This window comes from Poeciliopsis prolifica, unplaced genomic scaffold (genome assembly GCF_027474105.1).
Source record: "Poeciliopsis prolifica strain line A6 unplaced genomic scaffold, Auburn_PproV2 SCAFFOLD046, whole genome shotgun sequence".
NCBI classification, from domain to species: domain Eukaryota; kingdom Metazoa; phylum Chordata; class Actinopteri; order Cyprinodontiformes; family Poeciliidae; genus Poeciliopsis; species Poeciliopsis prolifica.
This window is the reverse complement of record NW_026562421.1, coordinates 1,692,363-1,764,451: the sequence shown is the minus strand read 5'-3', so window position 1 is coordinate 1,764,451 and position 72,089 is coordinate 1,692,363. Positions and strand designations below refer to the sequence as shown.

Here is a 72,089-nt window from a genome sequence, read left to right as displayed (position 1 = left end):
TGTACAGGCCTGAGCAGATCTCAGCTCTGTGCCAAATGATCTCTGCTGTTTCTTTCTTAATTTAAACTGATGGTGTAATTTATTGTCAGCAAATTGTACATTCTGAAATGCTGATTTTATAATTCTCTTTATCCCTGTTTTTATAAGCTTTTAATCTCAGCTTACGTTATACTGCAGAATGCATTGACTGACAGGTGACAGGTGTTGCTCTGCAAAGCTGATGTGCATCACATTTAATAACATCTGTGTTGATCATCTGCCACAAGTAACGTGCATGAGTGTAAACTGAATTACATGTCACGTTGGATTCTTGCTTTTGCTGATCAAAAAAGGCCTCTGAAGGGCCAAGACAGGCCTAGGCCATCATTATTCCACTGTGAGCTAGGATTCTACTAGTAGCTTTTCTCAGCTCATGGCCAAATTGGCTGGATGTCAATCCATCTGTGTGTTGTGAGGTGTTAAGAAGCCTAATGATGTCTGCTGTTGGCTCCTCCATTGTTTGGATGTTGATTGTCCTCTGCAGGTGAGGCTGGATGAGCTGAATGTCCTCTGTAACATCACTGATGAAATTCTTGATTTAGTTGATTTTTTTTTATCAATGTGAAATGAAATGCTGGATGTGCATTATTGGCTAAATAATAAGACGGGAAAGAGAGCAGTCATGGGTTTTAGAGCAAAACCTTAACATTTCAGATTCATGCCTAAATTTTGTAATTTGCTGAGATGAGTCATTGCACGAAGGTGAAAGAGGATGTTCTGTTTGCAGAGATTTATATGTGATGTACTCTTCTGATACGTCTCTTAGTCACTCTTTTGGCATGTCTGTAAGTCTCTCTTTGGCGTTGCCACTCTGGGTTATGTGGATTGCCTGTGAAAATATTATATCTTGGAAGCACTTTGATTCTCCCCAACCCCCAGAGAATTGGCCTGTAAACCATCATTAGGGATCGAAGGAAGTGTTAAGTCTTTAAAATGTTTGATCCATTTGACGTGCCATATAACTCGTTTTATTCTTAGTGACAAACCAAACCACCGAAGCTGATGTATCATCATGCTGATGAAAATCCAATTTACCCTCTTTGAATTTATTTTTCCACTAAATTGGTAAATTAAAGATAACATGAAGCCAAAGCTCTAAATTTTGTATTGCTAATTTGTATGCCCAGTGAATGGGGCCTGCGCACCACTCTGACTGTACATTGTGCATATTATATGCATAATGTATTTTCTTTAAGCATATTAATAAAGCTGGTTTCTGAGTGGATGATTCTGAAGATTTGCTAAATTAAAGGGCTATATTACAATTTTTGTAAGGAATCTATGCTGCATTTCAGTATTTGAAACTCAAAAGCTAACATATTTTAATTGGGCAAAGCTGAATTGGATCATTCTAAACTGAACAGTCAGAGTGTAAGGATACATCCATCTCATTAGACACATTGAGACTAGATTGTTAGCATTATTCTCTATTTTAAGCAAACTATATCTCAAATAATATAACCAGTCCAGGTTTGACTTGTGCATGCATTGTTGCAATGCTTTCATAATTTTAAGGCAGTTTTAATACCAAAAAGACGTCATGAAATCATGTCAGTTTTAGTCTCATTTGGGTCCTCGACAACTTACAACCTTGCAAAAGCCAGGTAACATAGAGAAGATTTGTTTTCCAATTTCTTTTGTAATTCTTAACTTTCTAAATTACAGTCACAACTTCGCAAAGTAGAGAAATCCTGTAATTATGGGAGAAAAACTGCTGCAAGCCAATCAGAACCAAACCTGGAGAAGCAGCATTTATTTACTGTTTTTCTTCAAATCTGGAACAAACTTCCAGAAAACTGAAAGAATGCTGAAATACTGAATTCATTTAAATAAGACAAAACCTCATCTGCTCTGAGTTACTATCAAGTAATAAAAATTGGAACATCTTTAATTATACTCTATTCAAACCTTAAATCGTTTTTCTTTATTTTATTTTTTTTTTGCCATTATAATATAATCTGTCTTTCATTGTTTCATATATTCATCTCAGTCTGCACTTTTAGTTGTCCCTATGCAAACAAATGCTGCTGCTCGCGTTCTCACTAGAACCAGGAAGATGGAGACATAACATCAGTTTTAAAGTCCCTCCACTGGCTCCCTGTAGCTCAAAGAATAGACTTTAAAATACTGTTGTTAGTTCACAAATCACTGAATGGTTTAGCACCACAATACATCAAAGATCTGCTGTTGTTGTATCAACCTTCCAGACCTCTCAGGTCTTCTGGTTCTGGTCTGCTCTGCATCCCCAGAACCAGAACCAAGAGAGGAGAAGCAGCTTTCAGCATCTATGCACCAAAAATTTGGAACAAAGTTCCAGAAAACTGTAAAACAGCGGAAACCCTGACTTCTTTTAAATCGCAATTAAAAACACCTGTTTAGAATTTTTTTGAAATGTAATATGTAACAATGTATTTCTATTATATTTGCATAACTTTTTTTGTTTTGATGATGTAAGCACTTTGAAATGCCTTGCTGAAATGTGCTATACAAATAAAATTTGATTGATTGATTGATAAATACACCCGAAACTTCTTTGCAAAGCAAAACTCAATGCTCTATTACAACACATGATTTACCGGGTTTTTCAAAATTGTTATGATGTTCTACAAATGCATCCAACAAAATATGCAAAACGATAAAATTTTTCCACAGACCTATTTTTTTCTCACACAGAAAATTTTCATTTTCTAATTAGTAGCTCACTCAGCACTCACAGCCAAGTATTCTTAGATATTTTGATTAGCACTATGCTAAGTTGTTTCCTCTGTTTTGTTGAGATCTGTGAATATATTTTTCTGCAATATATTTTCTTTGTGGTTCCACTTAACAAAACTCACAGAAAAAGTCATTTTCTTTTTTATTTACGTTATTCGTTTCTACATCTCCATGTAAACTGTGCACAGTGCTGCACCCAAGTGTCACCATCATAGGTGCCGGTTTGTTGAGTCTTCAAGTTTCTTCTCTCAAACTGCATATCTGTTGATTTTTCCTCCTCATTGGATAAATCACTGGTATAAATGTAAACATAAAGCCAAACTTTCACACCTACAATTTGTTCTACCTTTCCACCTGGGTGAGACTCGCCCAGTGAACAATTCATGTATTAACCACCACTGCCTAAAGCTTTAACAGCATCTATTTCTAATTGTGTATGTGCTGTGCAATAAAAGAAAAATAGATCTGGCAAAATAACAGATTTTCCCCTTATCTTTTATCTTATGGACTCTGTAAAAAAAGAACTGCTTTGACTTTTGATGCAGTCAGGGCAAGACAGAGTTTCACATTTAAGTTTGACATCTTTGACAATTGGGGAGAAAGGCAACCTTCACAAGTTTCAAGCACACATGAAACTTCAGATCAGCTGTATGTTTAAAAGTGCAAAGGGAAGTCACCACTCTAGACTGAATCAACATTTCAAAGTCGTCATGGAGCCCTTGACTTTTGTGGCAGATCACAGAGGAGTGTATTGGCAAGGCTCATTTACATTGTTCAGAAAATCTGGTGCCTGGTCTGTCTCTCAAAGGAAAAAACCCTTTTGCAGAGCTTTAAGTGCAACTTTCTGTCACCTCCTCAGCGAGGGAAAAAAAGGCAGTCAATTAATCAAATAAATAGTTAATAAAATGCAGTAACTGAAGTAAAATGGAGATGTTAATTTGCTTAATTTCCCTGCACGATAATGTTTCGTAAAAAGAAAAGAAGTTTGAGTGACTCCTTGAGCAAGCCAGATCTGTGGATCTGTCAGTTGATTAGTCCTCTTGATTACCATTTATAAGAGGCCCCAGCGCTCTATTATTTGCATTCCTATTTAGCCCTGATTTTGTGGAGGGCACACCGTGATTAAACTTGTCACGAGTCTTGATTGACAGGGTCATATCTTCACATTCCACTCTGCTGAAATAAGAAAAAAAGGAAAGTAAAATAGACACAAGATGTGTCACTTTCCTTTCGCTTTCCCTTCTTCCCTTCCCTCTGCCGAATTCAGCAAACTCCCCCTTTTTCTTCTCCCTCCCACTCTTCCTCTCTTACAATCTCGGTCAGGAATGTTTTAATTTTAGGGATAGATTCTGCCTGTCAAGCGAGACTGGATGGCTTGTAGTTCAGAAGATGAGATGTGATGGGTGTAAAACAATAAAAAAAAGGAGAAGGAGATGTGAGAGAACAAAGAGAAAAAGAGCTCCCTTTTATTGGACAGATTTAATTACACTGAATAGAGATTAAGGCAGGCAATCCACTGAGGTGTGAAATTAACCCTTGATTACTGATGAAGCTCTGAATGAGAGGCTGAAAACAACAGTTAGAGAAGATTGACCACTTGGTAGCAGTAATTATTTGAGATATCACTTTTTCCCCCACTAACATCTGGATAGGTATTGCTGGCTTGCATAAATGAATGAGGGGAATGGGAAGCTACATTATTAACCAGGCAGAAAACGCTAACAGAGAAAGACTTGACATGATCTGAAATCTAGCAGCTTGCTTGCATCAGAGATTACTAACCTTTCTGTTAGACTCGGCTCCGTCCCTGGAGGGAAGTGGAGCCAAGGAAGAAGAAAAAAAAACAAGAAAAAAAACAATTAAAAATGTAGAAATGAGTTGATGCAATCTGCTCTCTCCAAATAATGTTGTGGCCTTACTGTTAGGATGTTTGATACGCATCACTGTATCTGTATTAACTGTGTTAAGATGGTGGACAATTGAGCATTGGACATTTATTTGCAGTCACACGCTGATTTATATTGCTCTCCAGATCGAGGATCTCAAAAGCGCACGCACAAGTAAATTACTTGGTTTTTCAAAATAGAAAACTGTTCCAGCTTTGTGTATTTATTATGTATGTTTCAGCTGAAAACAAACCAATCAGTTAAAGGGGAAAAATTGTAATAGTAACAGCACAAAAGACCAAAATTATCCCATTTTGTCAAGGTAGCAGTCAGGGGAAGGGTAAAAATAACAGCAACACTGAAAAAAAGCTGCAGGCATTTCACTATCTTCACAGTGGTAGCAGCACCTTGACCATCTGTATGCAGATCAAATCAGTGATGACGATGTCATCTTCAAACGCCAATTCACAACAAATGTCATCTGGAGGCATTTTACAATAAAATGCAATTTCAGTTCATTATTAAAATTTGTTTAAAGTTTTCGACTTGCTCAATCCAAGTCAGATTGCATTGAGCAACTCACATGTAGCATTCAGCAGACAATCTCTTGAGATGTTGACTTTCCATCAGTCGTTTTTACTGAGTAAACATGCAGTAACAGTGGAGAGAAAAAACCCTCTTTAACAAGAAGAAATCTCCAGCAGAACCAGACTCACTGTGAGTGGCCATTTCCCGCCCTCAACTGGGGGTTTTAGAAGACAGAGCAGATTCACAAAAAGTAACAGAACTGATGTATGAGAACTACATCTCCTACATCATAAAAAGTAAAATTGAAAAGTAAAAAATCAATATCAGAAGAGGGTGAACAGTTAGTTAAGTGATTTTTTTTGGATTTTGGGAGTAAACACACCTGGATCAAAAGATTGTAAAATTGTGTTTAATAACATTTATTCCATCATATTTCATTACATTTTATTTTTTACAGAAAGCTAGGTTGCTTTGAATTGCTTTTTCCCGTCACAAATGAAATCATTTTTGAAAACTGCATACTGTACTCATTTTATTTTAGTCAGATATTAAAATCTGTTTGATGATCAGAAGCATTTATCCTCTCCCATTAACAGTTATAGGCTCGTAACAGAATAAAAAAGCAGCTTCCTGATGTCCTTCTGAAGTATTCCTGTTGGCTAGTTTTGCTTTATTCTTTAACTGTCTGCTTCTCAGCTTAAACAGACATCTCCTTTGCTCTGTGAAACTTTCCACTCTCCCTTAAAAAAAGAAGCTGTTCCGAAAAATGTGTTATAATGGTTGGGTTGCTAGGCCGAAACGCCTCCTCCTACTTCTTATCCTTAACCGTGCGTGCATGACAGCATGCATACAATAAAATATGTACGCTGTCTTGTACATTTCATTCCCCGTGCTGAACGGACAAGGAAGGAGGACAGAGAGGAGAAATAAAGTGCCATAATGAATCTAAAAGGCATAATTCATTCTGATCAAACGCGTTCAGGGATGAGTCATGCTCCGGTGAACCCTTCTGACCACTGATGGCTCTTCTACAGCAGGAAAGAGGCTGAGGCGGGATTGACGAGCACACATAAATTCTAATTATTCCCAGCGTATGCGATCCTGCAAATGGCCGTCCTCACAGTGGTGGCTCATGACGGCTTTCTCTAACAAAACCCCCACTCCATTCTCCAAATGTCCCCTCAGACTTTTTCTTTTTTTTTTTCTCATGAAGAGCTCTCACTTGAAACCTGGGAGAGGGGATGCAGAGCAGAAAGGAGAAAAACACAGCAGCTTCGACGCTGTTACTAGGAAAAAGAAAGGTACGATGATCAATTAATCCAGGCAGTAATTGGATGAGTGTGTATGTAAAGCGGTAATGCTGTAATGAAAGTCATCCATTGTGCTCATTCTCTCTCTGGCCGGTGAACCATCCCCCTCATCATCCTTTGGATCTCAGGTGCTTAGCCATGCAAATCTGTCTGACAGCCCAGTACATCTCTGTCTGCCTAATTGGACAGTATAGAGTTGTTTATGGATATTGCAGACATTTAGGACTCGGTTGGGGGCTGCTCAAAAATCATTAGCAAACGGCCCCTGTTACTGGACTGTCAGCCTCACTTCACCAACGTCAAAGCCCTGCACAAAAAAAATGTTTTTCTCTGTCAACAACAGTGAGCTCCTTATTTTAAAAGGAGCTGTATACTTGCTGAACATTCAAATATCATCTCTAGAAATGGCAGCGTGTGGATCTTACAGCTTGTTTTATCACTAATCATTTGTTGTGCAAGGAAGGTGGTGGCTTAATTAGGAAAAAAAGAAAAAAACATTCAGCTGTGTTAATTGCTGCAGGTGTTTACATACCGTACCCTGCAAAAGTATTAATACAGAATGAAACTTTTTACATTTTCAACCGTCAGCCTGAATGTTTTGAACTTGGATTTTATTAATCCCCAAATGAAAAATTGATGGTAGTGTTCATTAACTATCCCTAAATAAATCTAGTGCAAACACGGTCATGGCAGCATCATGCTATGCAGATGCTTCTCTTCAGAGGGAACAGTGAAGCTGGTTGGAGTAAATCGCAAAATGGATGGATGAAGGAAGAAATCCAAAAAAGCTTTGAAAATACTTGAGATCACGTAAGAGTGGAACAAAATTAAAACAAAACATGAGTTATGTTTTTTCTCATGTTTCTGCTCAATTTGAACTTAGAATCGAAAAGAGGATGGAGCTCTGCAACTGCTGCTTTTGCAGTTGTGCTAACAAATATGCAAAATATAGTTTCTTTTGTCCAAATGATATTAATAAAACTATCCTTAAAGGACCGTAGCAATTATTGCACCTTATGTGGCTTTACATCACTTCTTCAGTATATGTATAACTGTAACCAACCCTCTTACATTTTTTTATGTAAAAAACATGCACTATGAGAAATCATTTAATATTTTTTTACTGTTAATATTTTATATTTCATGTGTAGTTTAAATAAAACATTTATATTTGAGGGGGATAATTAACGGAACAGTGGAAAAGGTGTGCACAACTTTACAGTAATCATGTGTCAGTCTTGGCAGTAGTCCACATAAAGTTTTTCAACTCAGATTATGTTGTTGTCCACAGCCATCTTCTGGTTAAAACTTAATTCCAAATTATTCACAGTATATCTGCTTATTCACAAATTATTCGGTAGAACATGTATTTGAAAGAAAATGCAACTAATGTATTAAAGTATTTATACTTTGTGGTTCCTAAACCCTGTAAATACTGGGGAATTGTGTGTATTGTGCCTTTAGTTTTGGACAGATACATTTGTTTAATGAGGCTTCAACTAAAATATAATAATGGGCAAACATCTGGAAAATCTTACCAAGACAGCTGAACGTTATTTTGAAGTTCTTCCAAATGCTAAAATTGTTGCAAAATGAGCAACAGAGCAAGCGCTTAAATGTCTATACACTTATATGACCAGGAAACTGCACCTTTATTATTATTATTATTATTATTATTATTATTATTATTATTATTATTATTATTATTATTATTATTATTATTATTATTATTATTATTATTATTATTATTATTTTACGCATTTCCCCAAACAGACATGTTTTTAGATTAATTGTGCAGCATATGGGCCACATTATAGAATGAAAAAAATGGAATGATTTCTTCTGGTGTTAAATTTTTGCATCACAAATACTACTGGAGTTTTATAAGGGATGTTTACAGTTTTTATATCTCCTGTATGTTGTTCGGCATGATTCTGGCTTTGCAGATGTAAAAATCTTCCAAACCTAATTTTATTTCCCCCTCATCCTGCAAAAAACTGTTTTCAAACTTTCCTCTGTTAACAGGCTGAATGTTCACTCTCCTGATTGCTATGAGGGACTCTGCTCCATCACCAGAGAAGGAGTTGCTTCTTTTCGTTTCTACGAACCACAGTTCTGTGTCATGACAGCATTTCTCAGCCAGTAGCTCCCACACTAAGGACAAGGGCAGAGTTTGACTGCCTGCACTTTGTGCAAAATCATGATCTTTTCATAAGCCTAAGAATTTTTTTTTTTTTTTTGCTTTCGCTTAACCAAGCAGTTTTATTTCTAAACTTTGACAAAGTATATTAGTGGCAGTTATAATTTTTTCCCATTTGTGAATCAGAATTAATGCTTCAAAGTTGAGGTGAATATAACAAGTAGTACAGTTTTGCACAGTAAGCTGTACAAAACTAGTTTTCCGTTTGCTAAAAGTAAAAAAGTTAAAATAAGAAATGTAGAATTCTGAAAAGTTGTCAAAATGTTGAGAAGATTTTGGAAAACATGGATCCTTGTTTTGACTTCATCTGCTTTTTATTTGATTTATGTCATTAGTTGTTAGTTGTGTCTTTGGCGTCACCTTTTGAACACGATGTGTTGCATTGGTGCAACTGCTGGTTATTTTTGCAGTTAACCATTTTCTAATTCTGAAGTTTTGGTTGTTTCCCTACCAACTTTAATCAGGTATGAAAATAAATCATCAACCAAAGGATGTCACCGACTGCGGGGCAATTTGTACCTGTTTTGGGTGCTTTTTGTCTATATTAGGAAAGTTAATGACAGAAAATAATTTCCGCTAATCTGCACACATTCTGTATCAAAATATGAAAAAAATAAGCAAAGTTAAGTATCATTTGCATAGATACAACATTTCTATGTTGCATATTGATAAGAAATACATAGGTTTGGTAGGAAGTGTCTGTGTTGATAATAGTAGTAGTGATGGAGGACTATCGCAGGCATGGACAGAAATACCAACTTTGCTAACAGGTGCAACAAAAGAGTGACTACATTCAAATACTGTGAAAATACCAGCAAATACTTAAGTGAAAAAGATCAACCAATATTATTATGATAGCATAATAAAATATTATGTTGCTAGCAAAGTTGACAAATCTTTTTTTGACAATGTTGGTGACAACAGAAGTGTATATGACATTATATATACTAGCCACCAGTTGTTTTTTTCTAAAAACTATTAAAAGAATTGAATTCCATAAATTTGTTATTATTTTATGTCTGGGTCAAACTTTTACATAAAACTGCCCTCACTTTATGTCTTTTTCCCAAAACTGCAAATTCTCCTGTCATATTTTAAGCAACCGCTCTGAACCCCCCAGTGGCTTCAGACGTGAGCTGCAGGTTCATCTTATAAATGTTCAAACTGAAGGCACTCTGATTTGCATGGCTGAACATGGCGACCAAGGGGAATGGGTCAGAGGGACTCCAGACACAAGCTTTTAGATGGATGAGGCGATGCCGAGCTGCACAGGGGTGATGTGCTCATTGCACTGATGTGCCCCCCTACACACGGTGAACAAAAGAGGAGCCACAGGGCTCCAGAAAGCCAAATGTTCAGCACTCTAAACAGTGCAGAATGTCCCGGTATGCCTAGGATCTTTCATCAAAGTTGCTTACAAGGGCTCATTATCGCTGATCCATATTTAGGACGGATGTATTGCTAATGGCTATGTCATGAAGTGGTCTGCTGTTTTTTTTCACACTTTTCATTGTACTTACTTTGTGTGGGTAAAAGAAAAAGTTAGCCAAATGAACCTGGGACTAAGTGGAAAAAGTTCACATGCATTTAATAATTAGTTGTAGCCACTGCTACTGCAGCAGAAGAATTTTGGACTGCTCTTCTTTGCAGAATTGTTTTAATTCTGCCTCATTGGTTAATTGTGGAATGTGAAAGGCTTGTTTAACATCTCCTGACTCCTTATGGTTCTGGGGCTGTTTGATTTGTATCAAAGCACTACATTATACAAACAAGGAACCAGTTTATGTAGGGACCAGTTCAATAAAAGAATGATCTGAAACAAACTAGTCAATTAGTTTTTTCTGTTATCCTTTTTGAGATTCCTTAGCCTACTTCATGTTGCCATACAGTTTCTATTCAATGAACTTTTTTCATTCAACAGGTCTGATAGTAGAACGACAAATGAAACTGAAACCAAAGAGTTTAAATTAATTCCTGATTTAACAAACATGGAGAAGGGTTTGGAAATATGGGCTCAGGTTATATTTTGTCTGGCATTAAAATTTGCTTGATTATCTGAAACCTTTAAGTGTAGCAAGCAGCAAGACTCTTTCATTGTTTTACTGCATCTCTGGTTGGTTGATGAGAAAACAGAAGATTCTCCTGAATGCATAAAAAAAAAACTGAAGAAGGTTGAACTCAGAAGGTGGTACTCAGTCACATTCTATTTTTCCTTCTCATTCCGTCTTCCTCTTCCTCTCAGTTTTGCTCTTTAAGCCATTTCATCTTTATAGTCGAGCCAATCAATGGCAAACTAGTGTCTATTGTATGTTCTGTGCTCAGGCCACTGCCCTCCTGCTGCAGCCCCCATTAAAGAAATGTTTCTTCCCATCAGTGCCTTTACTTATCACTTCCCGGGTGACATTGAACTTCCTATGCCCCGGCTGCCGAGACACATCTCTGAACTCACACAATTACTCTTCATCCCCACTAACAATTTAGTAATGAAGTATTGATTTCCAGATTCTTCTCTTATGGATGATATTAGATTTTGTTTGATAAACTGTGCCTGGGCCTCTAATCTGCACTGTTCCTTTTCCCTCTGTCTGTAAAACAAAGTGCCACTGGAGAGATAATGACCAGGGAACATCGATGAACTCATTTCATCAATTTGTAACACTTGACAATGAAAAAGGGCAGGCATTTTTCAAGCACCAATGTCAAAGTTTATTGCTCTGGGTACGGTCTTATTGGAAGCCAGACGTCTTGAGCAGCGCTCACTTCTAATTTATGGGCCCCAATGTGCCAGTTATTTTTAAAGGAAATGTTTGGATACTGGGAGGATATTAGTGTTGCACCTGGGTTGTCTGATTTCCAGGGCCACCGGGGATTCATGTGTCATGTTAGAAAATACAAAAACAGCAGAAGAGAAGCTGAAAGTCTTGCTATTTGCGATGCGGGGAAATGCTGCTTGGAACATAAATCATGCTGAGGTGTTAACACCCAAGTCACACACGGATGGATTCGAGTGCCACATAACTGCTTGAATTCTGATGCTTTTGCTTAAACTGCTTTCGCTGGATAATAAATGCACCATAATAGAGGAAAAACTCTACAAATAAGGCGTGCATTTTTAAGTGTCGCTGCTGCTCAAAAGGTCACGTCTAGAACACATGCAGTGGGATGCTGGTAAAGATAGGAGCCGTAAATCTCTTTTGTGGTTGTGGTCCTTAGTAACTGGAAATCAATAGGTTGAGGTCAGGGTTATTTGCAATCAATTCTCTTTAAAAAGCAAGCCTAAATAGGTCTGAACAAAGTTTCCATGGAAACTCAGACACAAACTGGCTAAGGTCTAGTCAATTACTTTTTTATTCTCTTGTCAGTTGCTCCTTTTTCCAATTAGAAATATGAGTTGCCTCTCTTCAAAGTTTTATTTTACAACTTATGTTTGGTTGGTGTAAAACAAAGTGAACTTTTATATTTTTTGTCTGAAAAACATTGTGTCTTATGGGGCATTTTTCTTCATAAATCCTCACCTTAAATGTAACTTAAACCTACATATTATGTTTATTACAAATGTAGGTATATTAGCCCTGCAAAGAAAAAAGAATTCAGTTTTTTTTTCTATAAATTCTGGGAAAAAAAAGTGAGAATTCTATATCTTTCAGTATTTTGTTTTCCAAAATTCTGAAAAGTATTTTCTGAATTCTGAAGTTCATCTCTAAATTCTGCTTAAAAAATAATCACAATTTTGACTTCTTTCTCAAAATTGTAAGATTATTTTCTCAGGAGCCTTAATCATCTTCCATATTGTGAAGTTTTGAGAAGTTCACAAAAATTTTAAACTTAATCACCAAATTCCTGATTTTAAAACTCAGTGAAGGTGAATTTTGTTAAACAATTTTACTACGGAAGTATAAAAGAGCAAAATTCTTTCCACTGAGTATTGGAAGAAATTGTTGAAGAAATAAAAGAACTTCCAAACCGACCCAGATAATGTTTTGTAAAGTTAAGTGAACCTTGCTTGGTAAACCTTGATTTACCAATAAAAGTTCCTGAATATATTCTGCTGATGACTTCATGACAATATCTTCTTACAGGAGAATGTAACACTGTTTCATGTCAATTTAAAACCACATATGCTTTTAGTTACAAATGTTAACGAAAAGCATATATACAGAGATCATCTCATTGTTAAACCGGCTCTGTGCTGTTCAACTCCTGACTGAAACTGGCTCTTTTTCAAATCACGTTCTGAACATTTTCTTGACTTATTGCAACACTTTGTTTTCATTACTTAAGCTCATGTGAATAAAAGCCCTGTTACAGGTTTATACTAGCTGGAGCAATGCTATTTTTTACATTGGAAAATGTATTATTGTTTTTCCATATTTGTGAGAAAAGGACAAGTTGTGATATGTAACTTTATTCCTTAAGGAGTTGTACGTCTTAACAAGTAATTCAGGTTTCAATTTTCTCTTTAAAAATTCCATCCATGTTAAAGATACTGCCCTTCTCTTATTCACTGAAGTAATATAAAGTAATGAACAGATGGAAAATTATCATTCATTTTAATCCAAATATTACTTGTGTAGAAATCCAGGTTGTGAGTTTTTTTAAGCCGCTCAGTGTCAAAATGTGGGTGCACACCCTGGGTGAGATGGATGTTCAGAGGGAGATTCTATTTATTCATTTGTTTATTTTTACAAGCAATTTTGAACTGATGACTAACACGAGCAGGGAAGTTATTTTCAAAAACAGCCTCAGTGAAAAATGAAGCTCTGAGCCACCAAACTGTGAAAAAGTGACATCAGCACCTCACTAATGAAGGATATTTTTGCTAAAGGAAAGGACTTCAGCTTCTTCCTTTTCTTTTTAACACATACAGAGAAATTGACTCGCTGCATTTGACAAAACTGTTGCATAATTTTATGAATAAAGTTTTTTTTTCCATTATTTTTCTTTTGTTTTAAGAAGCCACTAAATGATGCAGTAGTCTAATTTTAGTTTTGAAATTGCAATTTCTAAATTCAAAAATGTGTTTGCCATGGCTTTCAATTTAAGTTTGTCTATTGTTGGTACCTTCAAGGCCTGGCATTTTCTTTTTATCTTCCTACAAAATAAAAGCATGCATATTTTCACAAAGTCTGGGAACCAATTGATCAAAATCACTTTGCTAACGATTACAAATGTTTTGAATGCTTGAAAAAAAAAAGACAGGGGTAGTGTAAAACTTTTACACAACTTTATGTCAGTAAATTAGGCTGAAGTGACAACCTCACATGAAAGCACTAAAAATATTTGCTTTACAAGCTCACAAAGCCTCCAATTCAGAGTTGGGTTAAGCTCTCTGAATTTATTATGAAAAAATAATGAAACAGACCAAAGGCAGATTTTCTTAAGCCCCTTTATGAAACCATCATACGTTTTTACTTTCCCCAATTGTTCTCTGAAACAGTTTTCACTTGCTTTGCAGCTTCTTTTATTTTGCAGAAAATTCTTTCCAACATCCATCTTCAGTCCTCAAATTTTTTAACGCTTTGTGGATGTGATAGTTTCTCTCCTAAATGTATCTACACATTGAATATCTGTATGCTCAGTAAGCCTGCGTTGCTTGCCATTGCTCAGAGCTCCTCTGCAGACTATTTATCTGAGCAAAGTCAAGTCATTTATTTCCCCTCATTCATCCTGTTAGAACGAGGGGGCCCTTGGAAGAACAGCCAATTTAGACTGAAAATCCCAGTTCGGCTCTGAGTAATCTGATTTCTCTGCTCCTCAGAAATCTACATGTATAGTGCTTATCAACTGGATTACTGGCAGGTAGGAGGAATAACCCAATTTGAGGTTACTTGTTTCTCTGTGTGTACTATTCAGTGTCACTTTGAATTAGACAAGAAGGGCCATTTCTTTGTGACTTCTTGGCTCATCTTTTCACAGAGCCAGCAGGTTATTTATGCACATATTGTCTTTTTTCTTTTCTTTATTTTAAGAAGATAATACCTTAAAGTGGCGGATTTAACCAAACAGGTTATGCTGAGTGATGCAACAATATGCATACCACTAGAACTTTTTCACATTTCAAAAAAATATGTGAAGGAACTTTTAGAATATTTTTTTAATTTTTATTTTTTCACTTTTATTCTCTATTCAATAATTATTACATTCATATAACTTAAATGCTGCTTCATTCCTTTTGATTTTAGTTGGCTATGCTATGCTAGCTTGAGAAAGAAGCTTCATAAATTTGGCTGGCAATCAGAAAGATCACCAAGGCAAGTAGCATTTCAACAACATATTATGTTATAATACTGGATGAAACACAAACTGGATTAAAAAAATTCTGATTAAAAAAATATACATTATTTTTATATATTTTTTTGCTTTTTTTCCCCTTTTTACAAAGCTCTGAGATTTTCAAAGTTTTGCATATATTTAAAAAAATCTTATACTGTTTTAAACTTCTTCAAAACGTTATTCCTAATCTATCATCTTCATTCCTTCTCTAATGTTCTCTAACAGCCATATTTATACTGACTGTATTCACATGGCTGACTGAATTCATCACACACACACATCTACTGCCTTTACCAATTAGGCAAATTCGTCAGGAAATTACTTGCACTGGATTTTATTTAGGGATATCAGAGCAAAGGGTTCTAAATACAAATGTTCACCACACTTTTCAGATTTTTAATAGCAAAAAGTCAAATATTGGATCACATACTATAAATAAAAAAAAATATATTGAGATATTTGTGGGATAAAATGTACAAAAATAAATAAAAATCACAAAAAAAGCTCAAATTATATGAAGGTTTTTCACTGATCTAAGATACATTTTCTGAAATGGTGATATACTGTAGCATGGTCCTGCTGTGATCCAGTGACAGTCGATAAGCGACTTGCTCCTGCGGCCGTCGCCCTGCTCTCTGTGTTGTGGTGAAGAATCACCACTGGTAATGTACCCTCATCACCACAGAGGTCAATATCTGTTCACCAAGAGCAGCTCTCCCTCCAAGGTGATTATTGATAAAGGATGACACGCTCGTGTAGAAAATATTACACTCTTGTTTCTGCAGGGAAAGACATTGCTTAATATATAAATACAATGGCAGCAGACTATTCCCTCACCTACTGAAAGACTATAAAAGAAACGGAGTGGAAACCATCAGGGATGCAGGGAGCCATGTCAGTTTCCTTCAGACGTTTTCCTTCTAATATCTTTTAAAGGAAACAATCATCTTTCCTGATGAACCAAAGTGTCCTATAGCAGCCAAGGTCAGGTACACTGAATACACACACACATGCAGGGCTTTGGTAAATGCATCAAGTGGTAAACTGTGCATTGTGTCCTCCGATTTTCCCTGCAGACTACTACAGGGTACATTTTGATCTCAAGGTGCTGAAAGGCAGATGCTTCACATGCTTTTTCACACTAAAGTGATGGCAAGAAATAACACATTAAGATCCCAAGATGGCCTAAGGGCAGCTCCTTTACTGTTTTCTGCACAATGATATCTAGCAAGCTGACTTTAAGACATTTAGTAGCAATGCCAGAATGCATTGTCGCTGATAACTGATAAAATATTTGTTACCTGACCTTGGAGGGTTTCATGAAAGCAACAAACCAGAACTGAGCAGATATGAAACATTATGACTAAAAGCACAAGTCAAATCCAGTTTCAAAGTTAATCTCCTAGATAAAAGTTGCTCTCCTTCTAACTTCCATGATAACTTGGCAAAACAACTTGACAGAACAATCTTGCACATAACACACTCTCCAAATAATTTTATCAAACTTTTTATTCATGTCATGAAACTTTCAAATGTTTCCAAGTGAAGCAATATTGAAACAGTTTGTTATGCATAATTCACAAATATGCAAATAAAATCAAGATATTAGTTTTGATCAATTATTTATTAAATATACCCAGTTATATTAAACCAGGTTTGGCAGTGTCCTCAGAGTTATTCAAAATTACAGTAAGTAACTGTAAACCTTTTTCTGTTTTTATGATACACAGATTCAATAAAAGTTTTCTTTATTGTTGAGTTGATGCAACTAAAGAATAAAAAAATAAAAAATCTGAAAAAAAATCCTAATAAACCTTTTTTTATTTTTTTTTATTTAATGAATCTTGTGCCCCACCAGAAGTTAAAGTTTACTAGTTTTGCCCCCTGGGGCAAAACATCTGGACACCACTGGTTTGGTTCATTGCAACAATGAAGGTATTATAAACCTACTTTATTAATTTTGTAAAACATAATAAAGAATATCCCAATTAGCACTGTTTTTTGGTCCAAATAAAGGTACCGATTTTTACATAAACACAAGAAACAAACTATTTAATAAAATAAAGCTAACTGTTACATTTTAAACATTTATGTCACCTGGGTCATGTTGTACATGTCTTACACAATGGGTTTTTGTTTAAAACTGTAAAACATAGGGAATTTTGAGGGGGAAAAAAACGCCTTTGCTTAGGGGTGCCATGTCCTACCAATCACTCTCCTCCTCTAAAGGGGCTCCAATGGCACCTGAGGGGGAAATCTCATGGCCGTCATCCCAGAAAGCCTGCCGCACTGATGCCTGCTTACCATCTGCTCCCCATATGAGCAAAAACAGGCAATTGTCTCAAAAAAGCCACCTCAATCACACTGTCATCGAACTAATACACTTTAACATATTTTTCAGGCTGCTGCAGACAGGCTCTCAGCTGAATCTGCAATGCTGGAGGCCACTGTACACCTTCAGGAGATACCAGTAAATGAATGGGCCTGTGTATACAGTGTAGGTATGTTTGATATCTATATCACAACTCTGCTCCCCCTCAGCATGGACTTGGCTTCTGACAGCGAAAAAGCAGAACAGTGGGACTCTGTCATTGTTACGCATGCTGTAAATAACCCCTCCACGCCTTTGGTTTTATCATTTCGTGCGAATGATTCCAGGCCCCTCCAGTGTCAACAAGAAACGGCATTATTTTATGGCACAGAAAAGGAAAGAGATAAAAAGAGGAGCCAGGCAGAGGAGGGAGAAAAGAAAGGAAGATGAGGCTAAAAAAGGTCCTTCAGGGAACATGGTGTAAATGAAGTTCCAGGAATGACACAGGCGAGCAATGAGGCGTGGATGGAAAATATACGCTGCACATCATCGGATAGAGATGCCAGTGGAAATGGCTTCATTGAAGTGTCAGCCCTCATCCATCAATCAATCATCCGCAAGAAACAATAACGCTGCGGCGATGGGGCGGCTTTTATGGGGCTTACTCATGGGTATCGGAAACAGCACTTAAACGTAGTTCTGACACTGGGAGAAAAACAGAGAGGAGGTGCTCGGCTTATTTCACATTCAGGTAGGGCTGATAAAAAAGGGAAGGGGGAGGGACTCTGTATACACGGCCCCTGTGGCAATCGGCTTGGACTGAGGAGGTTTTATCTCCACTGCAGTGGTGGCATATGCTCCTCTTTCCTGTGTCCACCCTGTCCTTTGCAGGGCTATTACTGAAGGGATGAAGGTGCTGCATTACAATGTGATTACTGTTGTGTGTGTGTCTATATATATTGAGACCATTGCACCATTGAAAACCTCATGGTTATTTCACCAAATATTTAATTCTGACCTCTTCCTCAGTTAAAACATTAATATTGTTGTTTCTAAATGAATCTGAACTTGTTTTCTTTGCATTATTTGAGATCTGAAAGCTCTGCATCTTTTTCGTTATTTTGACTGATTCTCATTTTCTGTAAACAAATCCTACATTTTTGCCTGGAATTTCTGAGTCAGAACAATGTTCACTTTACTCAAACATAAACCTACAAAAAGTTAAATCAGAGCAACTAATTATTTTAAGTGGTCTCTTAATTGTCTATATATTGGAAGCAGGGCCGGCCTTAAGCGGATTTTTACACGGGGCCCTGCCCATATCAACTTAACACCAGATTCTTTATCATCATCATCATCATCATTTGTAATTGGCTTACATCATACCAGTTATATTATAGCTGACGATTTTAACCTTACATGAGTAGCAATCTAATAAATAAAAATTTGGATTTTGAAATGCATTGAAAACTATATCAAAGTAAACAAACATACTTAGACAGACAAATAGATGAATTAATTTTTATTATTTTTAACTTAAATATGCTGAAGTAATGCCATTTTGAAGTCCAATGTTTAATACTGTAGGCTAGTCGTGGTTTGTGTGGCAGCCATCTTGACCGGATATACTTTTTTTTTTAGATTTGTTTTTAGATTTTCTTATTTTCACATTCTTTAAATCAGTATCTGGTGCTCAGCTCTACAAGGTGATGTTTTATTGTTGTCCTATTTCAATTCTTTTTGTTTTAATATTCTGGTGTTTTTGTTGCACATTTTTTATGTTTTTTAACCTGAGTATAGCAACTTGTGTTACAGCTAACTGTATCAAAATGCCTTTTGAATATATGATTGGTTGATTGATGTTTTTGATAAAGTTGTTGTATTTATACTGTTGGTTCTGTGACTCGCTTGAGTACTTTTTAGATTGAGTACACAGGTGGTTGGTTCATCAGGCTGGTAAAATCATCATTCCAATAGTCCTGCATATAATAGCCATTCTGAATCCTGACTGTATTCACTCATAAATAACCTACACAGACCACAGGTATTGAAAACAGAAGACCTCATCTATCAGGCCTATATGTTCAGCGCTCTCCCAGCATGAAAATAATCAAAAAATGCTAAATGGTCCAACAGTCGCTTGTGCTGTGTGTGAGCCTTTTGATTTCCCCCAACCCAAGTCTCCTGATGGCTTCTCTGCAACATGAAACATGACACATCATCCATTATTCTGTACATGCGCCTTGCTATCTCAGCCCCGCTCCATATGGCCTCTGTTGTCTCCAGACACCCAAATCCCTCTCCTTAGGCCACGGGCTGTTTTTGTGGGAACCGTTACATCGCTCCCTCTTCCTCAGAGGGAATGGGGTGACGATGATGTGCGATCGCAGACAAAGCAGACTTTTAGCCTCAAAGTCTGACAGGATGTTCAACAATTGACCATATAACTGCTATGCTGGCCCAATTGCTAATTCAAGCAATTTGACGTTCTGGAGACAACAATTATGAGTGATAAAAGGATTGAGAAGACAGAAGAAGAGAGGACTAAAGGGGAAGAAGAAAAACATACAGCCACACATACATATAAAAATATCCTATATCAAATGCTTCTATCTACAAGGCTTAATACAAGTCTTGAACATAATCTTCTATAAAATCCGATAGGATAAAATATTTCCAACATAAGGAATCTCTTAAATAAAATGTAAGTATTTAATGCAAATGCCTAGAATTTCAAGAGAAAGTAGCTCAATATGGCCTAATTTTTAATCTTGGTGTTTTGCACATAACACTCACCTCTACAGTATTATTGGGCTTTAAGGAAAATTTTATTGGAATGGTTTATGACAAGTTTTTTTTTTTTTTTTTTTGACTTTTACAACCCTATTTTCATTTAGAATCATTTAAAACAAGTGCAACAAGCTTCCTTTTAACTTCCTTCTTCTGTGTAATTTAATGTCAGCACAGTGACCAATATCCTCACATCATGCCCAGAGCGATATGTGGTGGTGGCAGTATCATGGTGTGGGGATGTCGTTCATCCTTAGGGTCAGGAAAGCTGCGCAGAGTTGATAGGAAGATTCTAGATAATTCTACAGGAAACCTATTGGAGATTGAAAAACATAAGAGACAGAAGGAAGAGGTTCACCTTTCAGGGGGACAGCTCACCTTAACACATAGGCACAGATGCAATGAAATAGCTTAGTAGATATATAACCTGACTAGTATGTAATAGCAAAACTTGAAAATTGCTTTTTACTGACACTCTCTGTTCAAACGAAGGTTAAAATGTTAGTCTCTGTTTTTTATTATTGTTAATAAACGTTTACGTAACCAGATAAAAAAAAAAAAAACATTGAGATCCAGATCTCTTTCCCAGAGGTGACCTGCCCAAGAAAGGTAGCAGCAAAGCAGACAAGACAAATGGACAACAATAACAAAAACGAACATTAAGAATACATACAATTCAACCAATTTGAGAAATAAAGCACAGACGTTATCACACTTCATGTGCCAAGTTGGTAGAAATATTAACCAAAAAACTTGGACTCATAGCATCTACAAATAATTCACTCTGAATACATGAGCAGGTCACAGCTTTCATAACAAACCTCTGAGAACACCTGTATCCATACTTATATTTCACACAAGTGAACTTTTGTTACTTGGTGTTTTCTAAAGTCAATATTACAAGAAAGACTGCTGAATACAAATGTACCCAACACTTTTTAGAAATGAAAAATGAAATTAAAAGTTTTCAGTTACAATGTGACAAAAATTGAAAAAGTTCCAGATGTATAAATACTGAAAGGCAATGATTCAAGCTTAGTTATATTACTGATAATTTGCTACATTAGTGTTAAAAAATACTGACTCAAGCTGACACAAACAAAACAAGTTAGAAATATTAGAATATCAACAATAATTTCTAAACTATAAACAGTAAATTATAGCTATTCATGAATAATGTTGAAATGTGTTTTTTTTAAATCACATATTGATTTATTTATTTTTTTTAACTAAGTTAATTAATACCTTATTTCACATTCATTGACTGGCAAATAAATTTGTAAAACTCAGAATCAAGTTTTTGACAAATGTTTTGAAATTTGCATTCTTATTGAGTGTTCTTGGATGCCCCCTTCTGGCTGGAGGGTTTGTAACAGAAGTTAAGATTTTATTTGGTTATAATGTCTCTCTTGGCACAGATGCCCCATTTGGAATTGAAATATATACGAAGCATAAAGTTTAATATTTATTTTTGCTAAATAATTTGTCTAAAGTATGATGTCGACCAGTACATACAATAATGATTTTGCAGTAAAAATAATAATGATAGAATTATTATTAATTCTATCTTTGATCTGATGAGCAATGATAGAATTGATCTGATAGAATTAATCTGAAAAATTTATATTCAGATCAAAATTGTGGCGGGAATATTTCATTTTCTGAAGATTTTATACTACAGTGACAAAATCTTAAAACAAAAAAAGAGCAAACAAAACTATTCTTCCCTATTTTGGTCTTCAAATGAAGGGCACACATGACAATCACAATACTTATAGTGCTCTTATTTTTGCTATTCATCACCCTTGAAAGCAGATCTAAAAGTAGGCCTGAGCTTCAAAAACATTGCAGATTTTTTATAAAAAGTATTGTTTGAGATATAGGGTGTTCCAGGGTGCCCCCTACTGGTCTGGATGCCTGTAACAGCAGCTTCAATTGTTTATGCCTTGGGCTTTTTCTGCCTGCACAAACAACCAGATTGAAAGCAAAGTTTTTACTCAAACATGTGAAACTGATTTCTTTAATCTATATTTTAAATCTACATCAAAAACTTGATAAAAGTCTGCTTCCTGCAGAATAATTTAGCAGCAAAACAAAGCATAAGGGAAGAAAAGGGCCCACGATGTCTAAAAATGATTGAAGTCAGACCAAGATTCTGGGAGAAACGTTACCTCTCCTCAAGCTTCTCGTGTTACAGAGAAAGATCCAGAACAGGAAGTAAGCAGAGGATGGAAAACAAAGTGTTCCTTATTTTGGCCTATTAACGAAGCTTTACATGAAAACCGTCACACTCTTTGGACTTGGGGATCGGGTGTAACAGGACGGATGTCATAAGCTGTTGTCGACTCACGTCCTCAAGAACGCCTTTGCTCTAGGTCTGCCACAGTGTGAGGGAACATGAGGGTGATGCTAAGTGAAATGCTCATTTTGCGTTTGTGATTACCGAGGCCCATGGGCGATATGCACTAATGTGAGCTAATGCAATAGATTACACAGTGCAGGCCCAGGGGAACAGACAGCAAACAGATGTGGTCTCCTCAAAAAGGGAGGAGGGGGGTTGGTGAAGAGGAGAGGGAGAATCAAAGTTTCAAATGTTCAGTGCGCTGTAGATTGTCTCTTGCAGTTTGTTGTTTACAGAATACACAGCAGGGATAAGTTTTGTCAGTCGTTTCCTTTTATAGAAAAAAGTCAACAATCGTGTACTGATGTCTCCGTTGATGAAGACGCTTTCTCCAAACTTATCAGATTATTTTTCTTCCTTTTTCTTTTACAAGTAGCAATTCAATAAAAAAATATAATATTATCCTGCTGTGCTGTGACACATATGAGACATTAGCACTTTGGGTGTAGGTGTTACCATAATCTGTTTTTTTTTCTTTCTCTTGCAATAAGATTTACTATTCAGAATGAAGGCAGACATATGTATGTAAATATATATAGTATGATTCACTTTGCCCCATTGCTCTGTAATTCTACTCGAAGCTTAGTCACTCTAGGATTTTACAGCATACTACTGCACTGCAACTCAGCTCAAGATACAAATCACCTAAGGCAGCAATCTGGACTGAATAAATACTGCCCTCTGGTGGTTAAAGCAAGAAAGTAAAGGTTAAAGTGAAGTGGAGACAAAAAACAAAATTATTAACAACTTGAATTCGACAAGTTGAACCAACTGGCTAACAGTGAAGGAACGAAGTCAGAACTTTTTCTTTGAATCAAGTTCAAAGCAATAGTCGACTCTTATTTCACAGTAAATATTTAAATCAGACAGTACTTCCACATGGATTACTTTACATCTAAGATGCAAATGTTCACTTTGTTCCTTTTTGTTAATTAAACATTTTGTTAACATTTTTACAAAAATCAAGATTGCACTGTTGCTTGCAGAAAGAAGGTTTTCAGTTTGAATCAGAAAGTCTCTGTGTATGTACGAGTTCTCTCTGGGCACTCTAGTTTCCACATGACTGTTATAAATTCTCTCTATATTGTCTTTCGATGTGAACATGTGTGTGCATGCCTTTTTTTGTCCCTGTGATGTTCAAGATGTCCCCTGCCTCTGGCCCAAAGACCACTGGAGATAGACACAAGCCCCGCCTCTACCCTGCAAGACCCATTCATCAAATTATTTTCAATTTTGAAAGTCAAGTTCTGCAAAGAAACCAGGACATCTATGTGCCAGCTCCTTTCAGAGGAGTCAGAGAAACATCCAGAACAAAAATGTATTTATAGCTCAAACTCATTATGCAAGGTAGTACCGTATAGTTCAAGTGTCAGTTTCTACATTGTTAAAAAAAAAAAAGCATAATTGTGGACTTACGGAAAAGCACGTTCAGGTAGTAGAAAGTAAATATTTAACATGAATTACAGTTAAAGTGATCACATAGTGGCTTTGCTGAGATGTTAAGAAAGGCCAGATTGCTAACGTTCACTTTGTTGGCTCTGGTTTATCATCGTCTTCTTGATAGATTGCAATCTTAAAAATGTTCTGTTAGTGCAGGCGAATTGGCTGGCCAACACACAGAGATACCATGGTGGTTAAACCAGATGCTGGTATTTTGGCAACATGACCAGGAGCCAAATCCAAGTGGAAAATTAAATCAGGATCTCCATAAGACAGAGGGAAGTATGAAATACTCTATGGCTTTGAAAAAATACATACGCAGATGACAGGGTTCACTGACTGAAAATCTCACAAGAGTTCAAGCAAAATCTCACAAGAGTTCACATAAGCCATTTTTCAATAGTTAATGTGAGATTTATTCATCTGGAAATCCACCTATGGTGGCAAATTATCCTTGTTGCTTAATTACGCTCTTTTACCACTTTTTCTTTCTACAGTATTTTCCATATATTTATATTTTCCACGCACAAATACAGTTTATGGAACTGCTAGATTGTTCAGCAATAACATTTTGGACACTTACATTAAAAGGTAAAACATTTTCTTATTAAACATCCTTTTTATTGGCATTGTATATAGTTTTAATTATCTAGGGGGAAAAAATGTTTCATAAGCAAGAAGGGAAAGGGCTTAGGATCACTGTAGATAGGAATAGAAAAAGGATTACATTTATACTACAAAACTCAAACTCTAAAATAAAAAATTGGAAATGTTCAACTCATGAAACTCAGAACTTTCCAAGTTTTTTCTAGTCAATTCATGAGATGAATCTCAGAATTTCTGATAATTTTCAAGCAAACCTTTGACTTGGCAGAAATTTACTCCCACAATGGCCTTAACATGCCATTGTAAGAACTTCCCTTTGTTAGTGGTATTACTGAAATAAATTAACAGTTTGAATATATTTTAATTTCCTGAGATGCACCAGTTTAGGAGAATGCATAAAACTGGTGACTGGTCGAAAAAAAAAAAGCTTTGCTGCAAGTTTATCCTATGCATGAATGTAAATCACAAAGACTGCCACTCAAAGTATCTTAAGAGAAAATGAAAGGCCAGACAGAGGAGGAAAACCTTGCAAGTTCTTTGCCTCTCGTTTTTATTACTGAAATGTCATACAAATCTCAAAACAACAGTATCAATTTGACATCGTTTACATGCAAGCCAAATACAAAAACCCATATTCATCTCAGGCATTTCAATGCAACAGAAACACAAAATTACACAAGCGACACCTGAGCTTTGAGTAAAGCAGTTAACCTGAGACTCTTTTCTTCACAGTTCACATTTAATTGAATCATTAATCAAAATAGCTGCTTTTAGGTTGTTTTTTCCAGGCACACACATAAAAGGTCACTTGAAACTACACACATTCAAGACTGAATGCGCACCAGTCAAATGACAAGGTTTGATCATTTTATTACAAACCGAACCACGGTTTGCAGCTGATGGATCCGAGGCACTAGAGGTTAATGATTAAATGTACCCTTTTAAAAGAATCTTGTAACTAAAGTATTTTCTGCTTGAAGCATATGAAGTTAATCCACAACCAAAACTGTTGATGTAGTTGTGTGTCAGTGTGCTATGTGTGGTTTTTGAAAATTTCTGAAATACTCCATTTATCAAGGTACACAAGCTCAGTTGACATTATAGCAACAGCAGCTTTAAAAATAACAAAGTGTACAGAGAGCAGCATGAGGTAGAGCATCCAGAGGAAACGGAGTAAATTTGGCCTGCTTGTAATCTAATGGGCCAAGGCCATCAAACTTTTCACTCTGTGGTGCTTCGGAAGAGACAAAAACAAAATTGTTTAACTGCTGCCTGAAGGCAAATGGAGCCACCATTTTCACACAAACACTGTCTCACATACAGGCAGATTTTATCTAATTTTACGCACTGCTTTTTGTTCTTACATAACCTGATATCTAAAGATTAGTGTGGGTAGAATATGACTTTCGATAAATGTTTAAATTGATAGCAATATCCCAGTGTACACCAAGTGGAGAGATATCTGTGCACTTATCCTGCTTGGATAAGAAAATAACTGTATAATGAAATTCTCAGCCCCTGAAATATCCAAACAACACAAATTTTCTTCAATTGAATCTACATTAAATTAAAGGCAAGAAATGCACAGTCTCAGCACAGTCTCTTTTTATAAATGCAGAAATTAAATATTTTTTCCATAACGTTTTCCGAAATAAGGTAGCAGCTCTGTTTACATCTAAAAAAAGGGAAACAAAATTATATTGCAGATAACAAGTTTCAATCCAGTGAAGGACGACAACAAAAGCAAGAAAAAAAATGTTTAAAGTTCAAAACAAATTTGTTGCACATATTTTCCAGTGGTTTACCTTGGTGCTTTTTACTTTAGGAGTTCTTGTCAGTGGTCCCGTAGCGCTGGTGTGGGAAAGAGGTTGAGGGGTCTCTCCTCGGAAGGCTGGGTAGGTTTGGTAAGGGTTGGTACAGTAAAGTTCTGGCCCCTGAGCAAGAATAGTTAGTATTAGTTCTTCAAAATATGGATTATGCATACACACACACAGAAGTTAATTTCAGTAAAAATGTACAAAGTTTCCCTCTTAGTGCACAAATTTAATACATACCAACTCTGGGGTTGGCCAGACTGGGGTTTGTTGGTGTGCTGTGGTAGAGAGATGCCAGGTCATTTGGTGTGTAGTGCAGAAAGTTCATCATGTTCCACTCCGACTCCAAACTTCCCCCCAGAGGTGCAGACCCGGTTTTTATTGGATACAGGGCCTCGGAAGACGAGGATGGGCCTGGCCCCTGCGATGTGTTTCGTCCTGGAAGCAGCAGCCTACTGGGTCCATCTAGTGGTGGTCTAAAAGACACTTTCTCGCCAGACTCAATCGCTCTGTTTGTTGGTACAGAAAGCTTCAATCTCTTGCCAGACGGGTCACCAAAATCCACTTGAGGGAGGCTCCCAAATCTGCTCGACAGACACAGTCGAGCAGCATCCGAGTGCCAAAGGGCACTGCTCTTTGATGGGTAGCTCCTTTCGCTTCCTCCCATTCCGTCCAGAGAAGCTGTCCTGTCCGCTACATACTTACTGCCTGCGTTGGTTTTCCTCATAACCTCTGTGCACCTGGAGGATTCCTGGTTGGGATGGGACTCAGCATTTTGTCGGTAAGGTTGAAACCCCGACGTGACGTCTCGGCCCGCTGCAGGGAACGGTGAGCGCTTTGGGCCGTGAGGCTGGTTTACTGGGAGACCTTCTGGAGGTTTGGAGGGTTGTGGAAGCGGGGATTTGGTCCGGCGAGGATAGCGTCTGTCAGTCGTCTGGAGAGGAGTAACGTCTTTCCCATCCAGAGCAGGGGGGCAACCTGTATAACGTCTTAGTTTCACATTGCCTCCATAGTCGTTCTTTTTGGTGTTGTCCGATTTGTCTTTATGCATCAACCTTTTGTGCATTATCAGAACCTCAGGGTAAAGGGTTTTATATGTGCAAAATGAGCATGAATTTGGCGTCAATGCACATCGGGCTTCGGCAGCTATAGAAACAGACACTTTCAACGACAGATTTAATGGGGTCTCAGAGTTCTCGTTCCTTTCTTCCTTTTCCTTCTTCAGGTTAACTGCTGGTGGTTGCTCTACTTGTACATCATTGCGTTCTGTGTTTAGTTGTACAATATGCTTGTCTGGTTTGATATCCAACCCATCAAATCTAACCTCAGGTGTTCCATTTGCTTTTGAATCCCAGAGCTTAAGTCTGCTTGGGGCAGGACTAACATCTGGAGAAGGTAGTAAAGGTACAGATCTGCTGGAAATTTCCCCATTTCGTTTGTCTTTGTGGCGACGATCATAGTGGTATTTTAGTGAAGTCTTCTGAGCGGCTGCGTAGTTGCAATAAACGCATTTATAGGGTTTCTCACCTGGAAAATATGCAAATTAAATCACTTTAGCTTGATTGCAGGAACCTCAGATTAATTGTAAAATCAGGCCTTTTTGCATGCAACATGACGGGATGATTTGTCACAAATTTAGATGCATTTTATTGGGATTTTAGGCAAGAGACCCACACAAACAGATCATAATTGCCAAGTGGTAAAAAAAATGTTAAACTTTTTTTTTTTTATAAATAACATTTTCCAAGGTCAGGCTTACGTGACCTTTACATTTGTAAAACTCTATCAAATTTTAAGGATCAATAAAGACTATTTATTGAAGGCCTTGTTAGAGAAAAACAACTTTGTGAAAAAACAGACAGTTTGGGAAAAACCAGAAGAGAAGTTTAAAGTAGGATTTGGTAATACACAATATCCCAAACTGTGAATATTTGATAAAGCTCTGTTCACTCCAACTATAAAGGAGAAAGCACTGCCAAGCTGCAAACTTGTAAAGATATGGCCATCCATCTAAACTGACCATCTGGGAAAGGAGAGCATTTATCAGAGAAGAGATGTCAAGAGACCCATGACAACTCTGAAGGTGCGTAAGAGACCCTTAGTTCAGGTGACAGAAACTGGCAACAGGACAATAATTAGTTATGAAATCTCCAAATCTGGCCACAATGAAAAAGCAGCAAGAACAAAATCAGTTTACAGGCTTCCACAGAGACTACAGGAGACACAGCAAATGTAAGGATGTGCTCTTAACATGCAAAACCAGTGTAAAAATTCAAAATGCTATGTGGTGGAGATAGTTTTCTTCAGCAAAGAAAGAAAAGCTGCTCAAAGTTAAATTAACAGGTAAATCCTTGCAGAAAGATAGTTACAGGCTGCCAAAGACTTCAGACTGGGGCAAAGGTTCACTTTCTTGCAGGATAAAGACCATAAACAAACTGCTGTTCATCACTTTTGACTGAGCTATTGTGCAAAGCAGAATGGGCAAAATATTTCTGCATCAAGATGTGCAAAGCTGATAGAGACATGCTCCAAAAACTGCAGGGTATAGCTGCACCAAAGGTATTGCCTCAGGGATGCTTAAAAAAAAAAAAAAAAAGCAATGCATCATTTTCATCAATGTTTTCCGTCACACTCTCAAACTCTCATTAAAACCTTTAAATTTTTACAAGTTTGTGGTTGTGCCATTACAAAACATGGAAAATGTTAAGATGCATCAACACTATTTTAAAGTTACAAATTAAAGCAAAAGTGATATATAAATACCTGTGTGAGTTCTCATATGAACTGTGAGGTAATAACTTGATCGGAATGATTTGCCACAGTAGCTGCATTCTTTGGACCTGTATTTTGATCGATCAAGACCATCCTCGCCTAAATAAAAACAGTAAAGGAATGTAGGACAAAAATATTAGGTGTAATTACCCATCTTGTCAGCAGATGGAGCACTTTGTAGCAGCCTGAACAGAGCTCCAGTTTTACCTGAAATCAAGTTTTCCTCCAAAGCCTCCTCGTGTGCTTCCTCTGCCAGGTCCTGTGAGACTGTTCTTGGTGTTTTCACATCAGCAGAAGAAGTTGGACTATCTTCTCCACCTCTCTCACGCTTATGCACCCTGGAGTGGAGAACCAACTGATGATAGGTCCTGAATGTTTTGTGACACTCCTGACAAGTGGTTGGCCTCTCTTTGTCCTTATGTTTTTGCATGAGTGACCTCCGCGGTAGGTTGGAGGTTTCAGTAGCAGACTGCGGCTGAGACCGTAGTTCTTTCACAGTTTTGTCTCCTTGACCTTCTGACCATATAACACTCATCTCTTCTTTATCAGAGCCACAGTCTTCGTTATCTGTGCTGAGTTCCTGACCGATATCTTTAGTATTATTAGGACCAACTGCTATCTTGCCCTTTGTGGCAAGCTGCCAGGCCTGATATGTAGTAAAGGGATCCAGCTGGGGAATCCACTTAGATGATCTTGCATTGTTTAAACTTTTATTTTCAGAAGCAGGCTGCAGGTTGAGACTACATAAAACAGTTTTCTTTTTGTGGGACTCAGTAGCACCATCAATCTTCTCCTTGCCTTCATCTTTACCTAGCTCCGCCTCTCGGTTGTGAACCTTACTATGTTCCGCCAAACTGTCATGATCAGGGAAGAAAAACCCACAAACCATGCACATTTTGTAAACAGAAAGGACCGGCTCCAAGGACGGCTCCTGGGTGATGCCATTAATGGTGAATGGGGCCTCCTGGTCCAGAGCAGCTCTGCTCTTTGGTCCCGGTTTCACATGCATCTTCATGTGATTTTTCAAAAACCATGACTCTCTGAATCGCCGTCCACAAATGTTGCAACAGTACGTAAAGTAGTCCTTGTGCTTCCTCATATGGGTCTCCAGTTCACCGGCATCGTGCGCCACCTGACCACAAACGATGCAGCTGGGAGTTGCCGCCTCCTCCTGAACAGGCGGGACACTGGCTTTGGGCTGAGAGCTCTCCCCAGGGACCCTGAACTCAGCATCGACCCGCAACACTGTGGGTTCGTAGAACGTAGTGGGGTGTTGTGTGAGCACGTGCGGGCCGAGCTCATCCTGATGTGTGAAAACCTGATCGCAAAACATGCAGGATAGCTGGACACTGTCTTCAGACTGCAACATGGTCTTTGCAGTGCAAGCACTCTGCAGTGTCATGCTGCAACCAGGCCCTGGGATTCCTGCATTGTTACTAATCAGGATATCTTGGAGAAGGCCATCTGGGCTGTCCACAAACGGCAGTAAAGAGTGAGTTGGCATTTTCCTCGGAGGCTCAGCACACAGTCCAGAGGAGGAACCTAAAAAAAATGTAAGATTTGATTAATTTCTAAACAAGATTGGTCCATTCATAGCCCTATAATCAATTTTAAATATATAGGAACAACCTTCTAATACTGAAAACAGGAAATGTATCTGTTTTAAGCAATCAACTACACAGACAACTCATTTCCTCTCTGTACAGACCACTGATAAATACTAAATGTTTCTTTTTGTCACAGCAGACATACCTTTGACCAGAAAAACTAACCTTAGTGTTTGAAAACTACATCCAGCACCACAGCAAGCTGAAAGACTCAGTGTTGACATACAATGTAACCTTAATCTCAGGAAACTGTTTGGTTACCCAATTAGCTTACAGCTGTTAATACTAAAAATATGAATATTTATCACCAGTTTATCCTCTTTCTTTATTATTTCTCATGCTAATGTAATTTGTTTTCTGTTTTAATCGCCCATTACGTGGACTTCCTTATTTTAAATTCCTAAATGATGAAAACAAGCAACACAAAGAGGCCTTTTCTGACTCATATGGGATGGTCCCCACATGTATAACATTAAAATTCCTGTGTCTTGTACACCAGGTATATGGAGGTCCAGTGTATGAAAAAGTTCCTATTATTGCTCTGACTAGTTTATATGTGGAGTAACTGGATCAACCATGTCAACCATTTTATACATATAAAAAACTGATATGACCAAATTTCAGTTTGGTCATATTTTTGGGCTTTCCAATAATATGACATTTTTTGAATGACTAGAATATTTAAATACCAATAGGTACCAGTATTTTCTCCTTTCTCTGTCTTGTCAGTTACAGATTCCTCAGATAACAGAAGACAACAGGATCCAGAAAAAGCATATGAATCTTAAACTATTTCAATCTTTCTTCTAAATGTTGCAAATTAGCTAAAAAAAAGTTGTTCTGAAAAAACAGCAAAGCAAGAAAACCGAATACTAAATGCAACTACTGCACAGGATTCTTACTGCTTTGTTTTTTATGCAAAGAAAAGGGATATGAGAGATAGAGAGGAGATAAAAATGAAACAAAAAGAAAAGTCAACCATGCAATCATAGTGACAAATTATAAATCTGAAATTTAAAGTGAGGATTTCTACTGGAACTGATCAGTGGGGGAAAAAGGACCCGACTGTTTCATAAAATATGTGAAATTGAAAACCTTTTTGGCAGAATGTTTCCATTTCCTATTTTTAATGGGTTATGATACTATTTTAGGAATTCAGTATTTATTTTTTCAGCTAATATTTTTTTTCATTCAACATTTTTGAAGTTACTTTAATTTAAAAATGAGCAACTAAATGTAAAATAATAAATAATAAATGCCTATTTTAAGTGCTAGGTAGCTTAGCATTTTCTTAGCCTATCAATTAATTTTGTTCAGTTTGAATACAATGCACTGAAAAAAGCATATCCATTTTTTTTTCCAATTAAAATGTGCTTTGTAAGGCAGAACTTGAATCTAAAATTATGACTACAATTTAGTAAATTAAAAAGCTTGTTGTCAAAACATAAAAGTTACAACTTGACTACTAATTATTAAATTAGGACTAAAGCTAAATTACATTTCATCAAAAGATTGACAAGCTAAATGTGTCACCATAATAAAACAATTTTAACTTAAGTGTTTTATTGTTCCTGCTAGCAAAACCTAGCAGGAACTTGCATAAAAATGAATCATTATTTAAGAGGAAATGGGGTTAAGAGGAAAATCCCAACTCTGCTTAAAATCAAATCCAAACTAAATCCAATCTAAACAATATTCAATAATTTTTGACATGAAGTTTATAACTTAATGTTATGCCACTTTATCCAGTTGACCTCTGGACAACTGGATAAAGCAGGACCTTGAGCTTTTTTGTTAGTTTCTTCTGCTTTTTTAAAGTACACGCATGCTTTGTGTTCCTGTTAGTCACCTTGTTATTCAAGAAAGCACAGATGTGGTCTAAGAGGGACACTCAACGTTTATCGAGTCGAGGGGGATGCTATAAGTAGCAGTTAACTTGTATACAGCTCAAACAAAAATAAATGTTCTGTTTTAACAGTCTGGCTATTACGCTTCTATGTGTGCATTATAAGTCAAACACGAGTTGTTTGTTTGGCTTGTTTAAAAGCCACACAGTTTTGTGTCACAATTTAACTTCAATAAAACAACAACAACAACAAAGAAGTCAGTTCAAAAGAGAGGACAACGCTTATGTCATGGCAACATTAAACGTTTGTTCTAAAACTTGAACCACAACAACACGCTAAGGTCACCGACATAATTTATGAACCCGTCGTGTTAAGTAATTTTGAGCATACCAGTAACAGTTAGGAAACAATTTCCCACCCCCCCACTTTCTTGTCTGCTGTTCACGACTTGCGAGCAAACTGTGGAAACTCACCAAACAATACCTACCAAGTCCGAATTTCCGGATTAGTATTAACTATAGTGATATACTACGAGCGAAAAGGAAGGAGTGAGCCGCCACGCTGCTTTTTTTGCTGCTGCTGTTTGTGTCGGGTAGCTTCTTCATTTCACGCAGCTCTCTCGCTCTGTTTCTCTCTCTCTCTCGCATGTGTGAGTGTGATGGTGGACGGCTCACCTAATCAATTGTTTGAATGTGAATCATATTTGTTCTACTTGGCGAGTCCTCCTCCCTGCGTGCAGCTGTTGAGTTCTGAGGCGCGTGCGCTGTGCCACTCTCTGTCTCGAGGCAGGGGGTGGGGGGAGATAGAGCGCGTGCACAGCGTCACCCCCCTTTCCCCATAAAAGAAGAAGAAGAAAAAATCCCACACGACAGTCACGTGGACAAGAATGACAGAAAAATGACACATTGTAAAAAAACACAGTTGAAAACTTGGGAGTAGTTATAATATTAATCCCTATAAAACATTTCTCTAATAATGGCGCAGGTAAGATTATATAATTTATTTACACTTATATCAGATTGTTTTCCAAAACTCACATTAACAGTCACATCTCTATACAGTGACGTCCATGAGCTCTGCATTGTTTATTGCTTTGACTTTGCATGCTGCTAAAGTTTTCCGTTTTTAAGAAGAGAAAAGGTGTAAATTGTCAGAAAAAAAAGTGAATTGGTGTGCTGACTTCAGGCTACGTGACTCTTAAAGGTGTAACTCACCTAAACTGTAGTTCTTTCCTCCATTTTCACGTCATGCATCAGCTACCATGTGGAGGTGGGGGAGGGGTTCCTTAAACCCTTCACTGTTACATGAGGTTTCTTTTTCTTTCTGTCTTTCTATTTTATAATGCAGATGCAGAAGCAGGTTGGCTGAGTTGTGGGAAATTTCATGTTCTTCCTATTTCATCAGTCAAACCCACCCAAAGGAGATCAGTTACAAATCCACTTTAATGTGATTCTACACAAAGAAATATAATTCCTTACATGAGGGGCATGATAAAGGATGATTTTATTATGAAAAAGCATTTATATATCAATGTCATACATATTAAAAACACAGAGATATGACGATTGCAACACAGATGTTTTTAGATAAAGAAGATCACATGCAGCCTAAAACCCGCCCCTCCTCCACCTCCAAAAAAAAAACTTTCAAAAGAAGACATTGATGCTAACTCAACATCTTTCAGTCAATGGAGATATTCAGTAGACTTTAGTGTAAACTCATCCTGGAGACACCCTCTCCCTCCCCCGAAAGGAGAAAAAAAGAGAAAAACTTTTATCTGTAACCACTCCCCAGTGGAACACGGAACAAAGACTCCATTTGGCAAAACTATCTGAGGATTGTTAGCTCTTAAACTGCCTCCTGTTTTGCCAAGATATATTAAAAGATGTTTGGAGTTTCTTTGCTGCTGCCTTATAGGTTGGGACGATGCTGTGTCAACTGGGTAGTGAAAACACGGGTAGGTGTGCAGGTCTGGGTAAACGGTGTCATCGAAATGTGTAACTGAAAAATAAGCATGTGAAAAGATGAACCAAAAAGTCAATAAATAAATAAAATAGAAAACAAAACAAAAAATAAATAAATGCACCCATTTATAGATTTATTTAGTTTAAGCTGTTTCGTCACACTTAAATGTTTAGGATTGTCAAACAAATCATAACACCAGACAACAATGAACAAATACACACATAGAAAACCTTTTAAAATGATTTTGCTCATTAAAAGTGGAAAAAGCTCTTCAATGCAGGAAAAGTACAATTGTGCCTCATAGTTAAATCATTAATCAACTTTGATTAACCAAATTTTTTGAAAAGCTGAATTAAATTTCACTTGCCCCGCCTGGGTCTGGTTACTGTCTGGCTTGTAGAACCAAGAAGTCCCTTAATTGAAACCTGTCTGACAACATGAAGTTGACTGAAAGCTCTCAAAAAGCCGCATATCGAGTTCTGATTGAAATAAATTAAAGAAAAGATGAGAAACTAAGCCAATGTAAAAAAATCAACAAAACATTTCGCTAAGCATTTCTAGGACCAGGATCCATCCATCCAAAATTACTGCAGGACCACCATAATGGATGATCCAAGAAGTCAAGAATTCAGCTCCACCAATTGATTTGTCTCAGTTCAGGTCAGGACTTGCATAACTTGAAATATTTGAAACTGTGAATTTTGCTGCAGAATAGAGAATATCCAGTAAGTTTGTGAATTTAGGCCTGAACACACCAACAATAAATCCCATCTGAATGGTTAAATTTGGAAGATTTTTTATGAAGAAAATATAAGTGAGCAAACATTTTTCACTGTACATTCTAAAGCATCAATGACTTTATGGAGGGGATTTTTTAAAATGTGTTCTCTTCAATATCAAATCAGTCTAAAGCAGAAGCTCTAAAATAATAGTTCGGAAGACTGACTCACTCTCAGTCTCTGAGTCAAATTAAAATATCTTCCTACTCCCTCCAATTCAGTTTTTAGTATTTTTTTTGTACTTCACCCCAAGATCCTATTACACAAACAAGTCTAGTATGTTAATCAAAGGCACCGCATGTGACACATGGAGGCCTCCCGCTCATTTCCTATTGTTCTGTGACCACAAAGGCTCTGAGAAAAGCTATCAATCTAAAGCAGCAGTGTGATCCCTAAGGACTCCAAAAAAGCCAAAAGATTTGCTTTGCAAGACACTAGTTACACTTGGGTATAGTTTGTTTTTAACTGAAGGAATAAAAATGTATTGATTCACTGCAGCTGTTTAGTTAAAATTCTTCCCCCTATTTTGGTAATGACATCAACAAGTGGAAAACAGTGTTTACTTTTAACTGATTGGATTACCTTTGTGTTGGTGTGGGACATTTCACCAAAGCGGTGTCGCTCTCCTGTGTTTCTTAAAAGTACACTTGTGCATTGGCTATGGAGTTGCAGTTGGCAACATTTTAGCTTTAGATAAACACACTGCTCTGATGAATGATTATGCATTCAGTGGACACCCACCCTGATTGGGATTGGATCCACGAATGGGGGGGAATGGCTTGTTTTTGTCTCGGCTTGTCAGAAGCAGCTGACTGCATTGTTCTCCTCCAGATTCGCAGCCTGGCTTCTTTCATAATCCTGGTGCCGCTTCTGAAGGACTCTGATAATATGTAATCTCCTTTCTCACCCCTGGCCCAGTGATGTTGATTCACAGCTATCGGGCTGCGGAGTTATTGGTCAGAAAAAGAAGAGACATAAGCAGACACAAAAAGCGCTCCTTCTTTCAGAAGTTCACAGTTTAAACATTTCCTCTCTTTCATGTGGCAAAATTGTCTAAAAGAGATTAGGAAGGAAGGTACGTCTGTTGTGCTGCAAGAGCCCTGTTGTCTTTTCCTCTTTTGGCATTTAGACTTTTTTTTTTTTTACTTTTCTGTGCCACTGTGACCTCTCAGAAAATTGATGTGGAACTCACACAGAAAACAAATGACACAGAAAGCAAAGAGCAACTTTGATGAAAAGGCTTTCAGTTGCAAACAGTGCTTTACACACAAAAAAATAATCAAATAGTTGACTTGTTTTCTTAACAAATAAAATGTAATTTAAAATGCAAAGTGATACTTGTAAATAAAATACAGTGGTGGTATTTGAATAATTGTTTGAACATGTCAGAGTGCAAGCACCACACCTGAATTCAGACATGCCAAATAACCCCAGCTAAGCAAGTTAAACCTGAAATCCTCAGGCAGAGTCCCAGAGCTCCACATAATTATATGAACAACAGACCATCTCAGAATGAAGTATCAGCAAAGCACCATATAGCATTGGCAGACAGCACTTTTTAAAAGTCCTAATCCAGCCCATAATTATCAAAAAATAGCATCTAAGCACTTGACTTTACTGTGAAGAGATTTTGAGTTATTATTGTAATACAGAGCATTTGGAAAGTATTCACAGTACTTCCCTTTTCCAACATTTTTTGTGTTACAGCCTTATTCCAAATTCTATTAAATTAATCTCAAGGCAAAATTCTGCACACAAGAACCCCATTATGACAATGAGGAAAAAGGTTTTTGAGTGTTTGTAATGCAATATTTGTGTGAAGAATTGCGGTTAATTTAATACAATTTTCAGTAAGGCTATAACATAACAAGGCATAGAAAAGTGTGAATACTTTCCAGAAGCACTGTTTACATATGTACCTGTGTGCCTCAAAAACGGCAGCATTTCAGAGGTACAAAATAGCAATCATTCAAAGATTCTAACCACAGACAGTTCCTGTTCCTCCAGCAGCTTGAAGCAACGACTGAAAGATATGATCAAAGTAAAATGTGAGTGAGAAAATTAGTATATCTCCCTATCACACACTGAATGGAACTGCAACTTCTCTCTCAGTTAGCGGACAGAGCTGTGTTTGAGAACACTTGCAGTACCTTGCAACAGTATTCACCCTCTGAACATGTTCACATTTTGTCAGTTTATATGCAAAAATATACAATTTACAGTATTTTCTTGAGATTTGACATATTTGGCTAGCAAAGCAGATGCACGACAATAAAGTGGAAATAAAAATGCGGAATATGAGTGCAATTTTATTCCACTTCTTTATGTAACTGCAGGTCTGTGGAGGATATCTCTGTCAGCTTTGCAAATCTAGATACTGTAAGTGTTGCTTATTTTTCTCATCACAGCGGAGTGGGTAGAGAGTGCTTTCCGATTATCAGTTTTAATGTTTTACCAAGATTAAACTCTTGGTATCACAAGGATGTGTAGCTCTGACTGTATTTTTGGGGGTGTCTTTTGCAGTCTTATTGTTTTTTGAGGATTTTGATGTACCTTATCATTTGTCTAATCACTAGCTTACATTAGACAAATTAGCTTTCCTTTCTTGCTGAAGAAAGCTTCACAACAGCATAATTCTGCCACCACCATGTTTTACCATGGGTTTGATGTCTTCAGTGTTTGTGTTGTACCTCATAAACATAGTGCCTGTTTTCTACCTCACGTAACATTTTGTAGACCAAAACGTCTAATATGAGCCAAACATCCTTTTCCACATGTCAGTTATTGTCACTTTGCACGTGACAAACTTCTTCTGCTTTTCTTCTAAACATGCAAAAATCTTGCCACGGTCCTCATGGTTGCTTGGATGAGCAATGGTCTTCTGTTTATTTAGAAAGACAATGGGTCTGTAGGTTTGTCTCTGCAATGCTGTTTTTTGAACCAAATCCTGACTTTAACTTTGACTTTGACTTTGACATCTTTATTCCTATATATTTATGACCTGTCTGGAGTGTTCCTCTCTCCGTCATGGTAATTGTTCACCAATGTTCTCCAACAAACCTTTGGGGCTTCAAAGGTTGTGTAAGTGAAATAATCTGTCAGTGGAACTAATGCTTTTTCATCATTATTAAGGAATTACTGACTTAAAATAAGTTCCTATATCTTCTGAAAAGTTACTTTCAAGTTATTTTGGTCTAAATGTACTAAGATATTTGCACTAGAAACCAGACCAAAAATACTTGGTGACCTCTTGTGTTTTTGCAGGGCATTTACCATTTAGGGCATAAAAAGTCACACATGCTTTTGTTTTTCACAATTATGCAAAGCAGTAAACCACAAAAATCCCAATAATCCCAATAAAATACATAAATATTTATGGCGGTAATATGAAAAACTATGGAGGAGTACACATGGTATGCATGTTTCCTGCCATTAGTTTGCTAATCAGATTAGAGTCGTTGCTCAGTCCTCAGATTGTTTTAGCAGCCAACACAGCCACCGTTACAGGTAAGAGCCGGCGCGTTAACTCCTGCCAGACCTCCCGGCTCTGCGCCTGCACAACACACAGTCCTGAGAGCACTGCATTCACACAGTTTCATGCTTTGTCCTGGGACAAAACGAAACAACATGGTGCGAGACAAAACTGCTGTAGCATCAACTGAGTGGGCTTTGCACAATGTAGAAAAAAACTGTCAAAAACACCTGAAATGATTGAAACCTATAATTCAGTAGCTTGTAGAAGGTTGAAGTGATCATCTGTATGCTATTTCCCATTGCAGTGGAGGCATTGTTGCTCTCTTTATAATGTATCATTGAGGTTTGTGTTCACTACACATGCCTGAAATTCCTACCACATTTTCAATCTGGTAGGTTGGGATTTGAAATGGCCCTTTTCTCATCTATTGTGTTGTAGATTCGCTGCTTTGTTTATTATAATTGTCGATTCACATTACCATTACTTGCTTTCTCCAGTTGAAAGTCTGGCTTTCAACTCAGTCAAAAATACAGGAGTGCCCTCTGCCTTAATATCAAACATGTCGGTCACAAATTTAAAACACTGTTAAAGTTACAGGTTTAAACTAAACTATTTATAAGAAATATCTTATTAAATATTTTCACAAATTTGTTTGTCAGTGTTTTTGTGTTTAAACAGATTCAACTTTTAGTATTTCTTTGAGCACAGCTGAAGTTTTAGTACTGTGAGTTTTAGTAAGCTTCCATGCCTCTGGTAGAGAATATCCAACCTGGATTTTGCTTTTTTTTTTTTAATTAAGAAAACATGGGCGTTTTCTTCTTTGGATCATGGCCTCAGTAAAACAAATTGTTTAATCAGTCACTTACTGTGGATGGTATTTAAGCTGGACTTTGTACGAAGAATGTAAATATGCCTGGTGTTATCTTTCTTTAAAATATGTCATATTTCTAGAAGTAGAAGTGAAAGCAGATCTTCTTTAGGTTATAAATATAGTTATGAGGGTACTCCTGAATCATCACTATAGTTATGCTACTGTAGGCTTAGGCTACCTGAGGACAAACTTCCCTCATTCTGCTATTTCCTACTGCAACACTCCAACTATGAATTGTCTGCAGTTTCTGCTGTCATAAACTTTATGATCTCTCTCTGTTTTTCTCTTCATAGAAGCTACATCTGGCCCAGTGTTCTGTTTAGCTGTGACACTTTCTTAGTGTGGGGCATCAGCTGAGCTGTTGCTGCAAATAACTCCATGCTTTCTTAAATGATACACTTGACTGTCTTCTGTATTTAACTCCTTTCTTCTGGATGAAGAAACTGATGGAGCTGCTGTGACTAACTGTTATGTACTTTGTATCGCATGGATTTTATTACAGGCTCAGAGCTCATTTGGTTAGTGGTGTTTGACTCCTTGATGAAGCCACTAAATGTGCTACTGCTGTCAGTAAGGCTTTACTTTTTGAAGTACTCCTGGATCAGTTCCTCTGTGTTTATGTGTGCCTGCTCTGTCTTCTCAAATCCCCTGATAAGGGGAAGTTTTCCTTTCTACTGCAACTACACACATGCTTATTATGATTGACTGCTGCACAGTTAATGACTCACTGCAGTAGAGCAGGAGTGTCAAACTCATTTTCATTTTGGGCCATATCAAGATACTGAATGTTCTGAAAAGGCAATTCGAGTCAGAATGTATTGAAAAACAAACAAACAATTAATTAAACAATTGTTTAATTTGAATTTTAACAATTAAGTAATTGTTAAAACAATTAAAAATAACTGTTAACAGCTGTCTTAGTATTTGATGATTAAAGATAAATATATATACTATTTTGATTTGATTTATAAAATTTAAGCACAACTGTTATTGTATCATTTTATAGTCTGAATGGCCACATAATAAACAATGGCGAGCCAGATTTGGCCCTCCGGCCTTGGGTCTGACATGTGACCATCCACTCTTTCATCATGGTGATGAAAGATGTAATTAGCATATTTTTCTTTGGATTGGAATAACAAGACAAACTCGACAGCTATATTTTACAACTAGCACCAGTAACTGACATTAAATCTGTATTTGATTGAATTAACTATATACATTTCTGTATGAATGGATTTGTGCCTTGAGATTTTGTTAAAAATTTGAACGATATAAATAAACTAAATTGAATTAGTTTAGTGATTTTGTTGATTTTTTTGGTTGCTTCTTTGTTGCTTAAACTTCTGTAAGAAGATTTAGTTAGAAACTCAGATGCATAAAATCAGTTGACAGTTTTAACATCAGCTAAAACTCTCCAATTGACTCTGATCCAATTCAAAAATAAATCAAGCAAAGCACAATTTCATTCTAATGAGCGCTCTATCTACTTAGAGGACAAAGTTACAAAGATCTTGTGGTATGTTTAGCTTTGAATATTTTAAATCTAAAATGTGCTGTGACATGTTCTTTTGGGAGAGAAAAGGATTGCAACAAGAATTTCAGGTTCTTTTCTGATTCATCTGTAACATTTAACACACTTATGTCTCTGGGTCATTTCTTCTTGTCATAAGTGGTTCTAAGAAAGTGGACAACAGTAGCTATTTGTTTACTTAGAGCAATAAAATAGTGAAGCTTCTATTTTTAAAGAAGTTACACTGACTGGTAACCACAGAATATAAAGATATTGTGTATTCGGTTTAGTTTAGTTTAGTTGCATTCATCTGATTATGAGATGTTTAGAAACATTTTCTCATATGTGAAGTATTTGAACAAAGAAGTCAGTATCTTAGTTTAATTAGGATTAGAGAGCTAGTGATATTTGTTTTCCCAATTGTCTTGAAAATTTCTCCTCTCTATCTCTAACTTTGCATGCAGGAACACGCTTTTGTCCTCCTCTCCGCCAACACACCAAAGGCATAAAAAAGAGACTTCTCGGCAACTGCACGAGGAAGTGGAGAGATCAGGAACTGATGGCCCCACATATCACTGAGGCATGTATCAGCTTTTTCACGTCAAGCTAAGGCAGCACTCTTTCTGCTTATACTATTGATTTCAGTACTCTTTGAAACCTCGCAGAAGTTTCACCCTTTCTTCTCCTTCTGTCTAATTAAAATTTGTCTGATGCTTTGCCAATGAAAATGAGTTCTTCACACATGAGACAAACTGCTGGGAAAAAAATAAAGCCATACTGGGTGTTAATTAAAACAATTCTCAGAGGGGAAAATACAACAGAGCCTGTGTGTAAAACACAAAGTACTTCACTTTTCTTTTTCCTTCACCACCATATGAGTTAGTTTGGGTCTCTATTGAAAATGATCTCTTGTTACAAACAGCAGTTGAAGAAGAGAGTGCCTCCTTTATAAGAAACGAGCAGTGTGAGTGATGGCTTCAGGCGCTGTGACTCATCAGTTAATGGTGGGTGAATGGTGGGTCATTTTAATCCAGTGCACACATGGCTGGACACTTCAAAAGCAACTGAAAATGCAAAAGAGAAAGACTACAGGTTTTTCTAAAACTGTAACATCCAACAGCACTGACACTTTTTATTTTTTTAAATATTTTATCTGTATGAATCACTCCAAGTTATGCTTACAAAAGTATTAATTTTCTAATGTCATCATGCTACAACTAGGGACTTCAGCATATTTCAAGATTTGATAAAGTGGCATCAAGTGTAGCATAATTGTGAAGTGGACAATGATACATGGTTTATGAAAACATTCGCAAGTTTAGCATGCATTTGTCTACAGTGACAAAATCCAACAAAACCATCTACTTTTGGAGTCCATCTGTATGTATGATAATATCATATATCATTGTGGTAATGAGGTATTTCATTATCAAAATGGAACACTTCAGCGGCAGCATCATGCTGAGGGAATTATTTTCTTCAGCTGAGACAGAAAACCCTCAATATGTCGCATAGCTCTGCAGAGGCCTGTGTATGAAAACAATATTACAACAGTTATAAAAAAATATATAAAAGGAAATATTTCGTTTCTACAATTATGCACTTTCTACTTCTATTTTATCAGTTTCTACTTTTAACATGACAGACTGAAAAAGTTCAACAAGCATGAATATTTTTTCAAAGCGCTACAAGTATTGAGTGGCCTATGTATCAATTATACTGATAAGTTGCTGTGCTTCCATATTACTCATATATTGCACTATTTTCATTTTACCCACCATTGTCAAGCATTTCAAAATGACTTCACTCCTTCAAGTCTTAACAAGAATTGACCATTACTGTACACATAATACAGTTTGACAGCAAAAGCATTTTTAAATTCTAAGATTAAACAGACAGATAGTAGCAACAAATAGATGAAAGTGGTTACTCAGTGTTTATTTGAGTCAGTCTGTGTCAGAAAAAAACCTGCATTAAGAATTTCAAATGTGTTTTAGTTACCTGCTGTAGGCTGTTACAAAACAGATCCTTATGCTTAAACAAAATATATTGCAGTGAAATTATTCTTAATAATTTAAGCACAACTATATTATATCAGTTTATTATTTTAGTGTCACATTTAAAAATGGAGAAAAATACAACCTTGAAAATTAGATTATTTAGTCAGTGGAAAAAAATTATAATGAAGCAAACTTTCAGAGACTTCCTGTTTCCTGATGTGACACAGTGGCCCATTTGTTTCAGCACTTTAAAGTAGAAAATGGAAGAGAACATTGCTTTAAATCTTCTTTAGGTAATGTTTATCTTAATAAGTCAGGAAATGGCTCATATAGGATTAAAGCAATAACTACAAAGTTTAAAACAACTGGAAGAGTAACAAGACAAGTATTGACAGGAGCTCAAGTTTGTTTTGTATCTCCACATAAAGTGAGAGAGGTATGAGAAAATATTCAAAGCTTACTTACAGCAGAAAGTGACATGCTGTAGTCAATTTTTTCTGTTGTCATGAAGTCACTTGTCTCCATGACAGTCCTTACATGCCTACCAGCTGTAATGTCCTACCAACTGCAAGTGGAAATTACAAAATTTTGCCGAGATTTTAACTAAAACTGTAAGATTTTTGCTGAGATTAGTAAAACAACAACAACAACAACAAAAACTGTGCTTTTAAGCACCAAACACTCCAGCTGAGTCTGGTAACAGAAATTTATATTGAAAATAGCATGGTGGTGAATCTGTGATGCTGTGGGCCTTTTTCTCCTCTAAAAGTTGTAGGAATCATGCTAGTTAGTGCATGACATTATTTTAAATAACAATCTGATGGCTTTTGCCAGAAAATAAAAATAAGACCACTTTGCTAGTTTAAACAAGATAGTGATCAAAGTCATGTGATAAAATTACCAGACACAAAATCTTTCTGTCATATTAGCTGTCACATATTTTTGTTTGTGTGTGAGATTATGATTCTGTCTCAACACTGATTTATATTTTGCACATCTTTACCAAAGGCCAATGACTGTGGAATGCTGTTTGCCCAGGTCAGCTTTAAGCAGTTTAAAAAAGAAAAGAAAAACAATCACAAAAAGAAATTAAAAGAATCTGAGCTCAGAATATCTAAAGAAAAACTTTGAAAGACCTGTGGAACTAGTGATCATGATTCAGATTTAAGACAGAACATTCAGCATTACTCTACTGAAGATATAAAGAAATTGGGGATTACTCAGGAGCTTGGCACAGTTTTTCCTATGTATTCTCTGACACATGTACTACACCTTGTTTGTCTGGGTTTTTGCCAAACCTGCTGATTCACAACTGTTGACACCCTGTAATTCCTTTTAAGATTTCTCAATAGTAAAAGCAGTCGGAGAACAGTGAAGGATGAATATGTTTATTGTCTCTGAGATGACAAAAGTTACACATGCATGTAACCAATCAAAAGCAAGTTAATTGTACATGCGACAAAAAAATGACGAACACTATAATAAGGCTTAGACTAAATGACAGGATGCAAAAGGACAGATGTGGACAAGACTTTGCCATCCCCAGTGTATTTGTTAACATTGGTATTTACAATCAGATTCCAAGTGAAAAACAAAGATTTTCCCTTGGCATCATTTCTTGTATGACCCAATATTTCAATGCTACGCTATATTTATATTTGTGCTTGTACATGCTGTTTAATTAAGCTGTTGATTTTTTTTCTCTCCATAATTCCACATATCTTTCATTTCAATTTTGTTGGAACCACTCCAGTTACAGAAGTGCCTGGATGTCATAACATAACCCACACGGCATCGCTACTTTGATTTTAGCACAGGAATTAGATACTGAAAGCAAAACACATGACTATATATTGCAAAAGCCCAATATGTTAGAACAAAAACGTGGAGAAGTCAGACTAGTCGTGAAAGTTTGTAGAAAAGATTTCACTCACACTGCTACACTACTCAATGTGTTTTTATGATCAAAAATATAAATTTCAGTGAAGATGCCATAATATCTCCATTTCACATTGCCTTAAGGTGAATGTAAAAAGCCTGCAAACCATATCAAATGCCAGGTTTGGGAGATGTAAAATAACCCCAAAAAAACTCAAATAATTAATGTCAGATATGTTTCCACCTTTAGTGAAACTACAACTCAAATGAAGGCACATTTTTATATAATGAACTTAAAATATTACATAAGTGTGCTCACTTTCATGCTTTATTCCAGTAGTAGTAAGTTGATTAGTTTGTTACCAGAACCCTGAAGGTTTTGATACATCATTAACTAATTTGTGAAATCGTTCATAACTCCCTTGTTCCAGTTGAAGAAAAACAGTCCCAAAGTATGATGCTGTCACCACTGTGCTTCACTGTGGATGGTGTTTGGTCATAGTTTCCTGCACAATTTTAGGAAACTTTAAATGTTTTTTGGAACTTTCAGCCAGACTTGGATGTTAATTCTAAATAATAAAAACCTTTTGCGAATATATGGGATTGCTGTGTTGTGTGAGGTATAGGTTGTACTTGACAGAAATTCTTGCAGCTCATTTAATGTTGCTATAAACCTGGTCAGATTTGTCTTTTTATCAATCTTGGAGGGATGCCCAAATCTTCGTACTATCTTCACTGTTACACAACATTTTTTCAAATTGATGATGATGGATTGACTTTCTTCAAATATACCACAATAACTTTATTCCATAGTACATCTAGTGCCTCATAATTCTGTTTAATTCAAACCCCCAGGAGAGTGTGACTGTTACTGGAAGCTGTGACTAAAGAGATGTCAGGAACAGAACAGCTGAATTATATTTGCGTTAATCAGAGGTATGTGACATGATGAGAGGTCTGTCCCGGCTAATATTGAGTCTGTGGAAAAAGCACAAACCTTGTTTGAAAGAGTGCATTATTATTATTATTATTGTTACAGCTTTTGCTTTAAGCTACTGTGGGTTGCCTTTGATCAGAGATGCACAACTTATAGTTGGTGTTAAAGGTGGGAATAGATCTGAAGTGTTTTGAACCATTTTTTTTTACATCACCATAAACATGCCATTTTAGGAGGTTGGGTAGAGTATTTTATAGGCACCGTTTCTCCTTTTCCTCATTTACCCACATGCGATTCATTCCTGAATCATTTTAAAAGCAATCCTTTTCATATTGCAACATCTAAAAATGTAGTTAATATGATGACAAAATATGACAGACACAAAGACAAAGTAAGAGCAAGGGAAGGGAAGGGAAGGGACAGCCAGGGGGTTCTGTACAGGGAAACTTAAAGGGTTCATTTGGTTTTCTCAGATGCTGTAGCAGCAGTTGCTGGTTCTGTCTGGACCCCAGCATCTGTAGAGTGGCGTTTCTGACCCTATAAATAAGAAAGGAGAAAACAGTCAATTCTTCTTCACTGTAAAACTGTCTGCACAGCTATATTTAACGACAGGAAATGACCTCTTTTACCACTATTTCCTTAAACTGCCTTGCCATGAGCTTGTCTATAAGAGGAAAAAAAAGTAGCTGACAACAAAGTGAAGTGTGTTGACTTTAAGTCAGCATAGCTGTACTAAACCACTGCTGGGTGTAAAACTGAAAGTTGAGAAATACAAAGAGGCATGCTAATCTGCTTTGTTCTCAGCACAGGATGGTCTGTACCTCCAATAATACAACAAGTGGCTGCTGCCATCTAGTGGGGAGTAAATAAAATAAAACTGAAGAATGTTAATCACATGAAGGAAATACAGACATGGTACAAAATAAATTACGGCTTCTGTTAACTCTAAGATTTTATGTTTTAGGAAACAATGATATGCATCTGATTTTTACCACATAACAGATTCTACAAGTATATAGTTTTTTTTTTTATTTATTTTTTTTTTTAAGAGGAAGCAAAAATAGAAAATGTGCATGTGAAAAGCCCAAAACTACCTTATTCAACAGCCTGCAGAACTGACTTTAGCAGAAATAATAATAATTAGTTTCTATCTGACTTCTTTTCTCTTACATTATTGCAGAGAAACGTTGGCCTGTTATTTATGTGGCGGCTTCAATTTTTTGACGTTTGCAGATATTTCTTTCTGCGCAGCTCTCTCACAACATAATTTCTGTCAGGTTGGGGTGTGGTTTTAATGAGCCTATTGCAGCACCTTGATTCACGTCTTTTTCAGCTATCTGTTTGAAATCAATGTCCTATTGATGACCCAGTTTGGGTCAAGCCACTTAGCATGTATTTTGATTGTTTATTGCTTTGTATTAGCACTTCCTGTCCTAATTTTTTCAGTCTTTTAATATTGCCTGATTATGATCTCTGTCAAATTCTTGTTTTCTGTCTCTCACTGAACTAATTGGAAATTACATTATAGCTCTTACCAAATTAATGGGGAGCAACAATTATATTTCTGATCTCACTGCTGTTGACTTTCCTTTCCGGGATTGTGACTGAACACATCTGTATGTTCCAGACCTGCAAAAGGCTTTCTTTTTTCAAGGCTGTTGGCACATGAAACAAAGATCAGTTGATTGAACACATGGCTGCTGTTTTACGTTTAAATCCAATTTTAGCAGTAAATTAGTTTTGTTCCAATAACGCTATGAAATCTGTTACATGATTCTCAGTACTTTAGACTGATCTCAATAATTTTCTAAAACAGTAAAGATTAAATATTCAGTTAGGATTATGTCCTGATTGAAAAAGGGTGAATGTTCTTTTATCTAGACTACAAACATGCAACTTCTTCAGGTTGCATGTTTGCATGGAAGTGAATGCTGCAAGTCAATGAATTTATAAAATTTGCTTGGCTTCTCTAAGTCAGGGTGTCCAAAGTGTGGACCGGGGACCTTTTGTGTCCCTCGAAATGTTTTTGTTTAGCCTCTGACGACAAGTTAAGCAAAATAAAAATTTGGCAAACAAAATAGAAAACAATTGATGACCTGACCAATTTTGAAATTGTCTCTTTTTTCCCTTTTTATACTCATACAAAGCCTTTCTTATGTCTTGGATCTTTAATGATATATGGATTTAACAAAAGCGTGTTTATTGTTGAGCAGGTAAAACTAGATAAATATTTTGTGGCCGACCAGTAGTTTAGATTTGCAAGGTTTTGGAGCCCAATGCAAAACGTTTGAATCCCACTGCCTAAAATAAACGTTTTTTTTTTTTTTTTTTAATAAATAAACTGAACTGAATTAAATAGAAGTAAGTTGCACACAACTTAAACATGTCACTAGACCTCAAGTGCTGCTTTAATAATAATAATCTCCTCTTACCAGATTTTTGAAGAACAGCTGGATGGAGTTCCTCTTCTCCAGTTTTTTGGGCTGACTCGCAGCATCGTCTCCAGCCGGAGAGGCGGCTGCCACCAGCTTGCTATCTACAACTGCCTCTGACTTGGCCACAGCTTTGGGTTCCTCCTTGGCTTTAGCAGGCTGAGGCGACTCTGCGGGAGCGGGCGGGGTGGGAGTTGTCTGTTTGGGGTCAGCAGCCTAAAAGAAAAGCATAAAGTTTAGCTGTTCTGCTCCAGTATCAGTTTAGGGTAAAGTGGCTGTTATTGCTGCTCGGAGTTTGAACTCCGAGGGGACATTTGAACCGACATAAAGATGCACACCTGCTGTTAGGACACAGCTTGCATTATGAAAGACGAGCACACACGGTCTGAGAAATTGTTATGATTTTTGAATATGACAGCAAACGAAGAGACGCGTTGGGCAAATGAGCTGTTTAGAGCATGTTTTAATCTCAGATGGCATTATTCTGGTTAATAATGCATCTATTCACACAAGAGATGATTCTATTTACCAGGCCAGTTGATTTCTTGAGGAGCCGAACTCCACTTGTGGAGGCTGCTTGGACTTTTGTGGTCATGGTATCTAACAGTACCTCAAGTTCACATCAATCTGTTACTCGCTGACAGGTGATTTTATCACAACGCATGCCTATAGATATTCAAAGATTTTAAGGGGAAGAGGGAAAATCTGAAGTGAATCAGTTCTTACTTTGGGCTTGAAGAGAGACATGAAAGATGGTTTGGAGGTTAGTTTCTTTTCCTCCTGAACTGGTGGAGGTGGTTCCGGCTTCGCTGCTGCCTCCAGTGTGCCAGCTTTGGAAGGATCCACCTTCTATTGTCAAAACAACACAGAGGAAAAACACAAGTCATGAGACGTACACAAACCCAAGAGCACGGCTGTCAGTGTAACTGACAGAGTGAAAACCAGAGCCGCCACCTGTGACAGGAGAGAGGAAGAATTCCAATCAGAAAAAACGGGAAAGGGAAGGAAAAAGTTCCTGACGGAAGAAAGAAACCCAAACAATCTGTTATGACAACAACAAGAATTGGTGCTTTTAACAGCCGATGTAGGAAGGAATCCCAGAAAATAGAAAATGTCAGTCTCAGAGGACACAGAGATTCTCCACCTCCAAAGAATTATCAAGAAAGTTGAAGATTTTTGGGAGACAAATGTGTTTTTCCAAAATTTACTGTACTTTTTAATAAAATACAAGAAGATGATTTTAACACATCACCTAATTTGGCCTTTAATTTGGGTCTGATAAATATTAATAATTAAAAAGAAAAATATGACAAGATTTTGCATCAAAAACACAAAAGCTGCTGAGTTTTGGACTTGCTGCAACAGGTAAAGATTGCTAAAGAGCAGATGTGCAGTCAGGTTCCAACTGTGGCTTAAGTTATAATGAATCAATGTAACACTAGAAACAAACAAAATTTTTTTTATGCAAATAGATTTTTTGGGGGAAAAAAACCCGAATCAAATTAATTTCCATAATCTTCAACTCTCCAATGGTTTCATTTAGCTTCTTCTCTTAGCTGTGGTATTTCTTCCACCAATTTTGCAGTTTTACATAATTGTCATGGTGGAACGGGTTCAGTGTGAAAGAGTGATTCTGTGTTATCCCAAACCAAGGAAATAAGACCCCATGCAACCTTGTTTCTGGAAAATGTCTAGAAGATTTAATTGAAAACACTGCAGAGCTTTCTCTTTAAACAGTCCAAAACAAAACATAAAAAATCAAAATTTGTTTTAGCCTGAACTAAGATGTTGAAAGTCAGGCTTGGTTACCTGATATGATCAGTTTTCACCATCTTTCAACCAGATGTAGTCTTTTAAAGACATCAAGTAGTAGTCTCTTCAACTTTTCCATTTTTTGTGAGTTCAGTTCAATCAAGTAAATATTTTAAAAATAATTTTGTTTTGTTTAATAACACTTCTCAATATTTGGGAGCAAAGGATGGGGATTTATAGTTAGTGAAATACTTCTTATAATCATAAGAACTTAGATTTATTGTAACAGTAAATCTCAGTCAACAATGTCTGAAACTCTCAAAAATGATGGTTTTGCTGAAATTATTTGTACCATTTTCTCCACTGATGGCTCCAGTTTGAGAGCACCAATAAACAACAAATTCAAAAACATAATAAATATAGTTTCTGTGTGCAGTGTGTGTGTTTAAAAGGTTGCATTTGGTATCTGGGCTGGTTTCCTGCCTAAAATGGATGTGAGACAATGTGCAAAATCTGGTCTTTCTGGAATAAACATGAACCTTGCTGAAAATGGGATCTTCTTAGGTTAACTCATTACTACCTTTGACTCTAAAAGTTGAAAAGTTCCTGAGGTGCCTTAAAAACCACCTGGGGGTGAAATTTTCTTTGGCTAACTTTTTAAGCATTTCTGTGTTTGTGGGGTGCTTTTCAACATGGTTTTATGTTCAGAAGTATAAAATGTTTTTCAACCTTTCACAGAGAGTTTTCTGATTTTTCTTCATGCATTTTTTCCGTTATTTTCTCACACTCTTCCCCAATGCGGTAGAAAACAAGTGTGGGTGTTTTTGTTTCATTTTTACTCCAATCTGATTTTCTAATCACTACATTCATTTTCATTTCTTTAAACCACTGCAGCTTTCTGGAAACAGGGTTGCCAGTGAGAAAACATTGATTAAAATAATTTCAAAGATGCCTGAAGAATGGAAGAGTGAAAAGAACTAATATTCTGGTTGCCATATTGCATATTTACCTCCTCTTGTCCAACATGGTTGCTCACTTCCACAGCAGCTTGCTGAGATTCAACCTTATATCCAGTTTTATAAGAAAATATAATATAACTTTTGCACCAGAAGATTTAAGAAAATTAAAGAAATTTTTATTCAACTATCAAAAAGAGAATGAAAAGCCAAAATTGAAAACTTTTTTTGTTTACCTGCACTTCTACAACATGCTCTGGTGCCTCCACTGCTGTCTCCTGCAGAGTAAAACTTTTTTTATATTCTGAACCATTTATATTAAGATAAAAATTTAAGTACCCTTAATTAAAGGATGATTTCATTTCAGTGAGGTATTCACTCTAATATACAGATTTTTATTAATTTTATACCAGTCTCTTAAGTTACCTGTACTTCTACAACTGGCTGTACCTCTACTTCAATAGCTTGTGTTTCCTCCTTGATAGTCTGCAGGACAGTGAAGGAATTATTAGTGAAATCTTAAAGTGATAAGAAAGCTTTATCTTCCATTAAAAAGACACATTTGCCAATGGCATTCAATTTAAATGCATGTGGATATACGAATAGCTGAATTTACATCCAATCCTACATTAGACCTCACTTTCCGGTAATCGTCACCATTTTTCACTTCTGGCCCTAATGCCAATTCACAGGAATACAACACCTGGTGCAAATACTAATTTTCAATCAAGCTATAACCTTTGGGACCAAAAGATTCACACAGTGCCTCATCACTTTATCGAAAAACATTTTTATAATTAGAGCTTAATACATTTTATTGGTCTAAGTTAATGGTCCCTTTTCTCATTCTAACTAACCCTGCATATCTCAAAGAGTGGAAAGTAAACAAGTTTTGTTACTGAAGATTAAAAAAAAAGAATTTAGCCGCCTTTTTATATGCATAAAAGAGTTTACCCGTGTTACCAGAACATTGTTAGGGATCTCCTTGATGCCTTTAGCAAAACACGAATAGCTGAGACTTGGGCGCCTTCTGGCTGTCTCTGTGAGTTTTAAAACTATCAAAGTGACATGAAGTTTCTTGTAAACGTGTTGCTCTTGGCACTCCTTGTGAAACGAGGTAGTGACAGAGCCATAACACTTGATTTATGAAAGGGCAAGCAAGTGCTATGGCTGGAGGATGTGATGAAGAGAATACGATATCAGTTGGTCGTAGGATTTACTGTAAAAATCTGTTTTTATTCTAGTCATTCACACTTTAGAAGGACCAGATAAATTCCACTGTGGGATGGTCAGTTGGGGTGATGTTTACATTTAAAACAAAATTTAAACATTTTGTTTTAAAATGTAGTAAGAGAACAGACTGTCACTGAGTGAGGTGTAATCCAATTGTATTTTTTGACAAATTTTACAAACCTTCAATCTGTTTTGGCTTTTTGACTTTGAGATGCACAACACAAATTCAATGCACAGCAAAATGTCACTGCTGTGTCTCCTGTCTCTGGAATGCCGGCCTTCATTTTTCATAGCTGACATCTGAGTGGGACTTGATGATTAGTGATTTATTCACAGCCAGAGGCATTGTGAAGAGCTGAATTTTAACATTTTAACTAACATTCATTTTTTAGTCTTTAGAATAAATATTTTTTTGTGACTTTAGTGGTCCTTCAAATAACTGAAACATATCAAACAAAATGTCTGAAGATCAAACATCAAAAAACCTTCAAAATGGCCTGATGTAAAGGCATTTATTTCATGAATAAAAGAGGCTCTGTATTAAATTAGTCGTCACCAGAAATTCTATTTTTTACAATACAGTACATAACTAAGAAAATTAGAATTTTTTTTTTTACATTACATGCATCAGTTTTGTTAAATTTTATAGGTTGCCCTGCTTCTTTCACATAAGCAATTTTAATACTAAGTAAGCTACTGCAGGGAGTAAAAAGACTGCACTACAGGTGAGACATGCAATATTTGCATTGCCCTAACAGAGAGGGGCGAAATCACTGGTTGACTCTGAAGTTGCTGAGGTTGAAATCTTGCAGATCAGGTCAATATAATTAAGTTGTGAGTCATTTATGTCTTATGCCAGAACAACCCAAACCTTCAAAAGGTTTGTCGTTAACAGAATCTAAAAGAATACAGAGATCATGGCTACGCTAACCTTTTCTACTTTATCTGCTCACCTGGATGGAAATCTGAACATGAGTATTTATGGTTATTCACCATAATACTTAATAGGCAGTAGTTTATATTGATACAATAAAATGATTAAAGGAGATGCTGCATGGATTTTTTTAGCCATGTAAGCATTTTTATGCTTACTATTTGCAATTCCTCTGAAAATATTTCATTTCATGAAAGAGGCAACTTTACTCAACTGCTGCGTCAGTTAAGATACAACATTTGGCATCTTTCTGCCACTCCCGGACAAACCAGCTTCTGTCCAATTGGGAGCCAGATGAGTCATGGTCAGTGTGAGGATATAATAATCTACTGTACCACCTCTGTACGATTGGCTTTGCCAGCTGAAACTCTTCTCCTTGACCCTTCTCGCCTTATATCAGTACATCTTTTACACTATAGAATGCAGTGCAGCTGAACTTGTCACATTTCTTTACCTTTGGTCGGAAGAATTTACTCAAAGCATCTTTTGTGGATTTTCCTTTTGCAGACTCGGGTTCTTTTGCAGAAGTTTTTGGTTCTTCTTTTTGTGTTGGCTTTGCAGCTTTGGCAGCTGGTTCTCCTTTGGTCTCCAGTCTCGGAGGCTCTGGGGGTGGCGGGGGTGGAGCAGGCATTCCTTTGGGTGCCGCAGACTGTTCTAATGTCTGTGCAACCTATTCAAAACAGAAAAATGACAAATGTATGCGAAGGTAACAATACAATAATGTTTACCAACGAGCATATTTTCAAACAGCAAGCTTAGGTTAGATTTTTGTCTACTTTAAATGATTAAACAGTCTTATTTCTGTAAAATTGGCACATAGAGTAAATTTTGAAGGTGGTTTCTTTTGAACTTTAAGATGCTGCATTGGGTTCTATGCTCACAGTGGTGGGTTCTGCAGGTGCGGTCTCCTTCTGGGACTATTTTGCAACAAAAAAAGGAAGCAGTTAGAAATACACGGTTAAAAGAAGCAAATAAAAATCAGCAAAAAAGCTCATTATTCACCACTATAAGTAACAAATTTGCCCCATTTTTAGGAAACAAGACATCATTATTTCAAAAGGAGGGCCAAAAATAGAAATATACTGTATCTAACTACAATTTGAAGCTCAAATTGTAGAAAGCTTGCTAATTAGCCCTCTGCATTTTGCGATCACTTCTAACACCTTTGGGAATAGAAATGTGGTGGGATAATCAGCACTTGTAAGAAAAGGAAAGAGGGTCAATAATAAATTCAGCACTGAACATCTGTTCACCTGATCTTTTGCAGTATCGGGAGCAGCTGTTTCCTTTTTAGGTGTTTTTGTGGGAGTAACCTGTGATAGAACAGAGTGGAAAAAAAAAAATTAACCAGAAAAATATTTCAAGTGTAAATGTGTTCTGATATCAACACACATCAGAACTGATGTGTTGATATCAACACACATCAGAACACATTTACATTGTGTATTTATGGTGTGAGGTACTTTGAATTGGACTCTGTCCAATTTATCAAGAATTTAAGCATCATAAAAAAACTCTCCCAGTCAGAGGATGTGGTTGATGCTGCACCAGCTGGCAAAACTAGCTATTATTTCTATAAAACCAAAGCCTTTTTTAATGAATTCAGCCTTTATGAGGAGCTAACCGAGGCAGACAGAGTGCACACTGAGGTCTCTGACAGAGCGCATACAGTACATGTGCTGTCATTGTGACGGCCATTGTGCTCCGGAGATGGCGTAGGCCTGCCCGCGCACTATCTGCACAAATCTCAACTTCCAGCGGGACAGGCCTCTCTTGTGAGCTCACCCTATGGGATGAACAAAAGGCCACCACATTCCCGCATGTTCAAAGACTTGATTAGCATGGGGCTGGGGTAGTGGTAACTCTTTAAAACACCATGCATCCAAAAGACAGCATGATGAAGAGGAAATACAATGGCTGCTTGTTGTAGGATTTCCCTCAGGCAGTCATCATAATTTCATTTACAGTGAAATGCTGATGTTAGAGCTTTTACAGACATTCGGATTGTAATTATTTGAAAAAAAAGTATATAATTTTTATATTTCATATGTACGTATCTATATAATTTACATACTTTTTGTTTTCAGTTTCACAAGATTAGATTCTTGATTTTAATATTAATACACCTTTCCTTCACAATACAAACAACTAGACATTTCAACAGTGTTTAAACGTGTCCTAAATTCTCATGCAGTGTCACTTACTAGTGTTTTGAAGAAGTTCATAACTGGATTCTCCTCAGGTTGTTCGTTTCTGTTCTCGCTTTCAGGAACTGTCTGTTCCTCTGGACTCGACTCTGTAGTCGCTCCGACCTCTGGCTCGGTCACAGGTTCCGACTCTTGCTTTACGTTTGCCGTCTCCTATATGCCGCCAGAGAGAATGGGCCTTTGAGGAGGATGTTGGAGCAGCAGAGCTGATATGCAAGCAGTGAGTGTCTTAATCGCAGCATTGAGATGGGAGCACAATTCCAACCATGCCTCTGCCTACTCGGGGCATTGTCAACAATCAGGCCTTTTATTAATGTGTGTGTCCCACCCCTCACTCATTGATATTCAACAATGTGTGAGAGTTATGCCTTGTGAGATGTCAGGAAAACCAACTGTCTTGCAATGTCCATATGGTCGGTTGATATAATTTAAAATTACTTCTATTTTGCAGTTGTTTGAATTTCACAACTTAGATCTTGTAATGCAACCACAATTATGCAATGTTTAAGTAATTTATTTATTTATTTATTCTTTTTAAGTAATGTTTGTACAATATTTTTTGTATATTTTATTTTTTTTTTAAATATAATTTGTGAAAAAAGCATTATTTGTGAGTACACTGTCTAGGAATGATGCTAGGTATTTAAAATTAGCCACAGTTTCAACAGGCTGGCCATCAAGTTGAAACTGTGTGTATGTTAAAGTTTGCTAAAAAGCTAATGTTAGATAACGTAGTGTATCGTGTGGGCTATTAGAAGCATATTGGTCTCCAATAACACTGATTATCTTTGTCTGGAACAGTGGCAGACTGGGTCACTGATGCACACAGGAAGTAAAACCTAGCTGTGTCTTTTCTGATCCAGTACATAAGTTAATGGAGCTCAGATTTCTTAAGAACTTTTGGGCTTCATAGGAGGTATCTCAATGAGGCTCTTTAGTTTTTGTAAGTTCAAATAAATCATCCAGAAACCTTAAATTCTGCCTTTGAGTTCTTCATAGGCTCATTTGTTGTTGCCAATAAATTGAACTTTTTGCCGTTTTATTTCCACAGCCAAAATGGCCGTGGGGAATATCCTCAGAACCATATAACCAAACATGGAAAAGCAGCGTTCAACTCTTATGCTCTTCTAATCTGGAACAAACTTCCAGAAAATGACAAACATCTGAAACAGTTCCTGAAAATCAGGGATAAAAACCCACATGCTTAGAGATGCATATCATTCATAATAACTAGAACACTGATCAATGTATTTGATGTATATTTGCTTGATGATTTTGAAGTATCGAAATGGTATTTTGATAATGGCACAATGGAAAGCATGTTTAATGCTGTCCATTGTGTTTTATGGACAGCATAGGCACTTTGAACTGGACTAATTCCAAGTTATGAAAAAATTCTGAGGCTAATGCTTTATAATTTTAGCATTCTTGAATTGGTTTACAGTTTTACGCTCATGTAACCTTTATTCCAGCTTGAATCATTTGTTATAAAAGTCAGGATTAGTATTTAGATACAGCAGATATATATTTCATGCCAGAATTAATAAATAGTAAGGAATTAAGAAAGCAGAAGTTACTATAGCATCTGTACTTTTTCTGCAACTATACTTGTGAGTTGTATCTGTTCTACACCATGGACCAATCATCAGTTTATCACAGTGAGCACTGAGGCAATAAAACACACCTTTATGCAATTTAGAAATATATTTTTTTCTGTTCGTTAACCGTTCTAGTTGATGAATCTGAAATCTGGTTACAGATAAATTCATATGTGTATATGAATCTTGGCATTTTATATTTGTTTTTTAATTTTTTTATTTCTATTATATCTTAGCACAAAAATTGTTGGTTTGCATCCAAACAATGCTTTCTTGACCAGATATTGAATCATACATTTTTGGTATTTAAAATAATAAATAAACAATAAATAAAATATATGTTTTCCAGCTTTTATTGCTAATTTAAATTATGTGTAATGTGTTTGCTGTTGTATATTTTGACATTATAATATAATTGTAAATACAACACATTTCTAGAATTTGCATTACGCTGTGTATATGAAATTATATGCATTCATTACAGTAAATATCTTAATGATTTCAGGCATAAAAATGTTTTCATTTACATAATAAATGTATCAAAACTAAGAGAAATACCAATGTAATGAAATATGCATATTGTGATATACAGTATAGAAGATGAGAATATATACGATTTCCTATTTTGTTTTGTTTTTTGGATTTTTAAATTGTTTTGCTAAAGTGTATTTTTGTACTGAAATTAAAGACTAGATTTGCAGACCTTTAGCACAAAATGCTTGTAGCTGTTTCATAATTGTGCGTAGGATGTGTTGATGATGATTAAATACATTGTTGTATTAAAAAATTTTAAAAAATAGTGTAAAAAATTGTGGACTCTTGCACTCACCTGCTGAGGCTCAATGTGAAGCTGACTTGCATCCAGTTGCTCCTCACTGGAGATGGTTTCCTTTTCCAGAACCTCAGTTTTCTCTTCCACTTTACGGTCTTTCTTTTTGAAGAATTTGCCAAAACCATGACTTTTCTCTTTGTGTTTCTTGACTGGTTCCGTGTCAGTTGGTGGAGAGTCAGTGGTTTCAGACACACTTTCAGTCGGAGCCGGTTCTAGCTCTGGTTCAGGTGTCACATTATCCAGTTCAGCTTTTGTCTCAAGTTTTGGAGACTGCAGCTTGCCGTTCTGATGAACTGTGACGTCACTCTTGACTGTAAAAAACAAAATACCAAACACAATGATGATTTATTGTTGAAAATATCACTTAAACAGACTCTACGAAAGTCCTGTTTAGTGTAAATATGGAGTCTGAGATGATCTTTTTTAATAATTACACAGCTGTTTCTGCTAGGCATCAATGCACATTAGGATTTTAATCCACTTGCATGCAACATTTAATTGATATCCTAATGTCTAATTCGTCATGAAGTAAACCTGGGCTCGACAGTGCAAGAAAGTGGCATCTTTATCTCCAGGGTCAACATTCCAGCTCTTATACAAACTCAAGAGCCGGTGGGAATTGCTCAGCACTGCTGTCGCTGCAGCGACACGAACCTCACTGTGACAGATCAAATAATCGCTCCTTGTCAGAGTTCCTGAGACTACGCCCCGAGTTTACATTAGGAGATCCGACACAGGACCCAGTTGGGAGTCTCTGTATTTGCAGAGACTTATGAGTCTGAATGGTAAGTCAAACAGGGACATTTAAAAGGTCAGCCGATTTAGCCTGTAATATTTTCCCAGAAAGTGGAATTTGGTGAAAGGTGAAAATAAGAAGGGTAAATATTTTCAGCGCATAGCTTTATCCATTCTGCCAGTAAACCGAGGTCTATTTCAAGTAAGAAATAAAAAGGAGGGAGAAAAGTCACCATCAGCCTCCAATCCATTGAGTGTGATGCTTGCAGAGATGCCATTCACTGATCCATTTTCATGTTTTTCTGGAATTATCCCATTCTATGGACAAATAAGAAAAACAAAGCATCTCTATAAACTTAAAAAAATAAAAAAAAATGTTCCTACATCATAATCACTAGTTTTAAGGCATACTGTTCTCCCCTGTGCATTCTGCTGCTGATGTGCAGTTATTTGTAAAGTTCAAGATTTGTTGTCCAGGTTTAGTAGTTATTATGTAGGATTTTTACCTCAGTTACTTCTTCAGAAGCTGACTGTTCATTTCCCATGATGGTCCCAGGCTGAGTTTGCCACCCTTTCTTCTAAAACACATCCAGCACAATAAGAAAACTTTTGGATATGAAATGTTAAAACAAGTAGAGAAATCAAATATTTGAATCATTAAAAATACAATTAATGAGTATTGTGAGTATGTTTAGTCAAATACTTTACCTTGTGACACTCCTGTAGATCAAATGACTCCAGAAAAAAAAGAATATATGCCTGTCAGAGAGATGGATGCACTCCTCCTCCAGTCTTGCTGCCTGCGTATAAAGGCTATTATTGACAGACTGTTTTATGTATGCTTTTAAATGGGTGTGACTGTTTTGAAGCAGTCAGCTGGATTTCCTACAGTAAAAAAAACATCTTAATCCATCTGAAAGTTTGGTGATCTCCACGTTAAAAAACATTGCAGATTTTGTAGTGAGTTTACTGGGGGGGAAATAACACAAACACATTTTCATTGAGTTTTAAGGTCTACTGCACAAAAATGAGGCAGTGCAGGACAGGTTGTTGATGACTGTCACCCAGAATAACAGGATATGAATGAAGGATGTTGTTTTGGCATGCATCCATTAGTAACTTTTTAAATATATATATATATATATATATATATATATATATATATATATATATATATATATATAGATATATATATATATATATATATATATATATATATATTATATATATATATATATATATATATATATATATATATATATATATAGGATGTATAGGATGATATATAGGATGATTTCATCCTATATATCATCCTATACATCCTATATATATATATATATATATATATATATATATATATATATATATATATATATATATATATATAAATGTTTACCCTAATATTGCTTAATTTTCTTCATTTTTAAAGGAGACTCATTATTGGCATATTTTGTTTCTTATTTGCATAGGATTAATGATTAATCAACCCTTGAATTTTTACTTATTTATCTGCAGAGATTCTGCACTTCTGCTCACTTTAACTTTCTAGATACATAAAAGTCTTGAACTGAACTGAGAGCATCTGCGTTCTTTTCACAACAACTCTACCATTAAATCATACATTATACTCCTCAATTTGTTTAGTTAAATATGATATCAAAAATTCACTCTGTTTCAGTGGGTCTGGTTATACTTAGCCTTACACCAGCTAATTAAGAGTTTGTATATTTTTAAAGATGCATTACTTATTGAATTGAAATTCTTTTGATCACCCTTGTCCTCCACAAAAACAATGCCTCAATTGTAGGCTATGGTCTGCACACTAAGGTGGGAGTTGGATTCCCCTGTTTGGCCAGTGGACTTCATGCAAACGCTTCATTTCATACCAACGCATAGCAGCCTACTGGTTTTATTGGAGGCAGAGACATTCACAAACAGGCCATTGATTTTCAGATAGAAAACTGGGATATTTGCAAAGGTTCTCATGACTGTCCTAAATCTTTGTGTGGAATAGTTTATTGTGGTGTTGCACACAATTAGATTAATGGTGCTCTTACCTCGCAGATGTGTTCAGCAAATATTTGACCTTGGGTGCAGTACTGTTTGCTATCCAAATACGAGCAAAGCAGCAGTTCCGGTTAATGTTGGATCTGCTTTGGAAAGTCTGCAGATTCTGGTGTTGTGATAATTGTTATATGTTAACATGTTGTTTAAAATGTTTGAGCAAAGCATGTAAGTGCAATGTGTATTTAATGTAAGAATGTAATTTTCGTTATAGACAATGCAGTGAAGAAAAAAGGCATAATAGTCACTAAATGTTTTCTTATCTTTTGTCTGTTTATTTCAGTTCTTGGACTTTCTCATTGTTGTTGTTCGAGACAGCTAATTATTCCTAAATATTTGGCTGCTTAAACTGAAAATGCATAAGAGTTAAAGATAGTTAAAGATAGAAAAAACAATAGCTCTGTGCAATGCTGTGGTGAATTCCTAAAGAGAATCACAAACGGATAAACAGAAAAGATGTGTATTGATTACTACAGTTACAAAGTAGCAGGTTTTGCATGACATGGCGCAGCAAATAAAGATTTCAGTCAGTGTATATAAAAAAATTACTCTCTATTCCTTTTTATTCAAATAGAAATGGTTTGTTTTGTATTAAGGTTTTCTGGAGTTCAGATATAGAATTTGTATTTAAAGCATTTAAATACAAAAGCAATAACATAGTAAACGTGTGGTGTTTATTTCATTTATTCTGTCCTGCTGAATCTGATAGCTTAACTATCCCAAGCAGTCCCAAATTTGGTTGCAAGAGTCCTTACAAAAACTTAAGGAAACATATGGTGTAATATAACTACTCCTAAAGGTAATTCTTTTTCAAAAAGGTTTTTTAAGAAATTTAACCGAGGAAATAGAACTCGTTACTACTCACCTCCGTCATGCATATCTATATGGGTATAAATGTGTATGAGTGCAGTATGTTTGAGAAAATGTGTATTCGAGTGCAATGTATTAGTCTCCCGGTAGAGGGCGGTGCTGCAATTGTGTTCTGCTGAGCACCGCTGTTCAAAAATAAAAGAAGTCAAGATGGCAGCCGCCACCATGAAGGGACCTGTAGTAAGTGATGTTTTAAAGAAATTCTATTGTTTCTTGGACATTTATTCACAGTATGTTTTTGCGGAATAAGTGAAAGAGTTGAGGTGTTGGCGACATAGAAGTCAGAATTATTTATATCAGGAGCATTTTTATATTCATGTCAAATCCTCGTGCAATGAGCTAGCCAGGAAGCTAGCTCTTATTCTTGTAGTTCAGGTCTTCAGATGTGACGAATGTTATCACAATTCAGACAAGAACAGTAAAAGCCAACAGGACACAGATTTGTGGTTCTATCTGCCATATTTGACGTATATATTTGGTGAACCTGCTAACAGGAGCTTGGTTACAGGCGGTTGAAGACGTTGTCGTCACTTTTGAAGACCAACAGAAGATCAATAAATTTGCCAGAAACACGAGTCGGATGGGGGAACTCAAAAACGAAATAGAGTCGAAGAAAGTAAGTAGCACAACGATTTTAAAACCACAATATTGTGAACATAAAGACTGACCTATACTGAGATGACCAGAGATGCATGTCTCAAACTACTGTAACATAAAGTAATATTGCTGCTGTCATGACGCATACCAGAACGTTGTGGTGTTTAATTCAAATTAAACACCTGACACAGTGGGAATTCACAAAGGACGAAAATATATAAACTAGTTTAAAAGACTTTGCAGAAGAGAGACATTTACAACATAAGAAATTACGACTTCTCAGTCATTTTTAAATTGCATAGGATAATTTAAGGTTCACAAAATGTGCATATGTATAAAAAAGAGGTGAAGAAAACATGCAAATGATAGCAAGACAATTATTTGAAATGAGAAAACTAATAATAATAGCAGGAATGTAAACACTTTATGAGTTTGAGTCATTTGGGAGCAGTGATGTTTATAAAGTCTTTATGTTGCTGCAAGAAAGGATTTGCGGTAGAATTGTTATATTTTTACATTAATGTTTGAAATATAGATTAATGTATTTGTTTGCAATATTAATAGATACCAGCTGGTACACTTTATAACATTTATTGACAACATTTTGATCATATCAAACGTATCTAATGTAAATATTACTTCATTATGTATAGTAATATTTATTTGTGTATAAATATCATTAATAGTGGTAGGTTTTTCTTATTTTTATTAAGGAGTTTTACATCATCCTGAAAGGTTTTTGAGCTGGTGAATTAATGCCAACAGTTAAATCGCCCACAGCGTAACTGTCTGCCAATATCACTGTGCAGAAAACACTGCAGAACCTGCAGGACGCCAGCGATGAGCTTATGATGTTGGATGACGACTCCTTATTGGTCCCTTACCAGATTGGTGGTGTTTTTATTGGCCACTCGCAGGAAGAAACACAAGAAATGCTAGAAGCTGCCAAGGTAAGTGTTTGTCACTTAGCACTTGTTCTTACTCTGTCTTCTCTAAAAGGTAAATAAAATATGCTGTTTTGTTGGAGTTATGTTCAAGAAGCTTAACATTAATTTTTAGCATACCTGTATTATGATGACAACCCTATTGCTGTCTCTTCTGTGCGTTAAATATTTGAGAGTCAGAGAGCATACGTAGTACATAGAAGAAACTAAGGTTAATTTTTAGGAGCTGCTTATCAGGGTTTACCCCAAAAATTCTTGGTCGGGGTGCCAAAGCAGTCCACCGTGTTTTTTTTTATTAAAAGATGTTACATAGACAGGAAATGTAAAAATATTTGTTCATAAACAGAGCTCAAATACAAATTAGTAAACTGCTATTATAAGTTATTGCTTTATAGGAGAGTAATTTAAATTACTCTCCCTCCCCAGATTTCACTAAATATACAAAGCTGTTAAAGGTGCTGATGTTTTTAGCAACAAAAGGTTAATATGTTAGAACTGTGACTAACATTTTTAGCTCTAAATGGAAATGTGTTGTTTTATTTATATCTGACTTTTTTCAACATCTCCAAACATTATGTCTGACCTCTTTACTCTTGTACTGTAGGTGTCACTGTGTCACTTAGACAATTGCCGTTCAAACAAGTCAAAATTTACAACTATTTAAATATTTGGTATCTATAACATTTGGTATCTATAACGTATTTTTGAAGAAATTTGAATAATATGAGTTATAACAACATAGAATTTTTCTCTGAAATTATTAGTGTTAGAACTTCTAGAAATCCTACAATAGATTCTTAGATTTTGTTATCCATTATGTAGTTTTGAATAATCCAGTCCATATTTTAGAGGTCCTAGCTGATGTACTATTGGTTGGACTAGATACTGAAAATACAGAGAAATAAAACTTTAACAGAATGGAAATTGGAAGACAGTTTGTTTTCCAGAATACAACAATAATATAGTGTAACGGGGTAAATATTTATATTCAAAATTAGCAGAAAGCCTGCTGTTTACGGTAGGATTCTTTACATAAGAGGTTCTAAGGGCAAACTGGCTGCATGAATGTGGCTCACAAAGAGAATGTTAACAGGGGCTCCCTGCCTTTCTATAATGGCTGTTTGTTTTTATGTTGACCTCTTCACATCCAAGACTTTGAGCTACAGGAAGGAATAAAAAAGTTTTTAGAAAAGAAAATGAAGCTCCAGCAAAAGTTTGAAAAGCTTTTCTCACTTACAGCCCCTTCTTGCAGGTCAGGAGTGAAAAAAAAAGTTTCCAAATGGTTGATTTTTCAGTAACTTCAAGCTGGTTTCACTCACTGAAAAAGATACATTCATAAAACACATTCAAAAGTTTAATAGTGGATTCTGCCTGTCTTATAACTGGACTGTCCACGTCTGTTGACAGGAAGCCCTGGAGCAGGAGGTGAAAGGCCTGGAGGAGCGCGTTTCAGAGATCCAGCAGGTGCTTGGTGACCTGAAGGTCCAGCTTTATGCCAAGTTTGGTAACAACATCAACCTGGAGGCAGATGAAAGCTAAGCTGCCAAACGGAAACTTGAGGACTTTTACTTTTCCTTCCAGCTCATGCTCCAGATCGTTGATGATGCCAACAAAAACATGAACGTGGATGTTGATCGTTTGTAGGTTCTGGCCTGCGTTTACACTGATGCAGAAGTCCGTGTTTTGTTATTGGAAAACATATTAGAAAGGACAATAACTGTTAAGATTTGGTTATTAAATGAAACGATATTGTTAATCCCACACACATGTGTACTCCTTAATGCTTCTTTTTGTGTTTTCTTACTGTTGATAAAACAGAAGTAAAAAGATAGAACTTCATTTAAACTTGTTGCAAGTCTTTCTGGCTCTAACGAGACCCGCATTAATCTAAAAACTCTGATTTTCTGCCATAGATGTTGGATAAAATCAATACACTTCCCTGATGCATTTGGTTTAAATATGACTGTATGACAGTAAATTGAAAAAGAGTGATGTGCAGAGTTGAAGAAAAAGCGAATTTATCAAGTGTCTTGACTGGGTCTTTGCCAGTGTTTTAGTCAGACAGAGTGAAAGTTGTTGGTCACGGTAAAATGCTCTGCACTCATTCAATACTAAAATGTCGCAGGTTCAAATGAGTGTTTTTTTATGGTTACACTGATATTTCAGATGGATATTTCACATATTGGTCCAAGACTTCATTAAGCTGAAATACAGAAGCAGTGAATATGAAAACATCATTAAAAAAATCCCTGCCAGCTGCAATCACGATTTTATCTGTTTAAGGTAAAAAGCACTCAGTCAGGTTTATTAGAATTCTTTCACAAAATCAATGCAACCAGAGCAGTCATTCCAATGGCTGCACATCTCTATTATGATGATGCTGATGATCCTAACAGTAAGTTGTTTCTTTTCTATTAGTACCTTGAGCTGTGTGTGTACAACAAATGTCTAACAAACTTTTATTCATGTTTAAAGTTACATACTGTGACTTTAAATATGGAATAATGCGATCTCAGAGTGAACTTTCTGGGGGAGACCAGCAGCTGTCTTGAACATATAAATTATCTGTTGATTGATGGACTCCTAAAAGTCCAACTGAATTGATTTTTGGCAGCAACTGTCTTCTACAGCAGTATTGCTGATGTCTTCCCTCTGGCAATCTGTAAATGCCTCATTATCCCTTTTTTGCTGTATTTATTTAGCAGTTCCTGACTGCTGCTTAGCCTTTTCATTTCTATGGATGCTGTCTGGAGGGAGAAGTTTACTCCTACATGTTTTTATATTTTGCCTGTAATACAGTGTAATATGTGTTGTGGCTCAGCTCAGGTTGTGTTGAGCCCACTTTAACTGCTGGATTTGTCGAGCCTTAAAACTGAAAAAATGCAGACTTATCTAGAGTCAGTTGGTTTTTGTAAAGAAAATGGCAAATTGGTAATCAGAGTAATTGCCATATGCATATGGAGCAAATTAATAAGAAAGCAACAATTTGGATTTATCAAAACTATATTAAATCTATAGCATAGATTCAGTTTAATTTAAAGGCATAGATTGATTTTTCTATGCTTGTCTAATTCTATGCAGAGTCTTAGGAGATGGGGGCCAACTCCAGGAATCAACAGGTGAGAGCTTGAGTACACTGCAGACAGGTAACTGGAGAAAAAACTGCCCTCACATTCAAGCTGCACAAATTCAAGTAGAAAGTAGTTCTCACAGATTGTTACCTAATTTATTGCAATAATAATGATTAATTCTTCATCCCTCCCCTTCATCATGAGTAAACAAACCAAAAATAAAATGTTCTATATCAGTGTCCCTGCTGGCAGTGGCTCCCTGATGTTTGGACCCTTTGAGTATCCATAAACATTGTTTTTATTCTGCTGCAGAAGGATGGGGTATGCTCTCAGTTGTTGTGAAAATACTCTACCTCTTGTGTTTCCCCCTACATCCCTTTCAGACAAATATTGAGAATTAAACCTATGAGAAGCTTACAAATCCAAGACATCTGGACAGGCCTTTTCCCAAATTACTTAAAGATGTAGTTAACATCTGAATTTGTTACTTTATATATTTAAAAATTCCTATTTCTGTCTTTTAACAAATGCTAAAAAAATCTGGTAACCCTACCTGACCTTGAAGAGAAAAGGTCAGATGGCAGACAGCGAAGGATCAATGTTTACATGCATTTTTATGCAATGTATAAAATGATCTGTTTCATGTTGTATTTTTGTTTTAAATCAGCTCACATATTGGGTTTAAAACATACGGGTAAATTCTGATACAAGAAGGATGGTTTTCTGACATCAAATTAACGTCAGAATATAATACCAGCCCAAATGTGAATATCTGATCGCAAACCAATTCCTATTTTAAAAGTTTTCTTTTAATTTGGGCCTTCATGGCTCCAACTGTTCCTATAGCCATAAAATGAATGAATTTCGGGTGTAAATTTAATTCCTTGAATTGCTGTTAGGACAAATTTTCCACTCCTTTTTTGCTGGCTGCTTGGTGGCCCTCTCAGATATCAACAATGCACAAACCTCATTAAACTGCATCCTGGAGTGTGGCCCCCGTCAGCTAATAAAACATCTAAAAGAAGAACCGGAGAGCTTGAAATCATAGCAGACACCACTGGAGGATCAAGATCTCAATTAACAAGTCTCTCCTCCCGGTAGGTTTTTCTGCTGCAATGATTAAGAGGAGCTGCACCCACACAGGCTTGTCTTTATGAACAGCTTGTTAAATCTTGGGCTCAGAGGAACACACATGGAAATGACTGGACTTATTTCCCCGATGGCCTTGTTTACTCTCTGTCTCTGTCCCCGCTCTTATTCTCCTTAGCTGCTTATTTCCTATCTATTCTTTTACTTCCCTGCTTCCATTTTAACTATAAGCACTGAATGCTGATACATTTGAGTCCTCCGGCTGAACTTCAAAAGCTCTTTGACAGTTTTTGCATAACCTTGTTGTAGTTCATTGTCAAATAAAACAAATTGGACGAATAATAATTAAGCTAATATATTATCAAAGTCTGCTGGAGGGCTTTTAAGGCCCTTTGCTTTTTTAACTAACACGCATAGACTACCTTGAAGGAGCACCATGTGAAGTCTAGCTAAGGTATACATTTGATATTGCCTGAATATTTTTCAGGCTTCAAGTAGCAGCTGAAACATGCCAGTGGGTGTCTCTGTCTCTCCAGTCATTTTACAGTGAATCAACCGCTTTGACTTTAGCTTTAGGAAAAAACCTTTTAAACATGTCTGCACATTGCAGATATTTAAGAATACGCCTATAAAGTTCACATCACAGTTCTGGCAGAAGAATCCTGACTGAGTGATGGAAGAAAGGTAATAAATATTTTCATGTGAGAACAAAGTTGAAGCAGAATGAATGTGTGTATTTTGAGTTTGATATGCATCAAATAGAGCTTGATTACATCGTCTAGATTTGTATTCTTCGCAGGTCTGGAAAGCCAGTGCACCATTGCCTGCTTTTAGTTCAGAGTTTGTGAACGCTTCATTGTTTTCTGCTACGGTAAAAAATTGTTTGCTCACTGTCTCCACATGTTAGGCTAAATGTCAGGAGAGTCAACCCAGACGGCTTGAGGAAGCCACAGCCGTTCTTCATCACCTCCAGCTGTTGTGTCTCAGCCAGACCCTATTCATTACACACCATCCTCTGCCTCTCAAAAGCACAATGCAGCACCTGTCAAACGGCAAGCTGCGCCCATCATGGACAGTAATGCATGTATTTGTAGAACTCAGAGCCCAGCAGAATGGAGCAGATTGGATGTTTAGCTTGTTAGATGGCTAGGATGACATGTGTATTAATGTTTGACAACTTACAGTTAAGTAGAACCAAAACAAGTGAAAGAATGAAAGGTTATTAGGGAACGTTTGAATTAAATATTACATAAGCACAGTAGTTCCATTAAAATGGACAGTGATAAGAAATCAGGCAGTTTACCTTGTTAGAAAAGCTGAGTACAGATCTGTTCCTCAGACCGTTTTTGGAAATCATTTCATCTCTGTTACTTTTGCCCACATGAAGTTAGCATTATGAGTTTTAATAATGACATCATTAAGATGAGACAGGCATCAATCTTACAAAACTGTGTGCTTCTTGAATGCCACTGTGAACCCACCATGTTTCCTGGAGAAGGTTCTGAAAATGGGAACTCTTGGATTGGTTTGGCTTGAATTTATTTTATCCCTGCTTCACACTTCTTATCTTGTTGTCACACATAAGTCAGCAACCTTGGAATAGATTGATAAACAGGTGCAGCGGGAGTCACATTCTTTCTGGTAAGACTGACCTCATTTTTTTCACTTCTGAAAATTGCCTACAAATACCGTAAGCAGAAAAAATCTAATGTGTGGAAATTCTGACCGGTAAAAGATTTGTGAATTTAAATCAAGATGATTTGATATTCCAAGTGTTTTAGAAGGCTATAAGATATGAAAAGATACAAATCTACTTACCTTCAACAGTGTAAACATAAGAGAATAACAGGGATGATGTTCTGAAAATATTGAGAAAAGTCTTGAAGCTTAAAATAAAATTGAGTGTTGTGAAGAGAAAGTGTGCCAGAAGCCATCAAGGACAACACAACAGAACTGCAAATGATTAGAGTCGCTAAGCTGTATGTAACACACAACTGGTAGAAAACACAGAACGTACCGATACTTTGTACACCTCTGACTGGTTCAATCCAGTTAAATTGTAAAATTCTGTAAATTTTAACACAGTTGAACCAAAAGGTGTTGAAGAATTCCTTCACTCCACTTTCTGTGGTTGGGGACTTTGTGCGTTTCTGTGTGTGGAAGCACAGCCCTGTGCAGGAATATATTCTGTCATTCATTTCATTACTGTCCATCAAGTTGATCAGCTCCGACAATAACGGCCCATTTCCACAGTGGCAGCCGATGAATCATCTGAATGATGAAGACAAGTTTGTATGTGAACCGATCCCTCGGTGAGCATCTGGGAAGCAATCAGGACTTTTTAAGTGCTCTGAAATCAAATTAAGCATCCCAGAACCAGCATCCAGTAGTTTAGTTAAACATTTATTTGTCTTCCATTTATGATTTGCCAAATTGGAAATGGAAATATTTAGCCCTGCACTGTTAACTCTTAATGTGTGGGAGTGTGAGCTTGTAAGCTTCCATCTATTATTTCTGTTAACCAGAAGTCCCAGAAATATATTTCCATCATACATGTCTGCATCTGTCATTAAACTGTTGCCTTACCATGTGATTAGTGATAGAAACTATTAGAGGACAGAAACTGAAGTTTTCTAACAAATTAGCTTATTGAAAGACATGGAACTGTCACATTATAATTTTTTCATTTAATTTGATCACTTGTGGTGTCACCAGAAGGGAAGAAATCTTAATCATGTTAACTTCGCCCTGATTGAGTCTCACAAACTAGTCAATTGACATGACAACTCTCCAAAGTAAAACGACTTAATAAACTCTCATAAACATGACATTCAGTAGTCGGTGGTCAAAACTTCTGACGTCACTGTGAAACAGTGCCTTATTCATTTCCCTTAAACTGTTCCACATTTGTTCAATTATAACCACAAATGTTTTTTTATTGTGATATTTTGCAATAAACAAACACAAAGTAGCATCTAAAATTCGAAGTGGAAGGGAAATATTTTTACAAACAAATATCTGAAATGTGCGAAATGCATTAGATGGAAAGTTTCTCTCTTTGCGCGGCTTCTAACAAAGAGCCAGCTCTTAACCTATTATTTGTATTTAGCTCAGCTTGGCTTGTTATGTTACAAAACATCCATTCATTATTACTTTCATTTAATATTTTTCATCAAACTTAAACAAAAAGAAATGATGAAAACACTAAACTAAACGAGATCTAGAACTAAACTCGGAAACTAATGCAGATTGGCATTCAAAATATGAAACTCAAAAATTACACATTTATAATAAAATAATAATTAAAAAAATTGAAATGCCTCTTCATGGATGGGCTGAAGATGATGGACATTTGACCGTTTAGCAGCAATCCATTGTAATTCTCCTTACTGCTGATAAGATACTTCTAATAATGACTCTGTGTCAGGAGTGGCCAGATGTATCTGTGTGACTCCAGGTGCACTCAAAATTTAGTGAACTCTTTTTCCATAAAGAGAGAACATGGAAGCTGCACACAGTAAAGACCCAGATAGGATTTCAAAATCAGGAATAATTTGACTTAAACATTTTTAGCGACGGTGCGGGATTTGAGCTGAGGAAATTGAGCTATCTGCCCATGACCGTAATTGCAAGGGGGGGTTGGTTTCATCTTCGCCGAGAATCTTAGGTGGCAGTCATATGATTGTGTGGGTGAATGGATGAATGTGAAAGTCACAGTAAATCACGTTAAGGAACCTGGCTGGTTTTAAAAGTTACATGTGCAACAAAGAATCTCACAGCTAGGTCAATTATCCAGTCGTGTGTGTGCGTGTGTACCATTCCTCTAATGGCATTCACTCAGGAAGAATGGCTTTTCCCCATTTACTCTGGCAGGATGTTCCCAAAGTAGAGATTTCAACCAACGACCCTTCAGTCATATTAGAGTTGCACTGACTCAGCTCTACTGTCACCTAATTAGTTTCAATTTATGGCATAACAACAGCACTGAGAGGGTTTGTTGTAGTTGTCTCCATAGCCATAACTCCTCTAGCGTGCACGTTTCCCTTCTTCAGTGAAACATATCCTAATTAATGGACTGAAGAAAAAGTGGGAAAACAAGGATTTATTATAACTTGTCCTTTTTTCCCTCTCCCCCTTCCAATTAAATGTAATTGATGAGCAGTGACCCCAATTTTAGCATGAACATGTGCTTTTTATGTCCAAGCAGGAAAAGACTCAGCGTTATTGTTTAAGTCCAATAACAGCCTGATTCATTTGTTTGGTGAACTCCTCTCAGGTCCAGGTGCTTTTCACCTCGCATTCAGTCCTTCTGTTAACACCTCAGCATGGTGCCGCGGTGTGTTTTCACTTCAGCTCTGGTTTCAGTGCTTCGTTCAGCTCCAACTGGCGGGTGGAACTTTGATGTGTGCCAAGAAGCTCATCTCATCCTGCCAGCAAATTGTCTGTTGGATGCTTTCAATTAGGCCACTCGACCAACTCAGGAGAGAATAGCATGAAAAAGGGAGACAGAAGGATGCGAAATGTTGCAGCACAATCAAAACTGGCTTTAATCTAGTTGGCCAGAGCTGAGAGGCTTGTTCGCTTTAACCGCTGATCAGGCATGTAGGCCATGTGCAGATGAGGAACTTTTGGGTTAGCATATCCAAAACGCATATCATAACATGTTTACAATGCGAAAATGCAGTAGGCACACAAACCAATTTACGCTTTCTTTTGTCAACTTCAGTATCAATTTCTGCATTTCAGTGCTTTTTACATTTGGGTTATTAGATCCAGTTATTGGGTAAAATGACACAAAGCACTGCTAAATTATGTTGA

The 72,089-nt window shown here is 36.5% G+C and overlaps 3 protein-coding genes across 8 annotated transcripts; 1 reads left to right on the top strand and 2 right to left on the bottom strand.

Annotated features, from left to right (window-relative positions):
- Positions 1 to 20,102: 20,102 nt before the first annotated feature.
- Positions 20,103 to 33,318, bottom strand: znf217 (zinc finger protein 217). Of its 3 annotated transcripts, none has more exons than XM_055056974.1 (6): positions 33,214 to 33,318; positions 29,293 to 30,627; positions 29,077 to 29,184; positions 26,554 to 27,840; positions 26,305 to 26,433; positions 20,103 to 20,365 (listed from the first exon to the last, which is right to left on the bottom strand). In XM_055056974.1, the coding sequence occupies exons 2-5, from the start codon at positions 30,587 to 30,589 to the stop codon at positions 26,321 to 26,323; spliced, it is 2,805 nt and encodes a 934-aa protein (XP_054912949.1). In that variant the 5' UTR covers positions 30,590 to 30,627; positions 33,214 to 33,318; the 3' UTR covers positions 20,103 to 20,365; positions 26,305 to 26,320. The 3 variants fall into 3 exon arrangements, with proteins under 3 accessions (XP_054912949.1, XP_054912950.1, XP_054912951.1); XM_055056975.1 differs by lacking the exon at positions 33,214 to 33,318 and adding an exon at positions 33,027 to 33,207; XM_055056976.1 differs by lacking the exon at positions 20,103 to 20,365 and adding an exon at positions 25,033 to 26,174.
- Positions 33,319 to 44,514: 11,196 nt separating this feature from the next.
- Positions 44,515 to 59,435, bottom strand: bcas1 (brain enriched myelin associated protein 1). Of its 4 annotated transcripts, XM_055056979.1 has the most exons (15): positions 59,345 to 59,435; positions 59,143 to 59,214; positions 58,870 to 58,954; positions 57,899 to 58,212; positions 55,469 to 55,624; positions 54,518 to 54,577; positions 54,146 to 54,181; positions 53,719 to 53,934; positions 51,524 to 51,583; positions 51,334 to 51,375; positions 51,151 to 51,204; positions 49,116 to 49,238; positions 48,919 to 48,999; positions 48,390 to 48,605; positions 44,515 to 46,494 (listed from the first exon to the last, which is right to left on the bottom strand). In XM_055056979.1, the coding sequence occupies exons 2-15, from the start codon at positions 59,179 to 59,181 to the stop codon at positions 46,414 to 46,416; spliced, it is 1,563 nt and encodes a 520-aa protein (XP_054912954.1). In that variant the 5' UTR covers positions 59,182 to 59,214; positions 59,345 to 59,435; the 3' UTR covers positions 44,515 to 46,413. The 4 variants fall into 4 exon arrangements, with proteins under 4 accessions (XP_054912954.1, XP_054912956.1, XP_054912955.1 ...); XM_055056981.1 differs by lacking the exon at positions 48,919 to 48,999; XM_055056980.1 differs by lacking the exon at positions 54,146 to 54,181.
- A 2,240-nt stretch (positions 59,436 to 61,675) lies between these two features.
- pfdn4 (prefoldin subunit 4) lies at positions 61,676 to 64,872 on the top strand. Its single transcript, XM_055056985.1, has 4 exons — positions 61,676 to 61,750; positions 62,079 to 62,186; positions 62,977 to 63,117; positions 64,519 to 64,872. Exons 1-4 carry the CDS (start codon positions 61,721 to 61,723, stop codon positions 64,648 to 64,650), a joined length of 411 nt encoding a protein of 136 aa, XP_054912960.1. The 5' UTR covers positions 61,676 to 61,720; the 3' UTR covers positions 64,651 to 64,872.
- The last annotated feature ends 7,217 nt before the right edge of the window (positions 64,873 to 72,089 follow it).

Bases quoted from the DNA above. Each gene is read 5' to 3' on its own strand.
- znf217 (XM_055056974.1), bottom strand. From the start codon at position 30,589: ATGCCAACTCACTCTTTACTGCCGTTTGTGGACAGCCCAGATGGCCTT. The intron at 29,185-29,292 runs GTAAAACTGGAG...GTTTTTATTTAG, and splicing joins GGAGGAAAACTTGATTTCAG to GCGAGGATGGTCTTGATCGA. The intron at 26,434-26,553 runs GTATGTATTAAA...ATTCTTGCTCAG, and splicing joins TCTGGCCAACCCCAGAGTTG to GGGCCAGAACTTTACTGTAC.
- bcas1 (XM_055056979.1), bottom strand. From the start codon at position 59,181: ATGGGAAATGAACAGTCAGCTTCTGAAGAAGTAACTGAG. The intron at 54,182-54,517 runs GTGAACAGATGT...GTTGCAAAATAG, and splicing joins CCGATACTGCAAAAGATCAG to TCCCAGAAGGAGACCGCACC. The intron at 51,376-51,523 runs GTAACTTAAGAG...TTTACTCTGCAG, and splicing joins AGCCAGTTGTAGAAGTACAG to GAGACAGCAGTGGAGGCACC.
- pfdn4 (XM_055056985.1), top strand. From the start codon at position 61,721: ATGGCAGCCGCCACCATGAAGGGACCTGTA. The intron at 61,751-62,078 runs GTAAGTGATGTT...GCTTGGTTACAG, and splicing joins CCACCATGAAGGGACCTGTA to GCGGTTGAAGACGTTGTCGT. The intron at 62,187-62,976 runs GTAAGTAGCACA...ATCACTGTGCAG, and splicing joins ACGAAATAGAGTCGAAGAAA to AAAACACTGCAGAACCTGCA.